This window comes from Emys orbicularis, chromosome 6, assembly GCF_028017835.1.
Source record: "Emys orbicularis isolate rEmyOrb1 chromosome 6, rEmyOrb1.hap1, whole genome shotgun sequence".
Taxonomy (NCBI): domain Eukaryota; kingdom Metazoa; phylum Chordata; order Testudines; family Emydidae; genus Emys; species Emys orbicularis.
In genome coordinates, this window is record NC_088688.1 from 10729199 (window position 1) to 10801287 (window position 72089).

The 72089-nt window shown below is 40.4% G+C and overlaps 1 protein-coding gene across 1 annotated transcript; it reads right to left on the reverse strand.

Annotated features, from left to right (window-relative positions):
• Nucleotides 1–12197: 12197 nt before the first annotated feature.
• On the reverse strand, nt 12198–20757 carry SYT4 (synaptotagmin 4). Its single transcript, XM_065406802.1, has 4 exons — nt 20724–20757; nt 17001–17815; nt 15287–15407; nt 12198–12505 (listed from the first exon to the last, which is right to left on the reverse strand). The coding sequence occupies exons 1-4, from the start codon at nt 20755–20757 to the stop codon at nt 12198–12200; spliced, it is 1278 nt and encodes a 425-aa protein (XP_065262874.1).
• Nucleotides 20758–72089: the final 51332 nt, after the last annotated feature.

The window sequence follows — 72089 nt, forward strand, 5'->3', positions numbered from 1 at the left end:
GCCTAGCTCTGAAGACAGCGCCGTCGCCAGCAGCAGCACAGAAGTAAGGGTAGGAGTACTGCAACCCCCCTACAATAACCTTTAAAACTCCTCCACAATGAGCCACAGGAAGAGGTCACACTGATGGTTTCCATTTTGTTCCGTCTCTACACAAATGTAAATTGCAGATTAAGGGACAAATTGTGGCACTTATCACTGGCTCGAATAGTGGGTAGTGCAGAACTGCACTATCCAATGGGAATCTCCTGGGGGGACTAGGCAAAGGAAGACACAATCTGTGCTCTCATTCGCACACCCTAAGCATCCTGGTATGGAGGGTGACCCATCACCTTTGGAATGGTGCAGACTGTTCCCCCATGTATTGCCAACAGGCTTGGTGGCTGGTGCAAAGAGGAAAGGCACCGTAGCCCCTCCTTCTCTCTGTTCCCTTTGCAATGTCATGCTTCCTTATGGGTGCACCCAGAGTGCAGCATTGGCTGTTCCTGTGAAATATTTTTGCCTGGGATGTCCAAACAGGATAGGCAACACTTTCCCCAGTCACTCTAGTATGGCCATAAAGGCCAGGTACAATCTAGCCCAGAAAAAAACCCCCAAAAGACTATGTTTTATCCAATTAATTTTAAATCACCTAAACAAAGAGCCTTCTGCCATTTTCATGAGAAGACTAGTTAATACCATCACTCCATTACTGGGCCAGTTTTTAATCATTCGTCTTCTTTGTGATTCTGTAAGAAATGGCTTCTTAAAGCCAAAGTAAATCGTAGCCATTGCTTCACCCCTGTCCGCTCTCCCTGTCACTTCCTCTGGGAAGTTAATCAAGCTCGTTAAGCATGACCTCCCATTTTGTAAATCTTAGCTGACTGCTCTAATCAAGCTAAACCTGTCCAAGATGCTTATCTAAAGGCTCAAAAGTCAATGAAAAATCTCCCCGGATGAGAACAAAGCCCTAGGAATTGTCCCACTGTGTCTTTGCCTGGGATGTGGAGATACGTTTCTGGAAGCTATATCTATTTGCTGGTTCTCCCCTGCAATGCTATTTTTAAATGTTTCTCACATCTCTTTATTGTCTTTCCTACTCATTTCAAGATGCAAACCCTCATGCTTCCAAGAATAAACCAATCACTAATTGATACCGTCCCCCCTATAGACAGATTATTCTATAATTGGCCAATATAGGATTCATTGCACCTTGTTCTGACACACATGATGTTGGCCATCAGCAGATGGACGACTGGTCTGATTTGATGTGACACTTCCTATGGAATTACCAAGTGCTATACAACTTGGGGGTTTCATTGTGAAGGATTTACACAGTTCTAATGTATCAGAGGGGTAGCCGTGTTAGTCTGGATCTGTAAAAGCAGCAAAGAGTCCTGTGGCACCTTATAGACTAACAGACGTATAGGAGCATGAGCTTTCGTGGGTGAATACCCACTTCTTCGGATGCATGTAGTGGAAATTTCCAGGGGCAGGTATAAATATGCAAGCAAGAGTAAGTAAGGCTAGAGATAACGAGGTTAGTTCAATCAGGGAGGATGAGGCCCTCTTCTAGCAGTTGAGGTGTTTTTCCACTTAATTCACAGGACAAAGTGTTGTTTCTCCTTCTGAATAGGACACAGGGAAATGGCTGTCCAGACAGTGAGTGACAGCCTTCACCCAACAGGTGAAAGTAATGTGTGAAATGAAAAAGCTTTATTTTACCTATTCCAATGCTGGGTGTAGACTACTAGCCTGAATTACACTATGTGGATGGTTAGTAGTTGAATGCCCTCCCAGTGCATGGGGTAGGCAGTGAATATGCTTCCAGAGAGATACCACCATTTCAAAACTGGTCTTGGCTGATCCCCAGTAATTACTGGGAACACTTCATGTGTATGGAGACTACTACAAACTCAGGCCCTGAGCCAGCCAAGGAAGCTGAGAAGTTTGTAGTTCATGCTCACCCTACGCTAGTGTTTAAGTGATGCAGAAAGGTAGGTAAAGAAGAAAGCTATGATTGATACCACATGTATTTCCTCTTTAGAAGTCTCTGGGAAGGCAGCTCATAGAAAAAGCAGATTTTCTCCACCCTCCCTCATCTCCAGTTCCCTGACAGTAGCAGGCACATAATTGGCTAATGCACCTATTATTCTTTTTATGATGATTTTTAGGTAGAACAATGGTTGTATATCTCTGGTAAACTTTAAGGAAATTGCTGTTTTAGAGGGATGGGCACTATAAAAGATTTAAGTTATAGCAGACAGAGAGACCAATAGAAATTTCTATAGTTTATGTCCCTTATTTCTCCCTGCAACATATTTCCTTACTTCTATTCGGCCCCTGTTATCAAATCCATCATCACGGCAATCACATCTATCCTTTCCTATTTTTTTGCTACTTCTATCTGTGACAAATAGACAAATTCTGTCTATCATGTCATCAGCTTGGAAAACATTTGGAGTTTACAGCATTACCAGAAAGAACCACCCTAAAACAACCCTATAAATGGCATTTCTTTCTGATGGTGCATTTATGGCATGTACCTGTCATGACTGTGACAGAGAACAAAGATCCTCCTCTCTGGATTCTAAATAAATACAAAATATATCTGAAAGTCCAACAGCATCACTTACAAATCCACAATAATATTATAGGGCAGATCCTGGTGTCACACACCATAGCTCCATTTGAATTCTGCACATCTGGCCCCTCCATGAGTGAAGAGAAGTGTGGGCAGTGTTCACTAGTGTAGAGAACTTTGGGCAGACTCCCTTCTTGCCACTTTCCTTCCCAACTGTCTTGAGCTCCCAGTTGTAGGTTTACCTTCCTTCAGGGAGGCTCTGTCTGCCAGCAGCCCAACTCAGCTCTCTGGCTCCAGCTGGGCTTCTCTCACTGAGTGAGAGCCAGAGATCTGCCCTCCTTCCCTGTCAGACCCACCTGAGCCAGGTTTACCCTTTTAATCCTCCCTCCAAGTTTGACACCTACTACAGGTGAAGTGGAGCAAGACATATGGAGCCCACCAAGTCTCATTAACCCTTTCTCGGTCAATGTGGGGTTGACACACCCCATCACAGTAAGAAAGTGTTGAATTAGAATGGTTCGGATCTTTCTTGTTTGCTGGATCTACGAACATGGTGATGAGAAACATATTTGTCTCACCAAGAAATGCTCAATTGGCAAAGTTCCAATGTGATCAGTCCTGTCACCCCTCTTGACAATGTGAATGTTCAGTGCTGGGGGAGGTTGTTAAGCAATTTGGGTAGAGGTGGTCAGAACACGGAAGTTCTGTTCCACTGGAAATTCTGATATTTTGGAATTTGTTGTCATTCCAAATCAGAGCAAAAAGGCAAAATTTCAAAAATTCCCACAGAACAAACATTTTGAAAAAAAAATTGATTTGGAACAATCAAAACAATTCATTTTCATAATGTTTTGTTTCAATAATGTCAAAATGTCAGAACACGAAATATTAAGTATAATATAAAAATCAAAACTAAATCAATTGAAATGCTAATAAAACCAAAACATGTTCACCTCATATAAAGGACACATTTTGAAATTATTGAAACAAAATGGGAAAGCTGAAATGATTAATGTCAACATTTTCCCCTCTAAAATGGACAGATTCCCACAAAACATTTCAAAATGTTTCAACATTGTTTTGAAACGTTCCAAAATATTTCAATGTCAATGAAACAGCATTTTCTACCTGAAAACTGCTCAGTCAAAAAAACTGCAACCAGCTCTAAATATGGGCTATCGTGTAGTCATAATACTACTCAGATCTATGTCTTCTCATATACTTGTGGCAGCATGTACAGTACATACACTGCACACCTCCCAAGCACAGGTATAAATAGCAGTGTCGATGGTGAGGCACTGGTTAGGTGAGTAGCTGTAAAGACACACCTGAGCCCTGTGGGTATGTACCCTGTATGCTCTCAACACACTTAAGTTCAACCTGGACAAGAGAGATCTGGTAGAGGGAAGTATACCCACCTCATGATTAGCCTCTCTACTTCTGCTCCCAGTGCAGCTGTGAGACCAGACAATATATATGTACATATCCTTCCCCAAGGTTCTTCTGCTTGCAAAAGCAATTCCTGTGTTCTTATGTAAATAGGGATTGGGAATGCATGCCATTCAGTATGGTTCTGGGAAGGCTGTGAGACGCATCATTTTTTAGAAACTTTGATTGCAAGGCTCGGGAGCACACAAATGATGAGTATGAAGTACAACAAGGTAATATAGCATGAAGATTATAGGAGAACATGTTTGTTTTCAGCTCAGATAGCAGCTACCCACTCAGATCATACATATTTCATTTAAATTTATTATGTAGAATAAAAATGGTATGAACGCTGCACACCGTAGCATAATTCTCGGTCTCATTCATTACAATAAAGCAGTTTTGGCATTTCTCTAATACAAAAAGTACAGGGAAAAATAAAACAAATTGATATTATGGACCTAAATGACTTACTGTAAGTAGTTTGGTAACATTTCCTTTGTGCATGTTTTGAAGCACCTTTAGGGTCCATATTTCAAAGGAGATTCATGGTGAACATTATCGGCTTTTCTTAGGCAGCGTTTATTTTAGATTTGAGCAAAGGACAAATTCAATTATGGGTTTGTGGATTAATGATATTTTCCAGTGCCATGCACTGCATGATAAGCACATAATCAAAGGAATTCTACACCAGTCAGTACTATCAAATACAGTTTTTAATTCACTAATTCCAAATGTTGCTATTGGACAATATTATCCTTTTAAAAATATTGCTTAGCTTTGTGGAGCTCTGTTCTTTAGAAATTAAGAGGAAAGGGATATTTCCGTACACTGCCTCACCATGTAGAGAGAAGAACATAAGAATAGCCATACTGGGTCAGACCAATGGTCCATCTAACCTCTCTTCCAACAGTGGCCAATGCCAGGTGCTTTGTAGAATCATAGATTATTTGGGTTGGGAGGGACCTCAGGTGGTCATTTAGTCCAACCCCCTGCTCAAAGCAGGACCAATCCCCAACTGGCTCCCTCAAGGATTGAACTCATAACCCTGGGTTTAGCAGGTCAATGCTCAAACCACTGAGCTGCCTAAGTCTATGTGCATTTGCAGCCTGCTAGTCACACCCAGGCTCTTATCAGCCTGAATTATACTGCAGGCCCAGCACACTCCCAGTGCCAGATTTCCCCCCAGAAATGTATATCTTATACTGCCCAGCCCTCTCCTGGACAATACAAGCTCATATAAAGTCCATCATTTTATTAATAGAAAAGAGATGCACAAATCTTGTTTGGATTTTCCCAAACACTTCAATTCAAACACACTGGGTAAGATAAAACAATAAAATAAGTTCATTAACTACAAAGAGATAGGTTTTAAGTGAATACAAGTAATAAAGCATAAAATTCAGAAATGATTACTACAAAAATAAGGGTAAAACACAACTAATGCCTAATAAAAAAAAATATAATAAATTGAAAGCAACATTTTTCAGTCTCACTAGGATCCCTTCTTTTGTGTAATGGCTGCTTCTTTTGTTCTTTTTCGTGCCATGAATCAATGGACAGACCGAGAGAGAGAGAGGAGGAGGGGTACTCTTGGAGTGGCTCCCTTTTCTTTTTATAGTCCTCTCCCTTCTTTGAGAAGCGTCTCCAGCTGGGAACACGGGAGCAAGCAGACTGTGTGGATGGGAACTCCATGCTGTTTCTTTTCAGACATACAGATTTTTCACCCATGAACCTTTTCCTGCCAATGAATAGCCACTTAGCCACCCATTGACCTTGTATACACCTGGCTCAGGTGTCAGCTTGCCCTTTGTCCCTGAGGAACTGGTTTGGCTACTTCCCAGACGTGGAACATGATTTATTAACACCATATAGTGCAATCTTATAACTTTACATACAATGTTACCACACATATTTCACCAGGACAATAATGACCAGCAAATTATGAGTTTTCAAATGATACCTCACAAGGCAGACTTTGTACAAAGATTATTACAATAGTGTACAAGGGAAGAATACAGGGGTCCAGTCTGTCACAGTAGTAGTACATTTTCTGGGATTTATTATAGTTCTGCTAAGAGTCCTCACTCTACTCAAAGATCTGCCTCTATTAGAATGCATTGTGAAGTACATCTCCATGGGTGGCAAACAGGTTCTCCTGGGATGGGAGAAGGCCTAGGAGTCTGGCCTTTAAATTACATGGTTTTCTATTGCAAATTAATGTGAACATGAAAAGTTTCCATTAGAACTCTTCATTCTCTGTGAGTTTGGGAGGGCAAAATTCTGTTTCTTCTCAGTAGAGAGTACTTTGATAGTATTATTCAAGGGATTGTCATTTGGCCACTGAAAGCGGCCAACCTCTGAGACCTGGCACAAGTTTGTTTTTGGCTTGGTTGCATTTTTACAGTTTTAATCAGAGATGGGTGAACTTTCGTTTGTGAAATTTCAGACATACCTAGTTTTGTGATCTGGAAGTTTCTATTGATCACCTAAGGACCAGTTTGCATTGAGATCAACCCTGTAACACTGACTGTGAGAAGGGAGTTGGCATTAACATTCAGCACATTAAGTTACATTCCTTCCCCACCTCTCCTTTCACTTGTAGATTGGAATGCATTGGATAAATGGCTTGAGAAAGTAGCAGAAAAGCAACCACAATCCAGCAAAGAGGAGCAGCTTTATGATGTAGGGACCAAAAGGTTTGACTGCCAGTCTCTGTCCCACAAGGAGACTGGCATGTCAGGAACAGAAGCCAGTGATATTTTGGTACCTATTAAAAGAGACAGGACTTAATACCTTGGGGACTTGTATAGACCTTTAGAGTTGATTCAAAGTAGTTGTAGGGCCAAATTCAGAGGCGACATAGTGTGAGTCTCATGTCAGAGTAAATCACCATCAGTTGCCATAAATCAGCATAAGTCGATGTGAGGGTGTGTTTAATGCACTCACTGAGGAGTCAGTAGGGGTCATGGTATAGCAAGAAAAGCAGGCAATAGGGGATGTATAAGGCAGTAGCAGTTTTAACTTACTTCATTTTACATACTTCTCCTGCTGCAGATTCACATTTCCACCCCCTCCCTCAGAACATTATAGTGACACACACTCAGCCCATGCTGATTTACTGCTCTCTGACTTTCACCATCGCTTAATATCACCTCTTGATTTTAGCCTGGAATAACTATCTCTTGTCATACACTGATTCTTTGCTTCACATTTCTTTTCTTCTCCATGTATATCCATTGAGCTGTACAATTCCAAGGAATTTATTAGAGGAAAGTGTGACCCCCAAAGTAGCATTACCGCCATGGAGAATGGGGAAAAATAATAATAATTAATAAAAAAAAGTTTGTAGCTACTATACTAGCTGTTAAATCTTGTCCTGTGCATCTGAAAGGAAAATTGAATATAAAATACTGCATATCTGCCCTACACACACATACTTTAAATGCAGACTTATACAGGCTCCTTTGTCCATTCATTAATGTCCGCCTTGGAAGTTTCATTCACACCATCCTAGAGGCAATCTCATTTGGAGGGCATCGCAGAAACGGAATCAATAATGCTATTGATATCTGTGAAATACTTCTTATTTGTTTCCTTAAAACCAATTGTGTTTTCAGAATCATGTTAAAATATTTACAGCATCTGTCAGAGAAAATAGATGGCTATATCCGTGATTGTCTTCAGGACTACATTAAATCTTACAGCCAGTCTGCAACATGCTTGGCTGTCTAGAAAACAACAGAACTGCAGAAGCCATTCTATTAACATTGGAATGAATAAGTGTGCCTGATTCTGAATTAGTGTAATTCACTTTGGAAATGGATTAGGCTCATTTGGAATAAAGCACTCTTATTCTGGAATGAGAGCATCCACACATGGAATTAATCAAGAACAGTTAATCTACTTTATATTTTCACCCTACTTTAATCTGGATTAATTTTGATGTGTAGACAAGTCCTAGGAATGCCCTTTCTAGTATAGTAAACAAAAAAAGGAAAATTATAAACAAACTGTAGCAATGTCTTCCATAACAAGTGATTATATGAGCAACTGGAATAACACAAAGGATGCATTCTCAATCAAGAGCAAGTAAGACTTTTTAAGGTTTCGAGAAATGAGGGAGTAGATGCTGTGTTGATTGGTAATGGACTCAAGACCTTTAATCACTTGATTACTATTTTGAACCTAGCTCAAATCACTAGTGATTGAGAGCTGTTTTCATCTGACAGGTTGGTGGCTTCAATCCAGTTCCTAGTGGATGGGCCTCATAACATTGCACAGTAATAGGCCTTTGTTGGAAGTATTAGAAGAGAGCAAGTGAGAGAGAGAGAGAGAGAGAGAGAGAGGAGTGGATGGGCATAAAAAATCAATCACTCTCTCATCTCCCAAAGGAACTCCTTCCAGGGTACAGTTAATACACATTTGCAAAAAGCAGTGCAGGGAATCTTGCATTATCACTGACTCTGCTTGAGCTGTATCCTTTCTGTGGCTAAATGGAAAGGGAAAGTTTAATCAGCACTAGAGGTTTCATCCCAGAATATCCCTGGCAGGCGTTGTCACTCAGAGATGTACTTCTGAGTCATAATTTCCTTCCAAAGGGTAATCATTTACTTCTGGCAAGTTAGTAGGGAGAATAGAGCAAGATTCCACTTATTCCCTGCCACTCCCTTTTCACCTTCTCTGGATAAGGAGTAAAGGTTATGCATCCCTGTTTACTTCTGCACTTCTAGACCCAAAGTCCTGGTAATCCACATTGGTGGCTAACCAGGCTCTTATTACCTGGTGTGGAGTCCAGCTCAGAATCTAGCACCAAATACATACTCCTCTTTAAAAACGAATGTGCCAGAAAGATATTTTGGATTAACAGCATGGAAAAAGGATCTAGGTGGGAAGAGTATGGTATATACAAAAAGCCTTTTGTAAAACAAATCTACCCCAGTGTTATTTTGGGGGTGGGGATTTGGGAGAGGGAATATCTGTTATCTGGTGAAGGTGTAAAAACAAAGACCAAGAACAAAACAATTGAGTCGACTGAAAACATACAGTGGTAGAATATTTGCGTTGGGATGGGATGAATGAAAGCAGCAGTTTATTCTTGTCTTACATACATGGCACAACATACAGAGCTGGCACAAAAAAATTACAAAACCTCATACACCATGCTTCCTCCCAAATAACTTCTATCAAGTTACAACAGCATAAGAAATCAGTTATTTAGTTACAACAGATCTTCAAACATGGAGAACCTCCCATTCAGTTTTTTTTCGTAAGCTACTTAGACAAACATTATTTTACATGTTTAATACAGTACAGTATCCTTAACAGAGTTCAGGATATTCACATTGAGTATTGAATACTTTATAAAATGGAAAAATTTCTCATTTCAGGGCAGGACCACTTCTACTCCTGCCATGTCTGGTTTACTAATGGGTCACACGTCATTTTTACTCAACTTTCCAAGCTAATCATTGCTTTAAATTAAAAACAAAAATCCTATTTACAATTTTTCCAGTGTAATAAAAAGTCTTTGCTTCCCACCTCCCTATCTTCCCTCCCCCGCAACAGCTGTCATTTATCTGGTAGAAATATTAACCCGTAGGCTGCTATAGAAACTTTAAAACACCCTCCTGACAACATCACGTTGGATGGAAAAATGAAAGATGGCCACAGCCCATGCCTGATTTAAAAAAAAAAAAAGACTTTTTTTATTTTATTTTACTGAATGAAAGGCTTTGTATCCACTAGGAACGTATGCTAAATCTCATCATTTGATCACATTAACAGAGATGATGCGCTACCTGTGAGCCAGATTGTAATAACTATACCCTTGTTTTAATTGTACCTTATATTACATAACACTCCATTGACTTCAGTGGAATTACTTGTGTAACATTCTTTTTTTGACATTAATAAGGATATTGCAGTCTGGCTCTATAATGCTACTATCTTTGGGCTAGATTCTATCACCCTTAATTATACTGAGTAGTGACTTACTCCATAAACAGTCCCATTGATGGGACTATTCATGATTCAGATACTACTATATGGTCCTGATCCAAAGTCAATGGGATCTTTTCTTTTGACTTAATTGGGCTTTGGCTCAGGCCCTGTTTTCATAAGGTTAGCAAACTTTAGCCCTGAAGTATATAATCAATGTCTAAACAAAATAAAAAAAAATTCTATTCTTTTGTACAAACAATATGCAATTTTTTTACACTAAGTGTTGTCATAAAAAGCAGATATAAGTTGGTTTGAAAATGCATTTTTATAGAACTTTATAAACATTGTGATATCAAACACGTTCTCAAAGCTGGATAAAGTACTGACACAAACCCTGAAAGTACCTAAATAGAATTCTTCCAGTAGTATTTCTTTCTTTCTTGCATATTTAACATTCCAGCCTCCCCCACTTGTCATTTTATGGTCAAATTATGGTCCCAGTGAAGCCAGCAACAAAACTCCAATGGGCTTCAAGGATTTGGCCTTCACTGAGAGTCTAATACAATATCAATTGTTAAAATGTTTTCAGCATTGGCCCCATTCTGCCACCCTTTTTCACACTGAGTAATACCTTAATTCACAAGCAGTCTCATTCATCAGTGGGATTACTTGTGAAGGAAGGAGGTACTCAGTCTGAGCAAGGGTATCAGAAACTGACCCTGCATTTTTTAATCCTCCTTATTTCCACCACTAACAATTCTTTAAAAAATATTATTCTTTACAAAGCTTGTCATTCAAAAGGAACATAGGACAAATATTTGCAGTCAACACCGTATAAGAAATCAGTGTACCCAGTGTAAACATAAATAAGATTCACAGGGCTCAAATGTTTTATTTATATACTTGTTTACTTTGTGTTACACTTATTTCCCCAATCTGGCATTGTGATCATAGTTTAAATCACTTGATACATACATGTTGCATACTACAGTGAAATCATGTTACTTCCCTCCCCCTCCCCATTTTTTAATACAATCAGCCATGGACACATGAAAATGACTGAAATGAAGTGCTACTTTAAAATTGTTCACCTAATATGATTTAGCATGTGTTATAATGCTAGTTTGGGCCTCAATCCTGTAAATATCTGTTTCATTTTATACACTGTAAGTAGTCTTATTGATTTCAGTGAGACTACGCACAGTGCATAAAGTTAAACACACATGTATGTTTTAATGGGATTGGGGCTTTGATTTCTGCCATATAATACAATTTGTGTTTTATTTTTATTTTTTTTATTTTTTTTAGTGAAGCAAATAGAAAAAAAAATGGTAGACAAGTTTATTTTAGATATTTTCAACCTTTTTAAAATATAACAAGTGAAAGACCATTCATTGTAATATTCTTCACATTTCATTACCTTGGTCAAAATGTTTTACCTTCATTAGAAATGCTCAGTGTGTGACCTGGGTGTGGAGTCGTGGGGGGGGAGGAATTGCATGTCATACTTAAAGGACAAATCCTAACCGTATTGTAACATGTGCACTCACCTATATCCGAGCCCTTTTTATAAAACTATTAGTTTTAATTTGTTCGCTACTTTTAAAACATACTTATTTCATCCACTGTCATAATAATAATAATAATTTTTAAAAAAACGTAAACGTAAAAGACTATACAATATTTCACACACATAACAACTATTTGCACCTGATGTGATATGCAAAGCAAGTTGTTGAAAATGTCTTGTATTTGGGTTGATCAAAGTATAAGTACCCTAAACTTATGAAAATTGGTTGAATTTCCATACGAGAAGGTTTCTGATACAATGGTAAACCAAATAAAATACTCTTCCTGCCCCTCACACATTCCCAATTTTTAGACTTAAAAAAAAAGTCTGTCCCTAGATCTAGCAATATATATTAATGAGGTTATCATCTTCTGCATGGAGTAGTAATCTACAGTTTCCAGTGATTTATTCATAACAGATAGACTGCTCTTATTGAAGTTTGCACTGCTTCACAAGTCTATTACTATGTAAACTCCAGCAGAATATGAATATCATATGAAATTATGTCAAGTTTCTATGGATTAGAAAGACCTTTGTTTAATGTGAAAATTTAGTTACCTTCTGTTCTGATAGTTCACTCCAGTTTTAACAAAAAGATGTCTTGTTGTTACAAGCCTGTAATTATGCATCATACAGAAAGAAATTTGCTCCTTGCCTATGGAAATATTTGTTAAGTTCCAACCCATTTCTAGGCTGCTAACCATCACACAGCATATGCCACTTGGCAATTTGTCTCCTAGGATATTCACAAATTTCCTTCCAGTGCTCTCCACTTGTTCCTTCTGCTGAAGCTCCCAGGGTTAACCGGCCAATAATCTCATTCCTGGACCCCCTATCTGAATCCAAAACCAAAAATTCAATGCTGATATCTTCAAGGCCCTCACAAGGAATGTCAAAGACAAACAATTCATTGAATACTGCATTGGGGGTGCATTTCTTCACATGGGTTTTCTTTTTAGAAATTCTCTTCTTAGCATGGTAGAGGTTCACTTTGACATAAGGATCTGCAATGACAAGCAAAAAAACCCCACAAGACTATTGACTGTTGTCCAACAGCAATTCATGGATCATGTGAATAATAAAATATATTCTACCAACATAATGACAACATGATGAGGGGTTGCCACAAATAAATAGATGTTGAAAAAAGGTCCCAATTGTAAAACTTTATCCTAAGTGACAACAGCAAGCTTTGTTGTCCATTTTAAAAAATTAAACTATGAATCTTGAACAACTGAAGCACAACCAGGGCCGGCTCCAGCTTTTCTGCTGCCCCAAGTGGCAAAAAAAAAAAAAAAAGACGAGCGGCGGCACTTCGGCGGCAGCTCAATCACGCCGCTTCTTCAGCGGCACGTCCTACTTCTGTTCCTCTTTGGCGGCAATTCGGTGTCAGCTCAAAGAGGAAGAGATGGAATGAGGGACCCGCTGCTGAATTCCCGCCGAAGACCCAGACGTGCCGCCCCGATACCGGACGGAGTGCTGCCCCTTTGAATTGGCTGCCCCAAGCACCAGCTTCCTACGCTAGTGCCTGGAGCCGGCCCTGAGCACAACTGATAAATATTAGATCTAGGTCTTTATTACAGCATGAAGGAAAAAATTCTATTTGCCTATTGGCAGAAATGTAAAACTCTATATTTATGTTTAATATGAATTAGTTATTCATACTTATTTGTATAGGATAAGCCACATCTTAATGAGAATTGTGCAAGCAAATGCATAGGAGAAAAAAAAACAGAAAAAAATCTTCTTTAAGGAATGGCTGAATGGACAACATTTATTCCTAGTGTAACTCCAGTGATTTTAATGGACTTGATTAACTTGGCCCCACAAATTTTAATTTGGTTATTTTGAACCAGCAACTCCAAATGTGGAGCTGCATTTGTTGGTATGCTATATATGCCTAGGCTTAAGTAAGTTGATGACTGCCTTGTATCATTGGGAGGGATAGCTCAGAGGTTTGAGCATTGGCCTGCTAAACCTAGGGTTGTGAGTTCAATCCTTGAAGGGGTTGCTTAGGGATCTAGGGCAAAATCAGTACTTGGTCCTGCTAGTGAAGGCAGGGGGCTGGACTTGATGAGCTTTCAAGGTCCATTGTAGGAGATAGGATATCTCTATTTATTGAAGAAGCCAATTTAGACCCAACGTGGGTTTTTTAAACAGCATTCAAGTTTTGCTTGACTCTTCTTCCATTGAATTCATAGAGAGTTCTACCATTGATCAGAACTAAACACAAATGCCATTTAGAATTGCTGGGCCAAAGACATCAAATTGGAATAGCTGGATGATGACAAGGTTACTCGTCCATTTGGCCTGATAGTATATTTTGCAGAAATACAGAAACAAAGATCATATTGCACATATTCAAGTGCAGTATAACAGTGACAAAGTATGTTGAAATGTATTTCCACTTTCATACTATACTTTCATAGTTAACCAATACTTTAGGAATAAACCTCAAATAATTAAATAATTAACTGGCCTTTTGAAGCACAAACTCCACCCCAGCATTCTGTATATCAAAATCAATACCCATCAAAGTTCCGTATAGTGCTCTTGATCTCTGGCCAAATAAACATTGCTAGTTAACATCTCCCAACCATAGATACGTCTAAAGTGTCCAGTTTGCTTCTCCCATATCTATCAGCAGACTTTTATACCACTGACCAGGAGGTTTTGTTGAGTGCTGGGGCATCATATAAGTAGTTTATGGAGTCTCCTGAGTGAACCACTTCCTATCTTGCTGAGAAGGTAAAAGTGAGCAGTAAAAGTGAGAGGGGTGCTCTCGTACAGGGAATCACAGAGGTCTATTTTGTCATGACTGGCATCTGATTACCTTGAGACATCTCCTTTCTCCCTGGCCCATGCTGACACAACCGAGATCAGAAGAGGTGCTAAAGGTAGAGATCCCTTTCTGAAGCATCTTCAGCTTTGTAGGATGTGTCAGCCTACTGAGTACACTGCAAGGCCCATCTCTTCTCTTGGGCATTCAGGATGAGTTGAGGGTTAAAGAGGATTTTATTTTATGCTCAGAAGAACAGCTCATTGCATTTTATTGTGAAATTAAATTATGTCAGGGTGCCCAGTGTTTGGATATGCCTTTGCTTATGACTCTTTTAAAATAAATTGAATAAATATACTATACTGTCTGTCTGTGTCTGTGTGTATCTACCATTGGTTTCAATGGACGTTCCAGAAAAAGAAACAGTTGCATAATAGAGCCATGAAAATGGATTGCAAAACCTGCTTTTCCTTCATGCATCCCAAGGACACTGCATTACAATGCACAAATATCATGTTACAAGTGACTTATCTTACATTGCAAATACCATGTAATGAGCCAGCTTGAGGGCTGATGTGACTTCACTGGAGCTATGTTGAATTACACCAGCTGAGGGTCTGTCTCAGAAATAAACCCTTGTAGATTACTTATTTACAATAAAACTATAATTCTGCAGTATTTCCCAACAAAATATCCTGCTGATGTCAGAGAAATCTGACAGAAGAAAAGGGCAAAATTCAATGGCTTCACTGGGAAGAGGATTTCTTCCATATTAACTCCTATGTCACTTAATTTCTTGGCAAATACTATATAGGAACAAGCTCCTAACATTTGTGACTTGGAATGTAAAATATAACTTGTCTCTGTGAATAAAGCAAGAGTGAATTGCAGATCATACAGCCCATGAATACATGGGTGATAGCACAGATCTTTAATCTGTAAACTCCCAGGCTTAGTATGTTTTTTACAATTCTGCCTATTCCACAGTCATAAATAAAGACATTACCTGATAATCCTGAAACGTCAGCTTTGGGTAGGTGCCTGGCTTTCAAAACAACCACGGTTAGAGTGTTTGTTGTAGACTGGTAACAGAGAGAGATCAGTAATTCTCCACGTCCAGATGACTTCTGAGGAAATGAAAAGAGAACCTTTATGAACAAATACCTTGGTCAATATCTTGGCTGTGAATTGGAGAGTTTAGTACATTTTTTGAAAATGTCATATGAGACCTGACGTTGGAACACATTGGAGTAGCTCTAAAGGAGCTATTTATTATTAATTATTATTACTAGGAGAAGAATTATTAGTATTATTTATTATCATAGTTCTATGCTGCTTTATGTTACCAGACTTGATCCAATGTATTCTGGTTACAAAACTTTGTTAACGGCTTGTTAGTAAATGGATTAGAAAAACAAGGTGAAAGCATATATTGTCATGGAAGAGACCTATTAGTTCACTTGGGCTATAGTAAGATAAAGATTTAAATTGATTTTTGAAACACCTACATCATAGGTAATAAATCTCAGTGAAAATAAAAGAGTATAAGCAGAGCTAAAATAGAAAAGGTATATCAAACACATGTAATTCACCAAAATCTGCAATGAAATCTTTTGACAAATATAGACTCAAAATTTTATGGAAATGTTGTCCCTAATACTCTCTGGAGGACTATCATTTAAATGGAAGGAAGAAGAAATCAGGGTTCTTCTGTATAATTGTTTAATTTGAATTTGCAAGAACAATGGCTTCACTTCAAGTAAAGCAAAGAAAAGAAACAGGGACCTAAAATGTTGAACCTCTCTGGTATATACAGTATGAATGAGGTGATTACAGAGCTGTTGTGCTGAAGCATTAGAACTATAAAACAATGATATTGCTGATAGGAGTATTGGCTGGCTGACATTAATTCAATTTGATGTAATGCTTGATCTTTTGAAAGCAATTACATTAACGTCAATACACATGCCAAATCCTCAGGAAGGGCTGGTGGGTACAATTCAGTTGTTATGGTTTTGAAATATCTTTTCATTCTGAACCTGGATAAGAAACACAGGGTGAAATTCTGGCCCCACTGAAGCCAACAGGAGTTCTGACAGATTTCAATGGGGTCAGGATTTTGCCCATAGTGACTTCCTTTTATTAGTGGAGCTGCAGCCTGTGTTACAATACTTAAGACACCGGATAATAATACAAAGGTCAAATAATACATTTGAAATCAAACAATGTAGTCAACAATGCAATTTTGTGAGTGGTTTCAAATAAAATATTGGATAAATATGTTTGATCTTTAAGGGCTTGATCCATAGCTCACTGCAGTCAACTGAAAGATTCCCATTGACTTCAATGAGCTTTGAGTCAAGTCGTAATAGCCCATCTTCAATATAGAATGGGGGGGAAAAGCTGTGCATTCTGTTCTTGCCAGCCTGATTAATTTGGGTCAGAGCCTGCTGACCTAACATAAGTGATCCCATTGAAGTAAATTGGACCAATTGCATAAGAAAATAGGATTTGGTCCATTAGCAATTTCTTATAACAAGCTCACTGCAGTGATCATTGATTGCACTTGTATGCTTGTCTCCCCATAATGTTATCATGTAAAGCTTCTTAATGGTTGTTCTGATGAACTCTTTCCCTACTTTCTAATATACTAGTAAAATAATAACATAATAATAAATAATAAAAGCACAGGACTTTTAAAGATATTTAAAATAGATTACCCTAACATTTCTTTTGATGATCTCCCTGTTCATTAGCATCCTTCCCTCAGACAATTCAATTCCTTCAAGTGGAATGAGGACTTCTCCAATGATGTCATCTCTGGAAAACCTGTCAAAGCTCAAGATCATAAAGTGAAGGATTAAATCTTGGACTTGGCTATAGGGGATCCCATAAAATGTAAAGGTTTCATCGAAAGCTGGATCTAAGGTTTTTCTCAGCACTCTGGTTTTCACTTTGTGCTTCTTCTCAGGTAAGATTGTCATTTTGATGTAGGGATCAGAAGTCATTGACTGTTCATCCATTGCTGGCAATCCACGTGCTTCTTTGATGTTCACCACAAATGCCTTCTTCTCAAAGTTGTACTCTAAGGAGAAAAAGAGAGTCCCTAGCTTGTCTTGTTTCTCTTCAGAAGACAGTGAAGTGTTGGACTTTAAGCTCTCGGGGGATACTGAATCTTTCTCTCTTTCTACAAAGTGCTTTGGAGTCAAGTTCTCAAGATCTGGAGAGCTCTGGATTTTGGGGGTTGTTTTGGGGAAGTTGCCATTCAAATCTCTCTTTTCCAGGTCGAGGTGGAGAGAATTCTTTGGCATCACTGATTTGCTTTTTGCTTCACTTTTGTCATCTGCTCCAAATTTCTTCTTATTGTTAAGGTTCTCGGGATAAATGTCAACCCCCTTCAGCACATGGACAAATTTGTAGGGAGGGGTCTTGTTGGATTTGGAAGATTTACGCTGGCAGCAGATCCAAGCAAAGAGGGAGACTGTGAAGACAAGGCCAAAAGCACTAAAGATCCCAACCACTGTAGGAATTTCATCTGCAAATCAAATTAATAGTAACAAACATGTAAACAGCAGTGCTTGAGATAATAATGTGATATATTAGAAAATACACTCAAAAGAGATGGCACTAGCAGCAACCTAGGCAGACTGAAATGTTTTTTCATTATACACATTGCAAAGGATCTGTGTATATTTCACGCCATCTGCAGGTATAAATGTGTAGCCACACAGCAAGAGGGACCCCTCATGTAAGTACTTTTCCATATACAGTGTAGCCAATTATTTTAATTTATTCTTCATTTCTTGTTAACAACAGAGTGATTGTGAGGAAAACAGTAGGACAAGATAATATCATTAATAATTATTCTGAAATGGCTCCTTTCCATGTGCAGTTTCTAGGTTCACTTAGAACAACTAACTCAGTATGAACCCACGAGGCCAAAGCATTTTCGGCTCACTCCTGCAGCTTCTGCATTGAGTCTCCAGGATTTTGTTGCTTAAACAGAATCTGAAATATGCATTACTTGTATATGCCATCTATGTTTTATATTGCTCCCTGGACTGCTCTGTATATCGAATGAGGTAAATGTTTTGTGTTCTGATCTCAAAAGGGGTTAGAGGTATCTCATGAAGATGCTGAGTTTAATAGAAGGGGATGGTATTCAACACTTTCTTAGGAGGCACTCACCTTCTTGCAGGAGTGAGTCCTTGAAACAATAATTATATCTATAAAGGCTTTTTCCTGCTACCTGGACATTATGCATGCATGTTCAACTCTAAAAACAAGAAAACCCACTGTGTTGCTATCCATTAAGTATTGAACCCATCTGACTATTAACCAAAGTCGTAGAGAATTTAAAAGCAATAGAAGGAAGGTTCTTGTTTGTTTTACAATATTTCATTAGATCGTATATTATGACAAAAAAACATTAGAGCTAGATTCCTCTCCCGTGTTCATATGAATCATGCATTTGAAAATTACATTTCAAAGGGGAAAACAGTGCAAGTGCTACAATCTCACTTAGAATGTGGATAAAGTGGTTGCATATAGAGTTATATCATTAGTATTTCATAAGTATGCAATGAAGGACCACATGAGCACAACTAACTGGAAATCCAATTTGCCCTATAAGTAACAAATTTTAACATCCCACAATATACCAATCAGAGCTAAATCCACATCACTGTAAGAGTGAGGGGCTAGTAAAATATTAATGTAATGACGTTTTGTATGAATAAGGGTAATTATGGTCTTTATGTAAGAGTGCTGGTTCTTTAACACATGATTAGCAGACCTTTCTGGTTGAGAAAGAGCACAGGTGTCCTATATGAATGAGTCTGTTATGTATAGTTAAAAGCTAGACACATGGGATTACTTTTCATTTACTGTCATATCTTTATTTATTTTTTTATTGGCGTGACTGAAAAAATAGCACTAGAAAGAGATATTAGGAGATAAACTTCCAGCAGCTAAAGGGTTAGGCCTGGCTCTACATTTCTTCCAACAGTTGAGTCATTTTCCCTTCTACCCTTATTCTATATCATTCATTGTAATTAAATGTAAGAACTCAATAAAATGACATATATGATCAATAAGTGAATTCATTTTTTTTAAAGTTAAACATGTGGCACTGAGTTTAGACAATTCCTCAGGGTTCAGAAATGGAAAATGTATGAGATGCAATAGGAGAGAACAAGGTCTGATATCATAATTATTAGCACAACTTAAACAGGTTTTAAGTATCAGTTTGCATTTTTGTAGCACTTTTCATTAGATCACATTTAGACAGACTGTTTATAAAAGTGTGAATAATATTACATGTTACATCTACAGCTTCTGGTAGCATTGATAGGACAAAATTGGTACTTAAAATGAATTATCTTAATTGAATCAGTCATCAGGTGAGCAAGATGTCACAAATGTAGTTAGAAACACCCAGGTGATGGGGGTGGGGGCAGGGAGATGAAATGGTAAAGAACATTGCTATACATTTACTTCAATTAGATAACAACCTGTGTTTGTTGCTATTTTCATATGGCAAATCAATTGTCCAGCCATTCAGAAAAGCCAGATTTCTTTGAAATGTTATTTATTAATACTAGAGCAGATTCTGATCTCAGTAACACAGATGTAAATCAGGATTCACTGCATTTAAATCAAGGGAGTGATTTCAGATTTACACTCTTGCTAGAGTAAATATTTTGTAAAGGATAGTTCAAAACATTTTCTTTTATAAACTCTAAGTGAAAATATAGATACACACACCTTTTTATGTGAATTTTTCTGAAACTCCCTTTCTGTAATAAAGTTAATCCCATATGCAACAAAAAAATGTTGAACTTAAAACTTTTTATTATTATCATCCTTTTATACTAACATCCACTGCACCAAGATGTATCTCAGGAGTAAGATATCCATTTAAAATAAGTGGGGATATCACACATTCACTCACCTAGCAACATCAATTAAAAGAACATATATATCTGTGGATAAGATTTTATATGCCCTCCTCTTTAAGAAGACAGGGGTGAAAGCTATTCCAAGAGCATTTTGAACAAGGATTTGATCTTTGGCATGGAATATACTTGAACAACTTAACTCTGGGGTATGCTATCTTTCCTCGAGGTAGAGGAGATAATCGAGGCATCAGTAATACACAAAAAAAGTCCTAATGCTTGCCAGTACCTGAGCTGCAAAAACAAAAAAAGAAAATTACACATCTATGAACTTCAAAGACATAAAAAAAGATTCAAGTGCCCAAAGGATTCCTCTGAAAGAGACATAAGGAAGCTGTGGAGATAGGTTAGACAAGATTTAAAGCATACCCTTAGTTAGCCCTCCCAACGCCATGAAATGGAACGTTCATACAAATGCCCACCCAGCTCTCAGGCTTAAGGATGGAAATTGCCTGGCATTATAAGTTTGGGATGGAACTTGCTTACCAAATTCTTCTCTGCTCGCTGAAATCGGAGCCATTTTTGCTGCGTGCTCTGTCCAAGGTACTGAAAAGCACTTCCTCTCCTTAGCCCAGCTCTTAGCTTGCACAAACCCAACGGAGCCCTATTTTTCCAGCGTGATGAAATCACAAACATGAAAGATCGGGAAGGTTTAGGAGGAGGAGGCTGTGAACGGGGAGGGGAGGGAGCTTTTAGACCTTCCCTCTTCACAGTGATTTGCAACCCCCTCCCTGTTTTGGTTCTTCTGAGTAGCTCGGCTCCGAGACTGAAGACGTGGTTGAAACCCAAATTGACGCAATCCTGACGCTACAGGGCTGAAATCAGCACCTTCCTTCCCCCCCCCTCCCCCCACCCCTTTCACCCCTAGGGATTCAGCACACACTCATCAATTATTTTAACTGCTCTGCTGCAGGAGATTAGCTCACATTCTCAGTCTGACACAGACAGATGCTAATTCCTACAGCCAAACATGTCCTTGTATAATCCACAGCCCTCTTATGTTTCATTAAGTATTATTTATTAATTTGATATCCAGATTGCAATGATGCAGTAGACGATGCAAAGTCTTAGGGTCAAACGACCCAGCTCCAATTTCAGGGATGTGTTTTCACTATATTTGATACCATACACATAATGGATCGGAATCACTAAATGTCCTGTGTCTACTGCCCCTTCCCCCTTGGAAGTGCAAGAACATAGTGTTCTCTTCTCCCGACCTGCCTTCGGGTCTGGGTAAAAGCTGGATCTGCCTGTCAATTTGGAACCTAAAGCTCCCGGATTATACTGTAAAAAAGTCTGATGCTAAAACATCCACAACTCCCCCTGAATCTGCAACAGTGCTGTAAAACCTGGCACTTGAATCCTGCTGGATCCAGCCAAGTTTTGGCTCCCATCCCAAATTCTGCTGCATAAATGGAGACCAAGTGAAGGTACTCCTGTTACAACAACAAAATCCAGAGACACATGGATAGTGCTCCAGATCCCTGGATCTCGATCCCGACATTTTTTTTATCCCCCACCCAGCAAATGCTGCTGCTTAACGACAGAATAAATGTAGCTGCTTCTAACTCCAGCAAAATCAATCCATCTGAGAGGCTGCACCGAGTCAGTCTGTGATGCTGATAATCCCAATTCCACTTCCTAAACAAAGATCATGTTTAGCTGCTTCTGCTGCACTTTAGCAATCCTGCCGGGGCCCCCCAGTCCACCTCTCCACACACACTGCAGCTGTTTCACAGAAACTCAAATCCAGGATGGGGACTCCACTGGATCCTACCAAATTTTGGCCACAAACACATAAATGATACTCTACAAATAGAGGATAGAGGTGCTTCAACTATACACCTATAAAAATCTGGACATACACACATGCTGGTATAAGAATGTGGCAAAACCTACCATTTGACTCCTCTATTTATTTTGACACTACAATTTGGGTGTTCAAAGACAGGCAGGATCTAGGTACATCCCGCTTTTGACTTTCCCTCCCTTCCTTTTGTGAATAGCAACTTTTTTTTTATTTTGGCCATCCAAAATTTAGACTTGTTCAAATGTAAGTGCATGGAAATAATTACATTTGATTTTACACTCCAGAGCAGACTGACAGGCTTCCAACCATGATCAAAATATGCTGGATCTTGACACGAATTTAACTGGAGAACATATGGATGCTATCCCTGATCCAGTATCAATAGGGCTCCCCCCCCCCCCCCTCGATGAAATCCGGAAGAATCTCTGTTGATATACACAGGGATTACCAAGCACATGGAACTGCCAATTTCTGACTGTCAAAGGTTTCCTTCCCTTCTGGTTTCTTAAAAACCATAGAACACAGGGAGGCACCATGTAAAAGGCTGTTACACAGTTTGCAAGTTTTATAGTGGCTGGGGACCACTTTCTTTCAGCACTGATTCTTTTCCCAGAATGGAAACTCTGGTAAAATGAGGGTGTGGGGGGGGAGCAAGTTGTTTTTTTTACAAAGTACAAGATAGTTCAGCCATTTTCCTCCCTGTTCCCCCCCTTTTAAATTAACAAAATTTGTCCTTTTTATGGATTATCAATATTATTATTTGATATTAATAATCTGGGAATGCCTAGAGACCAATCAGGTTGAGGCCCCATTTTGCTAAACACTACACAAAAATATAGTAAATGACAGTCTCTACTGTTACTTTTATCTCAGGTTTGTACATATATGGCTCATTCAAACATTACAGAAGGTGTTTCTTTCACTGCCCTGATTCCCATCCTTTAGGAATTGCTCGTTTTCAAGGAGATTATGATAATTAGATAGACTGCTATTTTACATATATAGAGAATCAACTCTTTATTCCCATAGTATACCACTTCTATGACATGGCAAAAAAAGCATCACTTACATCAATCATGATCCTTCTATAGTTAACTATATGGCTACACTTAGTACAGAATATGTGTCACAGAAAATACCTAAGAAGCAGGTTGAGCATTGGGATGCTAGCAAACCTTGAGACAGATGTGCTGTTTATTCTCTGTGTTATGCAAGCACCATCTAGTGTACACCTTAGATCCATCAGTGCAAGAGGAATAGCACACATATACACACTTATGCAAACATACATAGAACTATGCAGAGAGATAATCAGCCTGTTATTTCCATGTTGTATATAAGGCAAATGGCAGAAACATGATCACCCCTTCTATTTGTTAACTGGCTGTATTTCAGGTGAGCCCCATCCAAGCGATGGGCACTTTTTCTCTCCTTGTGGTTGCAGATTCTTAGGAATGCCTTCCTGTCCTGAGGAAACATACTGAAGGTTTCAGCAGAGATTCACATTCTTAGAACACTCTTTTGTAAAAACTAGAGCAAACGCTCATTGCTCAGTCTACATTCCCCTCCATTAATTTGATAAGCAAACAGATGATCATGATCTGAGCACATCAACCCCCAGACACATTCAGCACAAAGTCAGGGAGAGCTGTTTGAGACCTTGGCCACTGTACTAAGTTCAAATGAGTTCCTGTGAAAAATGTACAGTCCAGCTGACTGCATCACAATGAGCTTTTTCTGTGGGTCTAGAAAACAGATTATCAATGCACAGGCATGCGCAGAACACCCTCCAGCTGCTGAGAGAGCAGGGAGTGTGGTTACTAAGCAACAGAGACCATACAGTTCCAAAACCAGATAGGCCTCAAATAAGCATTTGGGGCTGGAAAATAATGGTTTTCCCTCCCCTCCCCACTTATCAACAAACAGTTACTAGGTTTCGGTTTCAAAAGAGCTTGTGTGGAGGAGAAAAAGGCCTGGCTTCCTCCTTTAAAAACCAAAAACAACTGTTATTTTAAAATACAAAATAAATCTCCATGCTTTATATGTAGGAGGTAAAAACAGGGAAAAAGCCCTTTTCCACCCCAACAAAATCTTATCCCTGAAGCTACACACTGATGCTATGTCTACACTTGGAGCTTAGGGTGTGATTCCCAGCTTGCATAGGCATACCCATGAGGTCCAGGTGGGTTTGTACTCAGGTTGGCTAGCCTGTGGCACTGCTTGCCACTGACCGTGCTTCCACAGCACCAATATTTTTAGAACACTAGCTCGGTTATGTCTATGCAAGTTGGGAACCACACACCTCAGCTTCAAGTGTAGACATAGCCAGAGGTTCACATGTTCAAATGCAGCCACTAATTGTGTAAGCCTCAATTTTTGGATTCCAGATTTGAGACTTTGTCTTGATATGGACCTGAAAGTGCTTGTTCAGCACATTTGAAAATCAGGCCAAAAAGCCAAGATTTTTAAAAGTAGGAATCTAAGTTAGACCACATAAATAAGTGACCACATTTTCTAGAATGCTGAGCACCCAGACACCCCCACTGACTTCAAAAGAACCTTCCCAGCACTTTTGAAAATCAGGCCACTAATTTGGAAGTCTAAATATCTAGTGGTTAAATCACTAGACTAGGACTTGGGAGTGCTGATTCCAATTCCCTGCTCTGCCACAGACTTCCTGTGGGACGTTGGATAAACCACATAGTCTATCTGTGCCTTACCTCCCCATCTGTCAAATGGGGGTAATAGCACTTCTCCACCTCACCGGAATATTCTGAAGATAAATACATTAACAAGTGGGAGGTGTTCAGATACTGTGGGGATGGAGGCTACATAAGTACCTAAGATAGATAGAAAGCATGGATTTAGAAGCCTATCACTATGTTTCTGTCTCTGAAAAAATCAGCCTTAATGTAAATTTGAAGCTTTATTTGTGGGAAAATATGGCCCTAGATAATTTCACAGCATCAAGATTCTGTAGGTACAATGACTTCCTGCCTACCAGCTATTTCAGGAAAAACACACATATATGCAACTTACATGCAAATACCATATAAGTAACATATAGTATGATATTGACTTTGTCTGAGACATTTTGACTAGAGTAGGTTGGATAATGTTTTGTTTTGTTTTTCTGTGGAAAATGTTGCCTTTCTGGCAAAAATTTGAAAAAAAATTCAGACAAATACTGAACATTTTTGACTGAAAAACAAACAAACAAAACCTTATTTTGGAAATGTCACTGCAATGCCTCATGGAAGCTGTAGTTTAGATGCATCATTCTGTTCTTTATGCTGGGCTCCCTGGTTGAACTACCTGTCCCATGATGCAGCATGGTCTCCTCTCTCACTGAGCCATTTTGGTGTATCATGAGTGACCTTGGCAACAGTACATACTGGGAAATGTAGTCTGGCTGGGGAACCTTTAGAGGAGAATGGGGAAATGAAGCAATCAAGCTACAACTTCCAGGAGGCATTGTAGAGGCATTTCCAAACTTAAATTTTGGGGCTTTTGGACAAATTTTTTCAGTCTTCTGTCAAAAAACAAAAAAAGTTTCAGTTTTAAGGTGTTAGTTTTTCATTGCAAAGTTTAAATTTTACACAGATAGCAGACACATTTTGTGAGAAAAAATCTTCATAAAAAAAAAAAAAAACACAACAACTTTCCACTGATAATTTTGACAGGAATTATTTGACCAGTCCTCATTTTGACCTATATGCAAGTTGCCCTTTCATGTACTATGCTCCATACACATAAGTAACATTAAAACATATAACATAGTTTTTATGTAGATGAGAGACATGCAAATGTGTCATTTTCATATACAATATACTATTTGTCAGAATCATATGAACTTAACTATCAGTGCCAGGTGCACAAGAGCAGTGCTGGGCACAGCTGGGAAGGAAGGTGGCCCAGCAGGTGGCTTTCACCATCTTCCCCCCCCCCCCCTCCCACAATCTTGGAGGCTGCTGGAAATTGAACCAGCGTTTGGTGCAAGTTAGAGCAGTCTTAGCACTGCTGTAACTATCACCAGTGGATAATGGCTTCCCAAGCAGTCACATGCTACCAGCTAGGATTACCAGACTGCATTCATTCTCTAGTTCCTCCCCTTCTCACACTTGACACACCCCTTCCCTTCTCCTAGCCTGCACCATAATGCCCACCATACCAGGGGACCAGAAGCCCACCCTACCTCAAATGAGAATTATCCTAGAGGAACCCTCATGCGCTCCCTCAGGGCAGCTATAAATCCCCTTTGTGTTGGGAGACTTAGTGGATACTCAGTATCTGGCTCACAAACTTGTGCTCCAAACTCACAAGCACCTATCACTCAGGCTACAAGAGATGGGTCTATCTTTTTGTGTCCTGAGTTCCTGCTGACGTCAGTGAATTCTTGAGTGGCTGCAGAATCCTGCCACTGGAAGTGTCTCTCTTCCTCTTCGTTCTATTTTTGGTATTTTGCACAATCATTTTCTAAATATATTATGATGTATTCTGTACCTCCCTCTTGAGCTTTAAGACCTTAATGCCATTTCATGCTGTGGAGGCAGGGAAGAGAAGGGAAAAAGGAAAGCTGGCTGTGGTGAATAAGGCATTTCCAACAATTGATTCTAAAATGGTTGTAGTCAGTGTGCACCAGCATAGATTATCTTTCTACGGCTTCTAAAGACCAACCCTCTGGTGGTTAGAGACACATTTATGTAACACAATATCAAGGAGCACAGCTGTGGAATTGGCTATTACTAATATTTCCTGTGATTTTTTTTTAAGGTTAGTTTTTTACTGGCAATTTATTTCTTCATGTGACAGCTTTATTTTGATAATAGCTAGACTCCACTGCTTCTGATGTGTTAAAGTTCATAGATGGTAGTGTTTGTGAGCTAGGAGAATTATTGTCTGTGTATACATTTTATTGGATTTGCTGTACAGGACAGTCAGGGCAGCTGTTATGCTCTCAGCAAGTCTACAGGAACCCTGGGAAAGGGAATACTTTTTCACCTTGGTGACCTCTGCCTGTTGAGGAAAAGTAGGCTGTATTCCCTCTTCCTCCCCAGGATTTTATACCAAAGATGTATCTAGGAAACAGAATCAAAGTCTTATTAGCGACAAATATATTTTCCTTCTATTTATTTTTTAAATCAATAAAAATACTAATTGAGGGGAAGAAAAAGGTACAATTTGGGTTCTCCAAAGGGGCTAGATGAGCTAGTCAGTGGGAATTGGGAACCTAATTCCATTTGGCTGCTTTGGAAATCCCAGCCTTAGTTGACAGCTCAGCTACCACAGTGGCCTAAGTTAAGTGTCAGTAACTTGGATCACTGGTAAATAAATCAGAATCAGAAATGAAAGGGAGCCATTTCTTTCCATTTTGAAGAGAAAGGGAAGAGGAAAATAATATAAAGCTAAATCCTGAAGTACTTACCAGGGTCCTGAATATCTTTCCAACACTTATGCATATGCTTAACTTTATACATTTGAGTCCCACTGAGTTCTTTAGGACGAAGTTAAGCAGAAGCATTGCTATTTATAGGATGTAGCCCTTAATTTTAAATCACTCCTTGCTTTTGCGTGGACTACCGTAAGCTAAATGCTGTAACTTGCCCAGAGAACTATCCAATGCCATGCACAGATGAGCTATTTGTATACTGGGACGTGTCCAGTTCATCTCTACCTTAGACTTAACTAAGGGGTACTGGCAAGTGCTGCTAGATGATCCAGACAAGCAAAGGTCAGCCTTCATCACCCATGTAGTGTTGTATGAATTTCATGTGTTCCCTTTTGGACTCTGCCACCTTTCAGAGACTGGTAGATAACCTTCTGGCTGGATTTGGGGAATTTGCAGTCACCGATCTTGACAATGTGGCTATATTCTCAGATTCATGGGCAGAACACCTGGAACACCTCCAAGCTGTCTTCCAGCACGTAAGGGAGGCAGGATTAACTGTGAAGGCCAAAAAGTGTCAAATAGGCCTAACAGGGTAACATACCTTGGCCACCACATGGGTCAAGGAACTATCAACCCCCTACATGCTAAAGTAAATGCTATCCAAAATTGGCCTGTCCCTAAGTCAAAAAAGCAAGTCCAATCCTTCTTGGGCTTGGTCAGGTATTGCCGACGATTTGCACCACACTACAGCCAAATTGCCACCCTACTGACAGACCTAACCAGGAAAAAACAGCCAAATGCAGTTCAGTGGATTGAGAAGTGTCAAAAAGCCTTTAACCAGCTTAAGGTGGCTCTTATGTCTGACCCTGTACTAAGGGCCCCGGACTTTGACCAACCTTTTGTCATAACCACAGATGCGTCCGAGCGTGGTGTAGGAGCAGTTTTAATGCAGGAAGGACCATATCAACAATTCCATCCTGTCGTGTTTCTCAGCAAAAAACTTTCTGAGAGGGAAAGCCACTGAATGTCATGCCATTGTATATGCTCTGGAGAAACTATGCCCATACTTTTGGGGACGGCATTTTCACCTACAGACTGACCATGCTGCACTGAAGTGGCTTCACATAGTCAAAGAGACTAACAAAAAACTTCTTCAGTGGAATTTAGCTCTTCAAGACTTTGATTTTGAAATACAATACATTTTGGGAGCCTCTAATAAAGTGGCTGATGCACTCTCCTGGGAAGGTTTCCCAGAATCAGCTAGGTAAATATGTCCCTGCATTACAAGTCACTGTAGTCCTTGAAATGTAAAAAGTACTATTTAGTTCTTCATGTAATTATTAGTAAAATTAGAAGTGCATGTATCTTATTAACTCTGTTTCCTAAACCTACAGGAAGAAATCCCAGCCGGTGTGGACCCGACCTAAACCAGGCTGGCCAGCACCATCTGTGATTTGGGGTGTGTGTGATAAATGAAGGGGGGGTAGCTCCCTTTTATGGACACCCAGCCAGCCAGTTAGCTATAAAATCCCTGTTAGTAGCTGTTCTCTACTTGCTTTACCTGTAAAGGGTTAAAAAATCCACAGGTGGGGGGAAAGGAGTGGGCACCTGACCAGGGTAGCCAATGGAAAGGCTAGAAACTTTTTAAAATTGGGGGAAAAAAACTTCCCCTTTGTCTGTTGTTGTTCTCCGGGGAAGAAGGGAACAGAGTTATGCTGTGAGAAGCTGAAGGCCAGGTATGAAAATCTTCAGAATCATTCCTAGAGTAGGAAGACGTGATTAGGTTTATTTTGTTTATTTCTTATGGCTTGTGGATTTGCACAGAGGAACCTTAAAGGTTGCTTGTAACCTTTAAGCTGAACCCCCAGAAAATTATTTTGTGTGCTTAATTTTTGGAATTGCTCTTTGAAAAATCTAGCATAGACTGAGTTTTCAGATGTATTTCCTTTCTTTTTGTTTTTAATAAAATGTACCTTTTTTAAGAACAGAGTTTGAATTTTTGTGTCTTAAGCGGGTTGTGCACATGTTTTTTAGTTAGCTGGTGTCAACAGCTGATTTCTTTGTTTTCCTTTCTCAGCTGTTCCCCAGAGGGTGGAAGGGCTTGAAGGTACCCCACAGGAAGGAATTCCCAAGTGCGCCTTCCTGGGTTCCAAGGGGTTTTGCATTTGGGTGGTAGCAGCATCTACCCATCCAAGGTCAGAGAGAAGCTGTAACCTTGGGAGTTTAATACAAGCCTGGAGTGGCCAGTATTCATTTTTAGAATCCTTGCGGGCCCCCACCTTCTGCACTCGAAGTGCCACAGTGGGGAATCAGCCTTGATAAACAGACTCAGATAATTGGTAGGAAAGATACCAAGGGAAAAAGGAGTTCAGGAGAGCTGACAGTTTCTCAATTAAACAATATTAAAGGCAAACTAGCCCAATGTGAAGGAAAGCTCGGAAGAATAGTAAGAGGCCAATAAGGCTCCAACAGGAGCTCTTTAATGACCTGAAAATCAAAAGGAAATCCTACAAAATCTGGAAACATGGACAAATTGCTAAAGGAGGAGTACAAAAGAATAGCACAAACATACAGGAACAAAATCAGAAAAGCTAAGTCGCAAAATGAGTTACACCCAACAAGGGACATAAAAAAGAATATGAAGAGCTTCCAAAATACATTAGGAGCAAGAGAAAGATGAAGGAATGTGTAGGTCCTCTACTTAGTGGGAAAGGAGAGCTAATAACAGATGATATCAAGGAGACTGAGATATTTAATGCCTATTTTGCTTCAGTCTTCACTAAAAAGGTGGTCAATGGTGACCAAATCCTCAACACAATTAATATTAACAAGGGGGAAGGAATGTAAGCCAAAATAGGGAAAGAACAGATTAAAGAATAATTAGATAAGTTAGATGTATTCAAATAAGCAGGCCCTGCTGAAATTTACCCTAGAGTTCTTAAGGAATTAGCTGAAGCAATCTTGGAACTGCTCGTGATTCTTTTTTAGAACTTAAGGAGAATATGTGAGACCCCTGAGGACTGGGTAAAGGGAAACATAGTATATAGCTTTGAAAAGGACAAAAAAGAGGACCTGGGGAATTATAGACCAGTCAGCCTAACTTCAACATCTGGAAAGATACTGGAACAAATTGTCAAGCAATCAATTTGTAAGCACCCAGAGGACAATAGGATTATACCCAATAGCCAACATGAATTTGTCAAGAACAAATCATGGCAAACCAACCTAATTTCATTCTTTGATACGGTTGCTGGCTAGTGGATGGGGGAAAGCCATAGACATGATATATCCTGATTTAAGTAAGGCTTTTGACACAGTCCCACATAACATTATCACAAACAAACTAGGAAAATGTTGTCTGGATAAAAGTACTATAAGGTTGGTGCACAAGTGATTAAAATACCCTACTCAAAGAGTAGTTATCAATGCTTCACTGTGAAACTGGGAATTTTATTGTGGTCATTCAGGGGTCTGTCCTGAGTCTGATACTAGTCAATATTTTCATTAACAACATGTGTAACCCCATTGGGGTTTAGAGAGCATGGACCCTTGTCCTTGTTACCCCAAAAACAGGGTTTGGGGCACCCCAAGTATAACTTACCTATTGCCCTCTTAGTCTGTCTTTCCTAAGGTAAGGGTCTCCAGCATATACTTGAAGGACACGGATACAGCCCTCCAATAAATGATTGACACAAGCAGTATTCTTTTCAAAACAAGATACCTTTTTATTACTATAATCAAAAATCCCTAATATAGTGATAGTCTAGAAACACAAATAAGACACAAATTCCTTATTTATGTTATTAAAACACAAATCCCTTACAAGTTAAAGATCATTTTAAACCTCAATAACAGACTGTTCAAATCATTCTAAGTGTTTGTGCTCTGTCACAGACTGCCAGTTTGTCACACAGCGCTGATAGTAATTGGCAACAGTACTTTAAATTTTACATATATAAAACCTTTTTGCAAGTAACACACAGTTATATATCTTTATTAACACACACAAACACACACTAACACTAATTCTACACTATACTATGCTATACTATAATTATAATTGGCAGGCTTACTCTGTCTGTTGGCTTCTGCTACATTTGCTGCTGCTGCTGTTTGTTGCTGCCACCATCAGCTCCTGCGATCAAGTCAGATCAGCTTTTTCTTCTAGATCTCTCTCTTTCTGCTCCTGGCTTCTGACTCTCGACTCCTCTCAATTTCTCTCTTCCCTAACCATCTGCCTTTTATACTGTACTAGCTGTCAGTTCTTTATAATATCTAGTTTTAGCCTCAGTATTTCATTGGCTATCTGTCCATTCTATTTTATCCTCCAATTTGTTGTCTACCACTTTTGTGACCGTTATCTGTCAATCATTGTTGTTTACCACTTTTGTGACCTTTGTCTACTTGGCTCTCTGTTGTTTACCTCAGTGTTATGATCTGATGACCTTTCCCCTACTTTTGTACTGCATATGCTCAGAAATATCTTGTGACCTGAACCTTCCAGTGGTGGAGTGACTTTTGCTTTCTCAGAATGGAAGCTACGGACACCAAATGGAGGATGAGGAATTTCTCCACTATCTTCTTGAGCCAGAGGAAGTACTGATTGTTCCAGGAAGAGGAAGTGCTGCTCATTCCAGGGGTGTGGAGAGAAGGAAAGTGACAGAGGGTGTGTGCCAGTAGCTACAGCAAGCTACAGCGAGCAGGCCTCATATAGTGAAGCTTATATTAAAATACTTATCAGGTCCTGCCTCAGTCTTCTTTTCTCAAGACTAAACATGCCACAACATCTTTAATGTGTACACATCAAAGCACCTAGGAACATTATCTATAAGGCCAGGTCCAAATAGCTCATGCACACTAACCTGCATGGGACTCAGTCTACGTACTTCAGAAGGAAAAAGTGTTGATCCAAGCCAGACTTGCTGGGATTTAAACTCATTTTTCAGAAAGCCAGATTGTCCCCTGCCATGGCAAAACCTGTGGGAAGAAGGTGGATCACCTGGGGTGTGGGGCAGGGAAGACAATTCTGTGAGGTTGCCTTTTTGTCATTTTCCTTGCAAAGTCCCCTGTAGGGGATGAGAGCCATGGATTTTGGATCCACCCACCACCTAGATTGAAGATCCTGGAAATCCACAGGTCCATAGAAGCAAGAGCCGTCCTGCAGAGACAATAGCCCCTCCATCTGGTTTCACTTAGCAAGATTGCTCCAACAAGAGCTCTGTTTCCCTTGTTTGTGTCTCCCTGAAGTTGCTCAGCAACATCTGAGGGGAACCAGAAGAAGCTAACAACATTTTGATCTGAATTCATTGGCAGCTGCTTTTACAGGCAGAATCCCAGTGGGACTTTGCCTCATAGAGCATCCCCTTATCTGTCCTTCATCTATGTCCTCAAAACTGTGCACAGCCCCTTCCAAATGGGGGACTCACAGAGGGGCATCCATAAGATGCTGGAGGGGGCAGTCAGTGCCATAGAGGTAGGGCAGGCAGATTAGGAACCATGTGAGTAAGATCCCCAGGCCTCACAGGATATTTCTACACTGCAAATAAATGCCTATGACCAGCCCCTGTCAGATGACTTGTGCTGGCGGGGCTTAGGATGAGGGGCTATACAACTGCAGTGTAGACGTTCAGGCTCAGACTGGAGCCCACGCTCTAGGACCCCACGAGGTGGAAGAATCCCAGAGCCTGGGCTCTAGCCTAAGCCTGAATGTGTACACTGCAATTTTATAGCTCCATAGCCCAACCCCCCAGTCTGAGTCAGCTGACAGGGGCCAGTCATGGGTGTTGTCTTGCAATATAGACATACCCAAGGAGTCTGCGCATTTGCAAACCTGATGTTAAAGTTACCATTGAGCTAACCTCTCTGGCTATATTTGGAAAAAAGTGAATCACCAAATGTGGCTCATTATCATGCCTCTGATTAAAATCTTCCAGGCCTTCTTGTTTTACAGTAAATGACTAATAGTAAAACCAGGCCAAGTCTTTTCTGGATTTGGAAAGGGCAGCAAAGACACATGTTGGGATTTTCAAAGGAGCCTAGAGGAGTTAGGTCCCCAGCCAAACTGGTTCCCAATTCTGATAAGGATGGGGAAGACCACCAACACCTCACAACCTTGGAGGCATGGGGAGAAAGGCTTTGGAAATCTCTTCTATCCCACAGTCTGGTTTACTAGTACAAGTCTCATTTGCATTCAAACTTGAATTTCCAAGAGGCTGCCACACAAACTCATGATCCCCATATTGTTAACATCTGATGTTATCCAAAGTGACAAAGTGTTTCCTGTCTTCAGCAAGTCAGCTGGGAGATGCCAGCTCCTGGAACAATGTGCCAGCCAACTTTTATAAAAAAAAGTATCAGTTCATCATCTGAAATTAAAATGTTCCTTTTCATTGCCATGTATCTTTTTATTCCTTTTGTGTATGCATTGATATTTATGGAATCCATATGTAATTTGGTATCCGTATATTTAATCATATTCTGCACAAGCACAGTGTTTAGCTGAACATATAAAATGAACAATAATGATTCTAAAATGTTTAATTTAAGAATCTCTGCCTCTGTGCATATGAATCAGAGACCTGTGTTTAATTATTGATAGCAATTAGAGCACAGAAGCAGACAAACAGCATCTGGTGGCAGGAATAATTCCATACCTCAGCCTTTACTCAGAGTCTCCTTTTGGTCCCAAAGCCATGCTTCACTGACTGATTCACTGCACTGTAAAAATTTGGTTTTCTGTTTCTAAACCACCCTCTGAAGCCATTCTGCCTTCTTTTGTGCCCTGCTGTCCTTATGGGTTTTGCCCCTCTGGGTTGAGCAGATGCTACAAAGGGATAAAGTTGGTAAGATGGTGGTCTGATGTACTCAGACTCCAAATATTATTCCTACATAAGTACTTCTCTGTTTTCATGTATTCTCTGTCTTGTGAATGCTAAAATTTTAAATAATGCATTGGCATTCAAGCCTGAAGGTCAGGGAATAACCAGAAGGATGCTCTGGGAAATACCAGACACGAACACTTAAGCAGAGCTGGCCAAACAGTAAACTAGCATTTGCCAATATTTTCCCAATTAGGCAGCAAGAGTTTGATCCTGCACCCCCTGAAGTCAATGGAAGTGTTGCCACTGACTTCAATGATTGTAGGAACAGATCTTAAGTTCCATTTGCTGTGATTCATGGGGTCATATTATCGTTTACCAGCAGTAATCAGACAAATGCCAGGGGGTTGTGAAAATGTCATGAATCCAGGAAGTTTCACATATTTGAGCATGAATGATTATTCATCTGAAAATTCATTCTAGGAGTGATTTATTCATTAGAGCTGGCAGGGGTGGGGGGATCACTAAATATTTTTCAGAAACTTCCCTTCCCCCTCTACCCTGAAAAAAAAATTGTTAAAAAATTTCAATCAGCTACGAATGATTAAAAAAAAAGTATGGAAAATTTACCTCTAGTTTTTATTGAGACTTGTTATTTTCCTGCTTAAAATGTTTCAGGGAGCAGAAACAAAGCATGTAACTTAGGGGAACAAGCATTCAACATGGATAACAAACAGGCAAAAGCAGAATCATGAATAGTTCATAGTCTGAGAATGAACTAGTTGTCAAAGAGGTACAAAAGTGAATACATTAGAGGAAAATCAAGATCAATTTGCAAAGGATTTGTGAACCTAGAAAGGAGATAAATGCAGAGGGCTAGTTTGTAACTTACCCCTTTATGGCCACAAGGGAAGCAAGAACCACAGCCTGATCTGGAACTTCAATCATAGACTGGAACCCCCATCCCAGACCTTACCCACTTTGGGAGTCTGGGCAGGAAGGTGGGGAGATTAACCTCTATGAGATTGCAGTTCCCCAAGATAAGCAGGTGGGTGGGGACAAAGCAGAGAAAGTTAGGGAGTGGGTAAAGTCTTGACTCCATTGCCCCAATGCACTGGCAGGGAAAGCTGGCTGGGCACGAGGGGGAAGTAATACGTGCATTGTCGAGGGTGGCACAAAACTAGTTCCACCAGGTAGCAAGGGGAGAACAGAGAAGAGATTGTGATTCAAAGCTTTGTTCTGCCCCTTACTCAGAGCTAAGAACAATGTCTCTGTCTAATCCACAAGGGATATTATTCATGCTGAAACCATAGTCTTTTTCTGAAAAAAATAAAAATAAAAATACACATATATAAAAGAGAAATAACTTTTGTATTTGAAGGAGCGGCTGTTTTCCTCCTTCTGATTCACATGAGGGGGGGGGGGGGGGGGGGAGAAGCCAAAAATTACATAGAACATTTGGAAGAAAAATATCATAGGCAGGAGGGTCAACTGAAAAGAAGGCATTAGCAGCGTCAGTATTGTACAGGGTTCTATTCATTTGCTGGTGGAACCTGTTTGCAGTATTATTGCATGGTGAACAAACGCAGGGTCAAGGTCTGCTCTGACTCCAACTGGGCTGTATGGAGTATAAACTAGGGCAGAAATTGGCTCTTATTGTAACTAATGGGAGAGGGTGAGGGAATGAAAATAAAGAGCCAAGTTCTCAGTCAGTAAAAAGGGACACACCTTCATTGACTTCAGTGAAGCTATGCTGCTTTATCCCAGCTACTGACCTGGCCCAAAGAGATTAATAGACAAAAATTATATTTTTAAATTCTAAGATGTCTTTAAAATCATTAGGCCTCTGGGGCTTCCCACTGCTCCATGATGTGCAGGAGGGGGAAATCTCTAGAAAAAGATGGGATATATGGAGAGTGTATAGGGAGAAAAAGGTTTTAGATGAAGTATAAAAGTGCATTCTGGGAAGTGTAGTTTTAGCAGACCTTTTGCATTAAAGATGTAGAATGACTCAGTAGCCCACAGACTGCTCATTGACCACATTCAGCTTAAACTAAAATGCCATTTTTGAGTAAACTGTATCAAGCAGTTTCTAATAAGAAAAAAACCCCAGCAAATCTCTTACCTTCCGTCATCAGATGCTAATGAGCACAGATAGAATTTCAGTTCATGAATGATCTCATATTGTACTTGTACTTTCTGTATGCCAAACATGAGTAATCTACTGGAACCCCTATGAAAGATACTTCAAGTAAAGCATTAGCAATTAAAAAAAAAATCAATTATAATCTGGTTCTGTACCTGTGCTACTTCCAGATAGGAAGATTCTGATTAATTATATTTTCTATATTAGACATATTATTTTTGAATACCACTAAATGCTTTGATTTGGAACGTGCATGTACAGTGAGTAATCTGTGGTAAAACAGTGCATGTCATAAATATATTGTGTTTTATTGCAATACTGAAACATTCTGCTATTAAACAAACTTTTGTGGCCTGATTCTCATTGACACTACAGCCAGTTTACAATGCTCTGGTGAAATAATTTAAGCCAACTTTAAAACCGCTTTAAGCTGTACCATCGAGTGAGCTGGCCTTTTCAGGAGGTGGGCAGTCAGATGCACCTGTGTCAGATTTAGCTCATCTCCTCAAGTAGAGGAGTGACAAAGGGTCATTTGAACAGCAGCCCCGGTGGGCGGTGGGGGTGGGGGCAGGAAAGGGAAAGGGCTGCCTGCAGCTTAGAGGGAGACCAGGCAAACTAAGAAAGACTCCAGGGAGAGTAGATCTGGGAGTCAGTGCTCACTCAAGAGCAGGAGGCCAGTGAGCATGGAAAGAGGCCTCAGGAAGAGGCAGGACAGGATGAGGCTGGGGAGGGAGAGAAAGCCCAGTTGTCTTTGGGTTCCAAGAGATGAGAACTCAAAGTAGAGAGTTGTCATCCCATGCTGCCATCTGGCGAGGGGGTACTATTAATGGAAGGATGGAGAGACTGTTGATTACCCCAGAATAACTCCTTATTTTTAGGAGTAGTATTACAGAAGCTCCGAAAGACCCCCATCTGAGATTGGGGAGACCATTGAGCTGGCTGCTTTAGAAACACATGATAAGAGAGAATCCCTACCCAAAGGGCTTACAGTCTAAAAAAAAAAAAAAAAACAGGACAGAGAAAAGGTGGGACCAAGAAAGATGGCATACAAGATGGAGAACTGAGATATGGGATATGTCTGTACTGTGAGCTGGGGGTGGGATTGCCGGCTCACATAGACATACGGGTGCTAGCTCCCACGTTAGAAATAGTAGAGTAGCGCCAGCATGGGCAGCGGTGGCAAATATTAGCTGCCCTGAGTGCAAAGCTGCCTATGGCTGCAGACTCGGTGCTGCTAGCTGCCCATGCTATCACAACTAAGCTATTATTTTTAGCACACTAGCTCTGATCAGAGATAGCACAAGTATGCCTATGCAAGTTGGGAAACACATCCCTAGCTTGTAGCATAGACAAAGCCTAAGTGATTTGCCCAAGGTCACAGAGGAAGTGGGAGGGAAAGCTGGGAACTGAAGCCAGATTTCCTGACTCTCACTCCCGCCGCTTGACCCCAAGACCATCCTTGCTGTCCTCCACTGAGGCCAGCACTGGGTTTCTATTCTGCCACTGAACTCTCTGATTAGAGCAGGTCAACATTTTTCGTGTGGAAAGTTTTCCTGTTAAAAAATATAATCTCATTGAAAAAAAGATGTTTTTGTGAGAAAATCTCAACTCCAATGAAAAATGTAAATTTTCCAGAAAAAAACAAACAAACATGCTCATTCCCAGGCTAGGGCCCTACCCATTGGATCACCCCTTCCATTTAGGAGCTTGAGGGTTCAGCAGGCTTTGAACTTGGGACTGTGAAAATAAGCCTCCCTAAGCTCCAAACATAAACTTCTTATGTGGAGCAGCCACTAGAAGTGGACAAGGCGAAACCTTTTCCTAATATGAGTCACAAGTTTACCAAAGAGTTTTGTACAGATTGGGATCCATACCACAATGTTCAGATCTAGCATTGGGCTTCCCTGAAGTTTATATATACTCAAGTCCAATGTTTTTGTTCAGACCTCTCTCTAGTTTGGGTCTTTGGAAGTTGCCTGAAAGCCTGGTGACTTCAAAAAGACTAAAGAGGAGAACAATATGTAAATACCAGTCATTGCTGTTATTAATAGCATTGTTTTGTTTTTATGAAGCTTGCATTTAATAAAGAGGCAGCCTTATCCTTACCAAGGAGTAGTTGGCTGTTTTATTCAGGTGGGTGTATCTCATGGGAGGAATTCACGTGGTGTGAACACCATACATGCATTGTTTTATGTTATGTTATCTTTTGCGTGTCTTTTGGAGCTAAGCATTTCGGATAAAATTCACCCTCATGCAAGAGAGCTAGCACAAAGCCAATGCACCATCTGCATTCTCAAAATAGGTCCTAAGTTATTTTATTGTTATTATTATTTATATTACAATAGCAGTGTACAAACTTAGAACAAAATGACAGTCTCTGCCCCAGAGGGCTTATTACCTAAAAACAAGAGTCAATAGATGAAGACAGACAGACTGATGGGGAAGTACAAGAAACAGTGAAACAATAGTGGTCGGCATAATAGGCGGTGGTCCCTGCCTACCTATGGCCTTAAGCAATGTTGATTTTGTTTGTAGGCAAAGGAGAGCTTTAAGAAGGGATTTGAAGGAGAATAGTGATGGGGCTTTGCAGATGTTTACAGGGAGTACCTCCTAAGCATGATGGGTAGCATGGAAGAAAACAAGAAGGTGCTGGTTTGAAAATGTAACAAGTGGGCAATGGAGGCTGGCATCATGGACCAGTCGGAGGTGGGACTCAACCTTTCAGTACTGAATGAGAGATGATATGTAGGCCAAGCATAGGGCATGAAGGACCTTGAAAGTGAAGACAAGCAGCTTATGTTTAATACAATAGAGAAGAGGGAGCCAATGGAGGAATGCAAAGGGAGGGTGACATGGTCAAAGCCACAAACTAGGAAAACAATCTTTGCAGCAGCATTCTGAATGGATATGAGTGAAGCAAGATTGCATCTGTCAGGGCCAGAGAAAAGGATGTTACAGAAATTGAGATGCAGTAGAGTCTGGATGAGAATTGTAGCTGTGTGGCTGGGAAAGGCTGTATCTTAGAGATGTTATGCAGAAAGAATCTGAAACTTAGACACACATATGAGGACCTAGAGAGAGGTCCAAGTCAAAGACCTGAATGACAAGAAGGATGGAGGTTTTGTCCACAGTGATCGAGAAAGGAGACAGTGGGGAGGGTTTTATTCAGGCTGAGTTTGAGCTGATGGCTGTCCATGAGGAGATGACAGAGATAGGCTGAGATTTTAGTATGGACAGAAAACAAGCCTTCAACTCTATGTAGGGATGAATTTCATTCTTTAAGTAATATGAAGACTCAAGGCAAATGTAACGGGGTTTAAAAGAATCTCTGAAAAACGATCCAAGGAATATGGCAGAAAGGGAGATAATAGTGATATTTAATATAGGCAGAGTTGACTGTATTAGGAGACCAACATCAGAAAATCTCACATAAAATGTTTCTAAGTGTACTTTCCTATTAACTGTACCATGAAATATGCTTATCCGGGCTGGTTTCAGTTACTCTGGATGTTCCTTTTGTAGCCAACATTCAATTAATTAAAAAACTCACAGAAAAGGCTGAACCCACTAGCAATGTCTGAACTTTTCATTTTGTTTCCCCAGAGTTCAGATAACAGAGCTGCTATGACACAGCTGAACTGGAAGAGCATTCTGCATATAGAAATGAAAATGAACTCACTGCGTGTTCCAATTCACTCCCAAAGTCTCATTTCCAGTAGTGCCACAACAAGTAATTTATCTGCTGGGTTCAAAAGCTACCGAGTTGTGCTAGGTATAGCAAAGTGAGATACTTAGGACATGATTGTGCACAAAATGGCACTATTCATATGCATGATTTCACTCACATAAGTGCTCGCAAGACTGTGCCCTAATTGTACTCATTTGTTGCCATTTATTGACCAGAATGCTGCAGCTACATGGGCTACTGAGAGCTCATCAAATCATCCTCCGTTCTCTACTCTGGCTTCTCCTAGAACATCAAGTCAAGTCAACGTCTTGGTCCTTATCTTCAGGAATCTCAGTGGCCTGTGCCCAGGATATCAACAAGATCATATAAAGCTCTGGGATGAAACCAGAGGTTGATAACTCCACTTCTCAGGAACAATGGAGCTTTCTACCACAAGGGTAAAGCTTGCCTGTGCAGGACGTAGATGGTTCCATTGTTCAAGACAGTGGAACAAACTCCCACATGAACTGACCATTCCAAACCTCACCAACTTCCACTCCAAAACCATAGTGCATTTCTTCAACCTGCCTTCTCTAATATAAATACAGAGCAGTGCATACATTTACAAACTTTTTTTTTTAAAAAGCACTCAACTGCACATGCAATTCTCCTCTGGGGAGAGAATGGCAGAGAGAATAAACCACTTATGACAGATGTTACTCAAGCCACTTAACACACTACTGATACATGCTCAGATGCTACGATGAAGATAGTATGAGAGCCTACACAGAATAGAATAGTTTACAGGTTTTCATATCCATGATACCATTGCAATTATTAATATTATTGATGTTGTTGTTTGTATTACAGTAGCACCTATGGGTGTCACTCAAAAACAGGGCCCCATTATACTAGGAACTGTACAAACACAAAGTGAGAACCTGTCCCTGCTCCAAAGATCCTGTCTAATCAGGAAAGACAGATAACAAAATTATCGTTATCGTCATTTTACACATGAGGGGAACTGAGTCACAGAGAGATTAAGAGCTTAATTTTCAGAACAGCTGATCATCCTTAGCTCCAATTGAAGCTACAGATTCCCAGAGCCTCTGAAAATCAGGCCTTGCCTGATCTCAAGCAAGAAGTCTTTGGTAGATCTGGGAGTTAAAACTAGATCTCCTGCGACCCAATCTAGTGCCTTATGCACAAGACAAACTTTCTTTGTGGAAGAGCCAGAGATCCCACAATTCTTTTCTGCAGGCCTTGCATAACGGAATGACGGAAAGTTCCCCTGATACACACTACCACACACACACACATGCCCCTTTTGCCTCTAGGCCTTCTGTCATGTAAAGTCACTTAGAAAAATCCTTGCAAACCCAAAATAGCAGGTGCTAAATCAGTCAGCATGGCAAGCAGACTGTTCAAGGAAAATGGAAATAAATTGTTTACAAGGAAAACAGACTATCACCTTTTGTAACCCCGGCATTACCATTTAAATGGTCCTTGACAAGGATCTTATTTTGCTCCATTTTCCATTCATGCTTAGCAAACAAACACTGAACATTTATTAAGCAAACCCGCTCTAACAAAAAGAAGTGCAATGACTCCAGGAATGTTATCGCACTCCATGTTCTGGGAGTGATAAATAATTAAACACCTGTTGGCATTTGTGTGTGTGTGTTTTTATGTATGTATATGGCTCCATATCTACAGCAGCACAGGGAAACTATCTCCTGCTGCAAGATCCTATTATTCGTTTACATTTGGAGCCCAAGGGCCTGATCCTTAGTTGGTGTACATTGGATCATGCCATTAAAGTCAGTGGAGCAAGGCTGAATTACACCAGCTGAGGAACTGGTCCCAACCTTTTAGTTACAGCATTTATCCATCACCAGAATAAAAAAACCAACAACAGAAGCCTTTGCTAATTGAAATGACGGCTTTTTATTCAAGCACCAGAACTAGATCCTTTGTTTTTGTTTTAAATATCTTTTTGTTTTTAATTTTCAAGAATAAATTAGAGGAGGAAAAATCCAGCACGCTAAAATTCAAGGTAGCAAATGCAATCAGATTTTGTATTATACAGGGATACAAAGTAAATCTTCATGACTATATATTGTAGATAAACATTAGGAGTAATATTTTCAAAAGCCCCTACGTGACCTAGAACCCTATATCTCATTGAAGATCAATGGGACTTAGGCTCCAAAGATACTTGTGTACGATTGAAAACTGTATCCTACTGGACTAAAGGCTTGATTATCCCCTCAATTATGCACAACGGATAAAATTTACCCGAACAATAATTACCTCCTTTCTTGAGGGAGTGAATTGGGAATTAAGTGGTTCATAGGTCTTTGTGCTTGCCCTCAGCACATTGGTGAATTTCACCCTACAAACGAGAACCACAACTTTGATTATCCAGAAAATACAGGTGAAACTGAATCAATTTGGATAATCAAGGTTTTCGCTATTCGCATCAGTTTCCAGCTATTATAGGGAGTATCGGATAACTGGGGTTTTGATAATCCCTCATTTCATGATTGAAGGTGATGTAAATGAGAGAGACACGATTCATTGTGCTGCCATTAAAGTTATACAAAACTCAGCATTCTGGTGTCCAGGGTACAGCATGCATTTACAGGGGTGTGCACTAGTCCAGTATGCATGGGGAAAGAGGGATAGAAATGCATGCATTTTTCAAATGGATAACACTTGTTAAAAGGAGCCCATTATGCTTGCTGTCCCATTGGATTAGTCAAACAAATACAAGTTTTAGAGGGAGATTTAATTAAAGCCAATTTGGGGCCACTTCATTTATGCTGAACCTGGACACCATTCATTGCCTCTACATCAGTGAAGGACAACTATTTTTTTTCTCCCCACACTCCTCAAACAGAAAATAAAATAAAATCTGATTGACTGTAGTATTATTCAAGGTCACCAGATAGCACTATTGCTGTTAATTCTGTGGAGTCTGTTGAACTGTATGAACAGGCAGTTAGATCTTGGAGAAATACTTACTGCTATTTGTGCAATTAAAAAAAAAAATAGAAGCAGTCGATACCAGTCTGTTCTGTCTGAGCCTCTCTTTGACAGGATCATTTAGTAGATGCAGAACTGCTGCCTATAGGTTACACCCATGGAGAGCAAATAAAATCATTGCATAGTGTCGAAACATGACATTATCAGAAGGTAAGTGGAAAACCTAAGAAGAATAGTTAAGTGAACAAAACCATGGAGTATGATGGAGTTTAACTATCCAGAAAGAAATGGAAAACATGAGCCCTCCTAAGCAGTGGAAGAATTCAAGCCGCTTTCGGAGCTCCCTTTCAGGGGTATTCTGAGTGAGAAGGGAAAATGTTGCTATGTTCTAATCTGGGTTGGAGGAAGAGTTAGACATTTATAATGCTCAGATAGATTTGTGGTCTCAGCTAATGGGAAAAAAAGGTGTGAGTGTATTACAATAGACCTGTTTCTTCAAAATGTAACCTGTGCCACCAAGTCTCAGAGCCCGAGTCAGCTGACTTAGGTTCGCAAGACTAGGGCTGAGAGGCTAAAAATAGCAGGTTAGACATTGAGGCCTCTTCCCTCTCATGGCCTCACAGCACAGGCTCCCAGCCCAAGCCTGAATGACTACACTGCAATTTTATAGCCTCACAGCCCAAACCCCATGAGCCCAAGTCGTAGGTCTCTTACTGCATTATAGACATACCCCTTAAGGCCAGTGTTATACAGAAAATCGGACTGGAACATCTCAATGGACCCTTCTGGCCTTGGAATCTGTTAATAACCATGTACGGGCCCAATGATCCCATAGAATGGTTTTGTGACAGAGATAGAGCTTCTGACTAAGAACTATGCAGTGGATTGGGTGGGGGGTAGTCCTAATCTTTAGGGTACGGTCTCCCATATGCATGCTTTTTTACGTAAATAGTAACACATAGCTCTTACATAGTGCTTTACAGCCATAGATCGCCAAGCACTTTACAGCCAAGGTATCAATATCAGCATTTTACTTATGGGGAAACTGAGGCACAGAGAAAGGAAGTGACTAATCCAAAGTGACACAGCAAATGAGCAGCAGAGTGGGGAACTGAAGCCAGCTCTCCAGAGTCCCAAGCCAGTGGCCTATCTACTAGGCCACACTACACTGGAATGGCAGAATCCCATCAGGGTTGCAACAATTTAATGTTCACACTGATGGCCCAGATTAAACAATTGCATGAAGTTTCCCATACAGAATATAACTGTTCTACAATGTTGTAATAATGCAACAGCGTGCAGTTCATACAACTTCATTAGTGGGCTTTCAATTCCACTAAGTTTCAAGTATTCAAACAGTTTCACACTGTAGAAATATAATGTATTAGGCATTTTAACATACAGAATACATCTTAAAAGACAGTTATTGGCAATTTCTTATTGTTGATAATGCTAGCACTTTTCTGAATCAGATAACAACAAATGATCTTTACTATTGTGCTTTATATATTGTTATTCGTCCAATCTTATCCATATTTAACAACTATAGGATTTACTGAATATGGTATGTAAATGGGGAAAAAATAGAATTTAAGAGCAAATTAATGGTAGGCAGAATTCTTTAAAAATAAATCTGTTTAGTATTAATGATAATTTACAGAGACTGTGCAGAGGGTGAAAATCACCCCACACAGAGAGTTAGACAAGAATATGGAACATTTAGGTGATGTATATAGAGCAGAAGTGCAGACTGATGCGCAGAATGCCCTTGAGTTCATACCTTGACTAGCTGTTGCCTTAGCTCTGGAACAAATCCTTCCAAATCTGCTGTGATTAATAAACGTAATGGGCCAGACTGCACTCTTTAATAACAAAAGTGATATAGTACTTGTTGAACTCTTGTCTTACCCTTCGTGGACGTGAAGAACAACTGATCACCATCCTGTGTATAACAATTGTCTACAGATTTGAATCAGTGCTATAAAATACACATAGAGTGCAATTCTTCCCACATGCTATTATGGAACCTTCAGTTTAATCTACTGGTTAAAGGAGGGGACTAGGAGCCAAATGTGTTAATCCTCAACTCTAGGAAGAAGTTACTCCTAAGTTTTTTCAATTACTGTAGAGGCACAATATGGAGCTGTCTTGGGCAGCCACAGGAGCAGAACAACAGGTCACAGAGCCGCAAGCAAACCATTGAAGCTACACTTTTCAGAGACAATGACAGTGGAGACATTCACCTCCGACACAAGTCTGGAGACTTCTAACACGCAGTTACTCTCCTCCAAGACCCATAGAATATTGTTTGCACTCTACTGAGCATGCTCATTTGCCTGCGTGTCCTCGTTCAATTAAATATGCTTGCTCAAGGGTGAGCTGTGATGTATTTGCCATGTCCCTTTTCCCACAGTTCAACAGTACCTTTGGACTAGCCTTCTGTACTGGGGTGAATTTCATCCAAAATGAAGGTATAAGATATTGGGTCCGTTCCTCAACTGGTGTATTTCACTGAAGTAACTGCCAAATTGCACCAGTTCAGTATCTGGCCCATGATCAGTGTCAGGCCTTTAGAATTAGTAACATCTTAGTGACCTAGATCTGAGCGAGACCCCATGTGGCACATGAAGATGGTGCTCAAGCCATTGAAACAGCAAGGCGCTGCGGTTCATCATGAGCAAATGTGAAAGGCACGTCTGCAAGATCTTACCCCTGCTGCTCTGGTAATATGACAATGGTTGTTAGCGGGATACAGGGATTGTTCTTGGCAGCTGGCAGCACAGGAGGTGGTAAGCTAAATATTACATTCCACGTCTCCAGCAAACGTCTTCATAGAACCGCGCCATTCTGAGACCACAATGGGCAACAACAGAGCTATAAAACTGCTTACATTTGATTATCCAAAAGATATACTGTGTATACTAAATGAGTATTGTTACAGACATTAACAGAAGCAGTAATTAACTGGTATGGAGAAGGTTGGACTGAAAAAAAACAAGCATTGATTAAAGCTGTGCTGTTTTCCTCTATAACCTGTTTGGTTACCAGTGACCCACTGTGTGGCACTGCTATTGGACAACATTGTCTCATTTTGCCTCTTTGAACTCTTTTCTAACACCACCATTTGACACCATTCCTTCACACTTTGCCAATTGTAGTGACATCACATAACCAGTGCCAGGTTGCATTATTATGCATTGCTATGTGTGTCTATAATTGTATGAGGGCAGAAAAAGGCACCTCTCTGATTCGAAGGACTACCCCAGGCCAAATTTCAAGTTCCTGCTGCAAAGCAGAGACACACTAGTATGCTTCAAAAATGTCTGGAAAAAATATCATAATGGGAAGTGTTAAGCAACTTAAATATAGGGGTTGCTGCTGCTCTCCCAACTACTCCCATATAAATGATATTGAATATTTGTGTTGGCTTTTGCAACATTAATAGAACTCATTTAATACAGCTATTTTTGTATGTAATGTATATATAGTTCCATACAAAACAATGACTCTTACACAGTTACTATGTAATAATCTATTTTATTATCCAATAATGCAGTCATAGAATCATGGAAATGTAGGGCTGGATGGGACCCTAAAAAGTCATCCATCCATCACCTTCTGCTGAGACATGATTAAACATTCCTAGACTGGAACCGCACCTGGTCTAACCTGTTTTAAAAAAACCTCCAAGAACACAGATTCCACAATCTCCTGAGGTAACCTGTTACAGTGCTTAGTTATCCTTATAATTAGAAAGTTTTCCATAATACCTAAACTAAATCTCCCTTGCTGCAATCTAAGATGATTACTTCTTGTTGAACCCTTGGTGGACATGGAGAACAACTGATCACCATCCTCTTCATAACAACCTTTTACAGATTTGAACGAGTGCTAATAAATGCACACAGAGCACAATTCTTCCTATATGCTATTACACAACCTTCAGTTTAATCATTTCGATAGAGTAGGGGACTAGGAGCTAAACGTATTAGCCCTTATTCGGGCCTCGACTTGCTATCTGACCTTGGATATGTCACTTAAACACTCTTTTCTTCCATTTACCTATTTATAAGACTGATATAATGATTCTTACCCACCCACCAGAGGTTATTGTTGTTTACTAGAGAGAATGCTTTGAGATCCTAGGATGAAAAGGGGCTAGGCATTTTTACTATTTTAGCTGCTAGAAGTTTACAATACCAGAGAACACAGCCCTGAAGTAACAGTAATTATATATGGGCTAATCACTATAGAGCCTTTGCATAGTATTTTATTTATAAAAACTCAGCTATTGAATATTGATATGATTTTTAAGTAACCAGAGTTCTCTCTCCTGCTATTCTACCTACCAAGATAGCTCCATAGAGGCTTTAATAGAGAAGATTTCACTGGTGTCATACATGCTGCTGTAAACATCTAAGCTGGGAGGCAAAACATTACCTTCTGGAAATAAAACTTGTATTTATGCTAAACAATTCTTGTGATCTGCAGCCTCTCATAATTGGTTTGCAGACTATACACATTTCATTGCACTTTGCTTCGCGGGATGTCCCTCCTGTTGTCAGGCATACTCAAGGACCATGTCTGTAAGCTAACAGACATAGTGTTATGCTCGGGGCCGCACAGCTCCACACAGCCCCACAGAGTTCTGGGAGGATCCCAGAGAGAACAGCCATTGTGCCATTTTTCTGGGTATCATCTGAAGCCCTGTGAAGTCAATGGGAGTCCTTCTGCAGACTTCAATGGAGTTTGGATGAAGTCCCTTGAGGAGACTGCAGTGCTTGTCCCTCAGCTCCACTGGCTAGTGCAGAAGCTGATGTGAGCCATGACACGCTGAATAGCATAGCATTGACTTAATGCTAACCCTGGAGAGTCCTTCTACTTTGCAGGCACAAGGAGTGGTCTTGTTTATACCCCACACATGGAGTAAGAGGATGCAACAAACCCATTTTCTTTTGACTTTGCATTGCACACCCACACAGGCAGCAGACACAACTTCCTATTGAAAGCTGAGCCCCTCTTTATATAGGGGTTGGACAGGGGCTATGGATTTTTTTTTGGAATTATTATGATTTGTATTATTTAATATTTGTATTGCAGCAGCACTTAGAAGCACCAGTCATAGAGCAGGACCCTATTGTGCTAGGTGCTGTACAAATGTACAACATAGGGATGGTCTCTTCCCCAAAAGTTCTGGTAGGGGCCATGGTGGACAAGCAACTCATTATGCATTCCCAGTGTGACGATCCTTGAATGTACAAGCAGGGGAGTGGGAGTAGTGAGTATTCACAGAGAGGTGATTTTACCTCTGTAGACTGTATTGATGAGAACAATATTAGAATACCGCACAAAGTTCTGGTGTCCATATTTTCAAACGGAAGGTGAAAAATTGAAGAAGGTGCAAAAAAGAGCCACAAAATTATCTAAGGGCTGGAGAAAAAGCCTTACAATGAGAGACTTAAAGAGATCAGTCTGTTTAACTTATCAAAAAGAATGTTGAGATATAAGTACCTTCAGGAGAAGAAAATACCACGTACTAAAGGGCTCTTTAATCTATCACAGAAATTGGAAACAAGATACAGTGGGAATTTAGAAATATGGCACAAATATTTAACGATGAGGGGGATTAACTACTGGAACAAACTGTTAAGGAAAGGGATTGTTTCTCCCTCTGTTGCAGTCTCTAGATCAAAACCCGAAGTCTTTCTGAAAGACATGCTTCACTCATGGACAAATTATTGTGCTCAAAAGAGGGGTAACTGGATGAAATGTAAGGACCTGTGATATATATGAGGTCAGACTTGAGCTAACACTCAGTTCTGGCTTTAAACTCTATGTATCATTGAAAGAGCTTACAATCTACTCATGCTTCTTCTACATCAGAACTCTACACACAAGCAATCCCAGCGGTATGCTGCCACTGAAATTGCCTTTAGTAGGCTTCTGAGTCAACACCCCTCATGGATACATGAATAGATCTATAAATAGATTTACATATGTAATGAACGTTTTTTCCATGTATCAAGGGAAGGATGGACTTCTAGGGCTTGAATAAATTTGGACTCTTGCACCCTTGCTGCATAGGATACATTGATGAAGCTATTTTGTTCCTCACCACAGGACCATTCTCAGATGAACAAGTTCTAAATCATACTTAACGGAACAAATTCAGATGTAGGTCTAAACCAGTGTGAAAAACAGTTGATATAGCATCTTTCAGCAGGTTAGCGTAAAGGCTCAGACTCTCCCTCTTACCAATACAATTATCAGTCACAATTAATTCATCTGACAAATTATGTCATTATTTTTCTAATGACTTATTTGCAAATACTTTTTCCATTATTTGTCCAGTTCTACTTAACAACATGTGAACATGTAAAACCCTTCCATATCATCTCTGAATTTTGGCCTAGTGTATCAAGAATGTGTGTGGACCAAAGAGCTAAAGCCAAGTAGCCAGCTGAAGTGGGCAAGTAAACTCTAATTAGTATGCTTGGAACTGGGAGTTAACAGAAACTTCTTAAATGTTCTGACATTATGAACTTGTGTCATGGTGACTCAAAGAGTTTGGACACAACTTCACTGGATGAGTGCCAAACCCCAGATTTTCTGGGTTTGGTCACCTCTACAGTGTGACCAAAGACTGAACACCTCTGTGGCCAAATTCTTCTCACATACTTGTGAAATCCAGAGCATCAGCCAATAGGAGTGGAGTTACTTCAGATTAACATCAGTGTAACTGTGGTGAGAATCTGTCCCATGTATCTGAACTACCCTTTAGAAGTGATCCCTCCAGACATGAGGTTGAGGACAAAGACAGACCTCGCTGGGAAAGTGCCATGGTCACTGCATTTCTCTAACTCTTTTGTGGATTATATTGCAGGAGTTTTGTTTCCAGTGCTCTCAAGCTGATACCTTTCATAAACGCTAAGTTCACTCCTCCGTAATAAAAATCTCTCAGTAGTTACAAAATATAATAAAATAGAAGGATTTTCTGAATTTCACTGTACTTTACAATCAGCTGGAGGGCTTCAAGCACTAAATCTCTATCACAGAAGTGATGTTATGTGTTAACTAGTAAACCTGGCTGGTTTATGATAGGCCTTTTGACTAAACCTGGGCATGGTTTGAAGACTCGTTTGCTTTCTCCTAAATCTCAGTGGCCTCCAATAAAAGTTGCTTTTCTGTATTCTGCTGGGATAGATGCAGAGTTCACAGAAGGTTATTAATATTCCATGATCCTATAAAAGCCATGAGCGCTTTGCTCAGATGATTTTGGCAGAGGACATATCTTATGAAATAGATATAAATCAGGTGGCTAAAAGGCCTCAACTGCCACATAGAAATAACACTGAGCTGTGTCTCATGCCTTTCTATTTGATGGATTTGGAAACCCTAATTAATACAGTTTGGCATCATCTGCATGGGAAAGTGGCACCAGTATAACCAAAGATTTTAATTTAAACCAGCATATCTATACCCAGGCTAACTCTGTATAGCCAATCTCATTTTGGTCTGAGTGGCTTTTTTTGGTTTAACTTAACTCACTTGGAAGCAATTTATTTTAAAACAAAATAAACCACTTTTAAACTGAATTAAGAGTTTAAGTATCTGAGCACAGGGGTTTTCACTGGTTTAACTATGTTGCTTTTAAAACTGATTTAACCGGTACCATTTTCATAGAATCATAGAATCATAGACTATCAAGGTTGGAAGGGACCTCAGGAGGTCATCTAGTCCAACCCCCTGCTCAAAGCAGGACCAATCCCCAACTAAATCATCCCAGCCAGGGCTTTGTCAAGCCGAGCCTTAAAAACCTCTAAGGAAGGAGATTCCACCACCTCCCTAGGTAACCCACTCCAGTGCTTCACCACCCTCCTAGTGAAAAAGTTTTTCCTAATATCCAACCTAAACCTCCCCCACTGCAACTTGAGACCATTACTCCTTGTTCTGTCATCTGCTACCACTGAGAACAGTCTAGATCCATCCTCTTTGGAACCCCCTTTCAGGTAGTTGAAAGCAGCTATCAAATCCCCCCTCATTCTTCTCTTCTGCAGACTAAACAATCCCAGTTCCCTCAGCCTCTCCTCATAACTCATGTGCTTCAGCCCCCTAATCATTTTTGTTGCCCTCCGCTGGACTCTTTCCAATTTTTCTACATCCTTCTTGTAGTATGGGGCCCAAAACTGGACACAGTACGCCAGATGAGGCCTCTCCAATGCAGAATAGAGGGGCATGATCACGTCCCTCGATCTGCTAGCAATGCCTCTACTTAAACAGCCCAAAATGCAGTTAACCTTCTTGGAAACAAGGGCACACTGTTGACTTATATCCAGCTTCTTGTCCACTGTAACCCCTAGGTCCTTTTCTGCAGAACTGCTGCCTAGCCACTCGGTCCCTAGTCTGTAGCAGTGCATGGGATTCTTCCGTCCTAAGAGCAGGACTCTGCACTTGTCCTTGTTGAACCTCATCAGGTTTCTTTTGGCCCAATCCTCTAATTTGTCTAGGTCCCTCTGTATCCTATCCCTATCCTCCAGTGTATCTACCACTCCTACTACTCCTATCTACTGCAGACAAGTCCTTAATATTCATCAGCTCTGTTTCAATTACCATATCCTCCTGCTCCACCTTTACTTGTTGACTGAAGCTTATTAAAGACTTTACCCTGGGCAAAACTGGTTAAGATAAAATTAAAAAAAAAAAAAAAAAAACTTCCAAACCCAAAGCACACAATTTATATAATTCTTTGCATTTCAATAACACCTTCCATGCAAGGATCATTTTTATTTTCTGAATGGTAATTAATGTATCCTGACAACATTACTAGGGAGTAGGTTTAAATAGCCCCATTTTACAGCTGGGGAAAATGAGGTATAAAAAGGTTAACTGACTTGTCCAATTAATTACAACAAATGGGTGGTCAAGTTGGGAATAGATTCTAGATACCCCTGGGTTTTAACCACAGACCAATCTCTCTGAGGTTTTACTTGTTACTTAAGAACTCAGGCTCAAATCCAAAAAAAGTTTCTTCCTAACTACCTCAGCTAGTTGTTGATGCATCCCCTGAAAACTGTGAGTTTACAAACCATCTTTTTATTGAATCCTATCTAGTGTAATTCCAGATGTTCCCATTTTCCATATAACTGGCTACTCCTGTTTTGAATCCTACCTAATTCTTGCTTTCAATGGTACCAAGTGGCAATGAGTTCCACAGATGACTGATAGGCTGTGTAAGAAAATATTTTGCAATCTCAGTTTTAAATTTCCTTCAGTTTCTTTGAATGTCCCTAGTTCTCATATCATGATGAAGGGCAGCATACATCTACCTTCCCTGTATCAGTCATTTTATATGCTTTGATCATATCACCACTTATTGGTCGCCTTTCCAAATTAAAGAGTCCTAACCATTTCATCCTATCATTCTTTTGTCCATTTTTATCACCCATCTGTAAATTCCCCCAATTTGTGAGACTGGGTGACCAGAATCGAACACAATATTTCAAATGATGGTATACCAACAATTATAATATTTTCAGTGTATTTTCCATTTCATTCCTCGTGTATTTTAACATTTTGTGTGCTCTTTTTTGTCTGCCACTTTACATTAAACAGATAATTTTATTGAACCATCCACACTGACGACTAGGTCTTTTTTTTCCCTCCTGAGTGGTTATAGTTCATTTGGAACCCAGTAAAGTGTATGAGCAGTTCCTTCCATTCAAATTATTCCTTCCATTGTGTCTTATCTTGTGTTTCTGCATTAGTGATCATACTAGTAATGCTGTCATTGTCTATTAATATTGGATTTATTAACTTCACAAGACCATGATTTTGTGGAGGAGAAAAAAGAAAGATCTTTTTGTACACAAACATTTATCCATTATTATATTTCAGTGATTTAACCACTGCCAGACACTATGAATTTGGCCTCCAACAGATGCATTATTTTACAGATGACATTATTTTACAGATAAGGTCCGTCATCTGACTCTCCCTAGATTAGATTTTGTGATGGTATTGATATAAGAGGCTTCAATGGACATATAAGAAACAGGAACAGTATGCTGGGAGAGAAGCTGAGCCCTGATTAGGGGGTGGGGCTTCTCTGACTAGGGGTCCTATAAAGGTAGACAGCCAGCGGTACAGACAGCTGCATTGGCACAGGAGCCAGCAAACAGAGCTGTAAACAGGGGAGTTTGCAAGGGGAGTTTGGGGGAAGACTAAGGCCTTGGCTACACTTGCAGCTGTACAGCGCTGTGAGGTAAACCTGTCTTTGTACAGCTGAGTAGGGAAAAGCGCTGCAGTCTGTCCACACTGACAGCTGCCAGCGCAGTGGTGTGGCCACACTTGCAACATTTGCAGCTGTGTTGGGAGCGGTGCATTATGGGCAGCTATCCCAGCATTCATGTGGCTGCAACGTGCTTTTCAAAAAAAAGGGGGGGTGGGGTGGTTTGTGACAGGGAATCTGGGGGGAGAGAGAGTGCTTTTTGGAGCATGTCAGCTCTCTATTTTGCAAGTTCCGAACTCCCGGCCCCCTGCTCATTCATTTACTCACTCAAAGCAAACTGCAAACTGTTTGCTTTTCTCTGTGGTACGAGCTTTGAAACCGGCACTTCCGCATTCCTGCAGCCGGTCACAACAATGGAGAGGATTGACCACTTGACAAGGTGATTAGTACAGTGCTGCAAGCGTTTACATTCACACCCGTGAGTGGTAGCCAATCCGCTGCAGCTGTTATTCCTCTCGGAGATGTGGAGTACCTGCAGCGGTGTACCCAGGGAGATACAGCGCTGTAAGTGCCCTGCCAGTGTGGACGGGGAGTGAGTTACAGCGCTGGGGAAGGCTTTACAGCACTGTAACTTGCAAGCGTAGCCCAAGGCCTAAGAGAGGCAGGAAGAGGAACAGACAGGCTAGTGAAGGGAGTGTGTGGTGTTCTGGCAGTGTTTTGGTGCTCGTTGGGAGTTTATTTTTCTGTAGGTGTTGGTGTTTTGGTTTGGTTTGTGTTTCCTGGACTAACAGGATTTAGGTGGGAAGGCTATGACAGATACAGAGGCAGCAGTGGTAGTGATCCAAGCAGTGAAAGGCGCTATGAAGATGACTGGATGTGGAAGCTGTGGCATGTACATGATCCTGGAGGGGGTACCAGAAAAGAGTTTCGTCTGCATGAAGTGCCGCCTGATAGAGCTGATGGAAGAAAAGATCTGAGGATTGGAGATGCAGGTGGAAACTCTGGTTGAGTATAGAAGGGGGGTTGAGCAGATGATGGAGCAAAGAGATGAGGCTGAAGGGAAAAGCTCAGACTTGCAGATGGAAGCAGGACCAAAGAACTCTGAGGGGAGATGGCTGGGTGAGGAAAGTGGACAGTGGAAGCATGTGACTAAGAGAACCAGGCAGAGGAAAAGACGGGCTAGTGAAGGATAAATAGAGCTCAGGAACAGGTTTGTGGAGTTGGAAAATGAAAAAGGGGCACAGCAGGTGGTCGCTGAAGGTGAGAGGACAAGGAAGAAGAGAAGAGCAGCTAGTCCTATAGGAAGAGGGGAAGAGTCAATGGAGATAACACCACCAAATCTGAGCCCCAGGAGAATACAGGATGGGTTGTGTAGGATTGCCAGGGAGAATAGGAATCGAGAGGACTTGCAGCCAGAGGGAACAAGGGATAGACCGGAGAATCGCACCATCACCAGGAAAAGGCAGGTCTACGTGATTGGGGACTCCTTACTGAGAAGAATACACAGGCCTGTAACCAGAGCTGATCCAGAGAACAGAAGTGTGTGCTGTCTGCCGGGTGCTAAGATATGGGATGTGGACCTGAGGCTGAAGAGGATCCTAATGGGAGCAGGAAAGAATCCACTGATTGTCCTTCATGTGGAAACAAATGATACGTCTAGATTCTCACTGGAATGTATCAAGGGAGACTATGCCAGGCTGGGGAAGACGCTTAAGGAAATCGAGGCTCAGGTGATCTTCAGTGGGATTCTGCCTGTTCCTAGAGAAGGGCAACAAAGGTGTGATAAGATTATGATGATGAACAGGTGGCTCAGGCAGTGGTGCTATAAGGAGGGCTTTGGGATGTATGGCCATTGGGAGGAATTCATGGACAGAGGACTGTTCTCTTGGGATGGACTTCACCTGAGTACGGAGGGAAATAGACTTCTAGGATGGAGGCTGGCACAACTGATTAAGAGATCTTTAAACTAGGAATTTGGGGGAGATGGTTGGGAGATGTCCAGGTAATCTCCACGCCGGATTTTAACATTGAGAGGGAAGAAAACAAAGGAGAAAGGATACAGCCGTGGTAGGAGAATGGACATAAGGAGGAAGGGTAGTGTAGATACCAGTCTAATAGGTGATACAGGCGGTAGAATGTCTGGCCTAGTCGGGTAAAGAATGCGAGCGAAACCAAACAGCAAAAATTAAGATGTTTGTACACCAATGCGAGGAGCCTAGGTAACAAAATTGAGAAACTAGAGTTACTGATGCAGGAAGTGAAACCAGATATTATAGGGATAACAGATACATGGTGGAATAATAGTCATGACTGGAGTACAGGTATTGAAGGATATGTGCTGTTTAGGAAAGACATAAATAAAGGCAAAGGTTTATCAATGATGATGTATATCAATGATGAGGTAGACTGTAAAGAAATAAGAAGTGATGGAATGGATAAGACAGAGTCTGTCTGGGCAAAAATCACATTGGGGAAGAAAGCTACTAGAGCCTCCCCTGGGATAGCGCTTGGGGTGTGCTATAGACCACTGTGATCTGATTTGGATATGGATAGAGACCTCTTTAATGTTTTTAATGAAGTAAATACTAATGGGAATTGTGTGGTCATTGGAGACTTTAACTTCCCAGATATAGACTGGAAGACAAGTTCTAGTAATAATAATAGGGCTCAATTTTTCCTGGATGCGATAGCTGATGGATTCCTTCACCAAGTAGTTGCTGAACCAAAAAGAGGGGATGCCATTTTAGATTTGGTTTTGGTGAGTAGTGAGGACCTCATAGAAGAAATGGTTGTAGGGGACAACCTTGGTTCGAGCAATCATGAGCTAATTCAGTTCAAACTAAATGGAAGGATAAACAAAAATAGATCTGTGACTGGGGTTTTTGATTTCAAAAGGGCTAACTTTAAAAAAATTAAGGAAATTAGTTAGGAAAGTGGATTGGACTGAAGAACTTGGGGATCTAAAGGCGGAGGAGGCCTGGAATTACTTCAAGTCAAAGTTGCAGAAACTATCAGAAGCCTGCATCCCAAGAAAGGGGAAAAAATTCATAGGCAGGAGTTGTAGACCAAGCTGGATGAGCAAGCATCTCAGAGAGGTGATTAAGAAAAAGCAGAAAGCCTACAAGGAGTGGAAGATGGAAGGGACCAGCAAGAAAAGCTACCTTATTGAGGTCAGAACATGTAGGGATAAAGTGAGAAAGGCCAAAAGCCATGTAGAGATGGACCTTGCAAAGGGAATTAAAACCAATAGTAAAAGGTTCTATAGACATATATATAAGAAGAAAACAAGGAAAGAAGAGGTGGGACCACTAAAAACTGAGGATGGAGTGGAGGTTAAGGATAATCTAGGTATGGCCCAATATCTAAACAAATACTTTGCCTCAGTCTTTAATGAGGCTAATGAGGAGCATAGGGATAATGGCAGGATGACAAATGGGAATGAGGATATGGAGGTAGATATTACCACATCGAGGTAGAAGCCAAACTCGAACAGCTTAATGGGACTAAATCGGGGGGCCCAGATAATCTTCATCCAAGAATATTAAAGGAACTGGCACATGAAATTGCAAGCCCATTAGCAAGAATTTTTAATGAATCTGTAAACTCAGGGGTTGTACCGTATGACTGGAGAATTGCTAACATAGTTCCTATTTTTAAGAAAGGGGGGAAAAAAGCGATCCAGGTAACAACAGGCCCGTTAGTTTGACATCTGTAGTATACAAGGCCTTGGAAAAAATTTTGAAGGAGAAAGTAGTTAAGGACATTGAGGTCAATGGTAATTGGGACAAAATACAACATGGTTTTACAAAAGGTAAATAATGCCAAACCAACCTGATTTCCTTCTTTGAGAAGGTAACAGATCTTTTAGACAAAGGAAACACAGTGGATCTAATTTACCTCGATTTCAGTAAGGCATTTGATATGGTTCCACATGGGGAATTATTAGCTAAATTGGAAAAGATGGGGATCAATATGAAAATTGAAAGGTGGATAAGGAACTGGTTAAAGGGGAGACTACAATGGGTCACACTGAAAGGTGAACTGTCAGGTTGGAGGGAGGTTATTAGTGGAGTTTCTCAGGAATCAGTTTTGGGACCAATCTTATTTAATCTTTTTATTACTGACCTTGGCACAAAAAGTGGGAATGTGCTAATAAAGTTTGTGGATGACACAAAGCTGGGAGGTATTGCCAATACAGAGAAGGACCGGGATATCATGCAGGAAGATCTGGATGACCTTGTAAACTAGAGTAATAGTAATAGGATGAAATGTAATAGTGATGCATTTAGGGATTAATAACAAGAATTTTTGTTATAAGCTGGGGACGCATCAGTTAGAAGTAACAGAGGAGGAGAAGGACCTCAGGGTATTGGTTGATCAGAGGATGACTATGAGCCGCCAATGTGATATGGCCGTGAAAAAAGCTAATGCGGTCTTGGGATGCCTCAGGCAAGGTATTTCCAGTAGAGATAAGGAGGTGTTAGTACCGTTATACAAGGCACTGGTGAGACCTCATCTGGAATACTGTGTGCAGTTCTGGTCTCCCATGTTTAAGAAGGATGAATTCAAACTGAACAGGTACAGAGAAGAGCTACTAGGATGATCCGAGGAATGGAAAACCTGTTTTATGAAAGGAGACTCAAAGAGCTTGGCTTGTTTAGCCTAACCAAAAGAAGGCTGAGGGGAGATATGATTGCTCTTTATAAATATATCAGAGGGATAAATACCAGGGAGGGAGAGGAATTATTTAAGCTCAATACCAATGTGGACACAAGAACAAATGGATATAAACTGGCCATCAGGAAGTTTAGACTTGAAATTAGACGAGGGTTTCTAACCATCAGAGGAGTGAAGTTCTGGATCAGCCTTCCAAGGGGAACAGTGGGGGCAAAAGACATATCTGGCTTCAAAACTGAGCTTGATAAGTTTATGGCGGGGATGGTATGATGGGATAGCCTAATTTTGGCAATTAATTGATCTTTGACTATTAGTGGTAAATATGCCCAATGGTCTGTGATGGGATGTTAGATGGGGTGGGATCTGAGTTACTACAGAGAATTCTTTCCTGGGTGTCTGGCTGGTGAGTCTTGCCCACATGCTCAGGGTTTAGCTGATCGCCATATTTTGAGTCGGGAAGGAATTTTCCTCCAGGGCAGATTGGCAGAGGCCCTCGGGGGTTTTCACCTTCCTCTGCAGCGTGGGGCAAGGGCCACTTGCTGGAGGATTCTCTGCACCTTGAAGTTTTTAATCCACGATTTGAGGACTTCAATAGCTCAGACATAGTTTAGGGGGTTGATACAGGAGTGGGTGAGTGAGATTCTGTGGCCTGCATTGTGCAGGAGGTCAGACTGGATGATCATAATGGTCCCTTCTGACCTTAAAGTCTATGATTCTGTGAACATTGCCCTATCTTCGTGGCTCAAAAATTGGTGCCAATTAAGTTCTACTTTTGAATGGTCCTGCATTCAAAGCCAAGAAGTGCAATTGCAAAGCAACACACATGCTCAGTTATTATTTTTATTGCCATGTGTTAACTGGGTCATGCCTTGTTATTTTAATGGCTCTATCTCAGCAAACATGGCAAAGTTCTTAAGTAGTTGTCTATGCATTGGAAGAGGAGTAGCAGTAAATGCCTTAAGAGTTCTTCAATTGATACTGAAATTGCTTTAATACCTGACTTATTTTAAATACCAGCCAAATCACAGAGGCATCTCATACTGAACCTGTTTGTATTCTGAACTTTTGGCTCAGATACCATATATCTTTTTCATGTGTTATCATAAGAAAGAGCAACATTCTCTTGAGCCGTCTCAGATCTTTTTAAATAATTGCTCAAATGTGTTGAGGGAATACCTCTCTAGTGCATACCATGCATATAAAAATAGACACACCACGTTATTTCCTAGGTGCTCAAAAATAAAACAAAAACAAAACACTGCATTAAAATAACTGGCAGATTTATATAATCTGTTTTTCTGATCAAAGTGTTCAAAGACGCCTACTTCCTGGCACACATTCCTGCCACGTCATTCCTATATTTTTGGTCCAACATGTCTTTATAATTGCAGCTTTCTTTTGCTGATACAAGCTTCTTGGTCAGATCTGTAGAATCAAAGTAAGCACACGAGGGCCAACTTTTGAAAAGTGAGCACCTGCTATGTGTGCACAAAAATATTCACTGCATGCACTTGAGTGTACAGGGGTATATGTGCATGTTGATCCCTCAACCCATGCATTTGGCATTTTGTTCTGGCGTCCTTGGCATGTACAAAAGTGCAAGTTCACTTCTGCATGTGCACTTTTCCAAATGTGAAGCTAAATATTGAGCCGAGTTACCTTCTACCTGCATTTTCTTTGGTAAGTTTTGTTGCTGAAAAAATAATTCTTTCCCCCTTTTTATTTATAAGAATGTTTATGGTGCTTATCACCATGGTATCTGAGCATCATCAGTGAATTTATTCTCACGACATGTGCGTGACAAAGAAGTATTATTATCCTATCTCTTTTACACATGGAGAAAATGAGGACTAGAGGTTTTAGCGTCTTGCCCAAGGTAGCTCAGCAAATCAGTGGCACAGCTGACAATAGGCCTTAGGCATCCTTACTCCAAGTTCTTACTCCAAGTGTTGTTTCTCATTTGTAAGACCATTTCTCCTGTCTTTATAAGAGCTCTCTGGTTGTTCATATCACAGTAAAGAATGGGTAAAACCAGAACATTGCTTCCCTTTACCCTGAACCTTCTCAGGGAATACAAATATAAATGCTCTGGGGTTTTAAAAAAAGTTCAATTCATTATTTCCCATGTTATGTTTCATTTCTAGTTACTTCTGTGCTTCAAGGGCTGAAATTCACAACTGGCATAAGTGACTTCAACTCTGTCCGGGCTTAGACACAGAAATACTGCACTACTGCTGTTGTGGTGTTTCTGACCAACTGGTGGCAGAATGTGCTGTCTAAGGAAACTTACAAGAGGGCCTGTTGTCTCAAGATTTTCAGGCCCCAAAGATTCTAATAGTTTAGCAAAGGGTTGGACAAGCACCTGGACTTGTTCAGTTCTTATCCAAAAAAACTCAAACCAAACTTCAGTCATTGAAACTTCACCTGTTACTAGTCACAATCATGTAGTGTTGTCTATAGTTACATTATATACAGTTTCACAACTGGACACAGACATAATTAATGTGGGGCAGTTAAGAAGGTTATTTTGCAGTTTGCTTTGTTTATAGCAAGAGAAGATTAGAGACTATTTTCAGATGCTGTGGAACTGGATCAGTTTCTCGGGAAGCAGAATAGGAGGGTGAATTGTGACCCCATTTCTACTCAGCATGAGGCAGAGTTATATAATTGAATATGCAACATAATGTGCCACCAACCATTTAATTGACCAGTTTTGGTCACATCATAAACTGCAAAAGCAAAAGCTACAGTGATTTGCCATGTGTCAGGGACCTCACTATTGAACTACACCTTAGTTTACATGCCTTTTTGGGGTATGTTAAACATGATTGTGATGATAATGCTCTGAATTTCTACAGCTGCTATCTTTGATTATATCAATGTGATTTACAAACACTAATTATTTAAACCTTTCAACACCCTTGTGAGGAGCATAATTGTGCCAAAATGTGGTAATTAGGATGAAACTGGTATATTAGAGGGAATTTTACTCTAAGACTGGTAGGTCATCTCTAGCAATGGAAATACAACAAATATTACATCTTTTTTTTTTGCCAAAGCAAGTGTTTTGTTGAATATACCAAGCTGTTCTTCATTATTAATAAATTAGTTTCTTTGCTCACTTGTAATAGAGCTAATAAGTCACAATAAACAATTCATTGCATTTGGGCTCTTTTGCTTGAAAAATGTTCACCAGCAGATTGCAAAGTTCCTTAATTTATTCATTATTTAATGTTATTCGCAAGTTTTTCACCCCAATATGAACAGCTCATTAACAAATCAATCATTTGGGGGAATATTTAATGTTTTAACTTTCCCATTTGTTCAGGGTGGCTCCCTTATAGAAGCCACCTGGCATTATTTCTGTTCCCTGGCTAGCTGATATTTGTAGCTAACCAAAACATCTTGAACTTTGCATTTTACAGACATATACGAAATTAAAAAAAATCCCTTATGGTGGCTGTTTGAGTATATGAGCTCAAAAATCACTTTTCACAAATAAACATATCAATAAAGCTTGACTGGTCAAACTTTCATAGAAAGTGAACCTGAAAGGGATGTGAAAATAGTTGAACCAAAATTCATTTCCAAATGTAACTAAATATTTAAAAAAAAAAAAAAAAAAACACAACTAAGGGGGTAGGATAGCTCAGTGGTTTGAGTATTGGCCTGCTAAACCCAGGGTTGTGAGTTCAATCCTTGAGGGGGGCCACTTAGTGATCTGGGGCAAAATCAGTACTAGGTCCTGATAGTGAAGGCAGGGGGCTGGACCCAATGACCTTTCAGGGTCCCTTCCAGCTCTATGCAATAGGTATATCTCCATATATTGTTAAAATGGAACACGCAGCAATAACCCATTCTCTGGATACCCCCATGAAGATGTATTAACTCTTAATAATTCTCTTTCAGAGCAAGGTACTCTCTTATAGCTTTTTTCCCAGCATGCCTTTCTGTCAAGCTGACCCTTTAAATTTGGCAGCAACAAGCTGCTGCAGTTCTAAAGCAGCCATTTTGCAACTGGTTGTTCCCTTTCATTCTCCTCTAGGTGATAAGTGTTCTGAGCTCCTATTATATATTCCCTTATTTAACTTGAGAAGATGGATGGTACCTTCTCACATAAAGAATGCTTGAATTATCATCACAGCATGGTCATACATCACCTCTGGAAAACAGTATATGGCATGAACGTTCACTTCTAAATAGGGTAGGGAGAGTGAGTTCTGCTTCAGAGGGGTAGCCGTGTTAGTCTGGTTCTGTAAAAAGCGACAAAGAGTCCTGTGGCATCTTATAGACTAACAAACGTATTGGAGCATAAGCAGACGAAGTGGGTATTCACCCACAAAAGCTTATGCTCCAATACATCTAACATTTTTGCCGCCCCAGGCAAAAAAAAAAAAAAAAAGAGGGGGCCGCCCACCCCCGCGAGCGCCGTGCCGCCGTACCCCCGCCCCAGCGCCGCCGAAATCCCCCCCTCCGAGCTCCACGCCGCCCGAAGCCCCGCCCCTGAGCGCCGAGCCGCCCGAAGCCCCGCCCACTCCAAGGGCCGCGCCCCCCCTCCGAGCGTCGTGCCAAGCCCCCGCCCCCCCCAGCGCCACGCCAGCCCCCCCTCCGAGCGCCAAGCCCCCGCCCCCCGAGCGCCGTGCCACCGGAAGCCACACCACCCCGAGCGCCGCAACGCGGAAACAAAAAAAAAACCCTCCAGCGCTGCCCCGACGAACCAATAAATAAATAAATAAATAAAAACCCGAGCGCCGCCCTGCCCCAAGGTGCCGCCCCAAGCACGTGCTTGGTCTGCTGGTGTCTGGAGCTGGCCCTGGTTAGTCTATAAGGTGCCACAGGACTCTTTGAAGTCTGCTTGTTCACATACACACAACAGACTAAGCCTACTTTTCACAAATATAACATGAATGGGACTACAAGTAAATCAGGGAGATGGGGAGCATTTAGAGCAATTAAACACAGGGCACAGTATTATGTCCTGACTTACTCCTGCCCCATGCAACCCCATTTACTTCCAATGGAATGTGGGCTTGGGCAGAATTTGGCACAGTATGTGAGGATTTGGTTTCTGATATTGCAGATTCTTTTTTAAAAGTACTATTTTTTTTAGCAATTTGTTATTATTTTAACATTTAACCAAGGATAGAGTCAATAGATTTTTTTCCCTGTATGTCAGAGGTTTCTTCCATATCAGATAATGACGATTAAGCTAAACTAGCTATAGTATTCCCAAATATTAATACAATTCATAACTAATTTAAATGGTACAAAGCAAGCCCATTTGCTGATTTTAAAAGTGGCTGTGCTTTGTTTCTGATCTCATTAAATTAATCCCACTGGGTCACTTTCGCCATTCCATGTATTTTAGCACTATAAGGACTTCTAGCCCAACTATCATAGTAAGTAATTTCTTAATAAAGATAAATGGAGAATAAAGAGTAGAATCAGGTGCTATTCCAGATTCATATTTGGTAAAGCAGGAGGCTTAAACATGACATAAGAAACCAAACTAGTAACCTATGTGTGTAAAAGAAAAACAACAACTTTCCTATCTATTTTGATCTGACCTAAATAATGTCACTAGGAAATGTTACTTCACTGCCTTAGTGTTCTTTTTAAAGCTATACTTCACTACATTTAGTCAGTACTAGCCTCCTAGTTCATCAGAATTCACCTAAACTCTTCCTGTATTAATATGGACAATGCAGAGATATTTAAAATTAGGTATTGAATGATAATGATCAGTATAATTTGAAGTGACTCAGGGTCTTGAACTCAGCATATATCTGCAGTCAATAGATATAAAAGTATGCAGAATTTCAAGTGATTCATGTTTTTACAGGAATACCAATTTCCACTAGCTATTGTGGGCTGAATTCATTTAAATACAGAAAGATTCTAGTAGAACAAAGACTAGCTGAGATGATAAGAGATGGGGGTATATGTCCAGAGTCAGAGGTTCCTGCGATTGTGTTAGCAGTTATGGAAGAGAAAAATCCTTGTTAAAATAGGAAACAAGTGTTACAACAGAGAAAACAAAGACATGGGCAGAAGATTGTATAATGGGAGTGGGGAAATGCAGAGAGGAACATAGTGTATATTTAAAGATGATTAAAAGAAATCCAGAGTCAAGAATTTAACAGCATGCTAGAGTGTTACTCAAGTGTATGTTTAAAAATAGCAAAAGTAAATTATTTAATAGAATGCCTTCTAAAACGATTCAAGTAGAAATTAATGTATTTTTAATTTTTTTAAAAAACCTTCTAACTTCAAAGGGAAGATTGCATTAGTAAAGAGCAGCCAATGAGTGCACAGACAGGGGTTAATTCATCCTCCAAGTGTGGGGGCATACCCTGCACTGAATGATTCATAATTCATCCCTCATAGCTGGAAGAAGTCATCCGTAAATTCCAGAATGTGATATGTACCTACAAGCCTAGTCATGGAGGCAGCCCAGGAGAAAGGCCAAATTAGTGCATCTCCCAGCCAGTCTAGCTCTGCTCCCAACACACTTGTCTATGCACTTTTGTGGCTGTGTCAGGTGTGTCACAAAAGCTCTTGTAGGAAACTTTTGCTACTGTGCCTTTGCTCCAAGAGGGCTTATTGTCAGTGTGGCCCTGTAAGCTGGGTTGCACTGAACCAAGGTCAGTATCTGAGCAGTCTGTGTTAACTGCAGATAGTTACAGTTTCAGAGTTAACTAGCAAGGTTACACTTGAGGCAGATGCTTTTTTGCCAGACCAAGTAGTCCCCATTGCAGGGCATAGCTCCTTCAGAGATCACTCAGCCCTGTGTTCCAAATGCCCACATGTAGCCAGTCAGACCTGGGAATGTCCAGCATGGGATGTCACATGTGGCGCCCCACAGGACGAGTCATGTGGCTGCAGCACCCAGAAGAGGTGGCAAGAGGCAGACAGGAAGGCAGGGGCTTGGAGTGGAGATAGAGCCCCAGGCAGCCCTGCTGCTGATGGGGAGGGAGGAACAAAAACCTCCCAGCAGCTTCTCATCCATGTCTCCCTTCCTCAACATTCCTCCAGCCCAACAGTTCCCATCATCTTCCCCCTCCTCCCAGCTTCAGTGAGATGGAGTGAAGATCTGCCCCCTGGCCCATCTTCATCGAGCCCTTCCCCATCTCCTGAGCCTCAGGCAAGAATGGAGGAGGGACAGGAATGAGAGGAAGGGATTGGTCAGGGAAAGGATCACAAACACGGAGGATCTGGCACTCTTGATCCTGATGCAATTCTTGTATGTCCTACAAAATGACCTAGGATCAGATCTGCTGGGAACCTACCTGGCCCCAATGGTGGGTAATTGGGTAGCTGGTAAGATTTCCTCAATTTGTTTATATTCCTAGGACATAGAAATATGGCCCTGGGTTCTGACACTCTAAGCTCTTTAGGGTAGGGATGGTCTCCTGTTCATACGGCACCTAGCACAGAATGGGCCCCTGGCCTTTAGGTGCTGCCATTGTACAAGCGGATAATAAAATAATGTTCAGCTAGGGCCTTATTCTGGGTTCGTTGAAGTGGATGGAAAGGCCCCCAATTACTTCAACAGGTCATCATGGCTTAAATCTTGGGGGAATGTGAATGAAGACAGCGCAGCCACAAAACAAAAAACAAAAGCCATGACCATGAATGGGAGAAAAGTGTGAGCCTCTTTACAAATCCCTGTCCTCAGACTGCATGCCCATGGTTAGGACTCTCTTTTCTAGTTTGCCTGATGCCTTCTGAATGTCCCTGACTGATTTTAGCCTCTTGTAAAACCTCTCCCTCGATCCCATGGTTGACTTGGGGTGCAGTTTGCCCACATTCACTCAGGGAGCGCCAGCAGAAGTCCTCCTCAGCAGGAAAGTGGAATGATATGGCAGCAAGTGAAAGGACATAGCAAAGAGTAATGGAGCTCTTCCTAAACTGTCATTTTTTTTGGAATTAAGATGGGGAAACATCAAGGGGATGAATAGCTCTAGTTATTGGTAATGGCAGTATAGAGACTTTCACCTCAAAAAGTCCTACAGACCCTCTAATCTATATGTTCTGCAGCAATTTTCCCTTACTTTTGGTCTAACACCCATCCAGTGAGAAAAACGGAGGAAAAATAAATTCCTTTTGCTTTCCAAGAAACTAAGAGTCAATTAAAGGTTTTTTTTGCTTGACCTATTTACGCATTATGGTGCGCCTTTTTCATCTGGCAGAGGAAGAGCTGGAGAGTGGAAATTGATTTGAATTTGGGCTTCCTGTAACATAATCCACAACTTTGCCAGTAGGGCATTAAGATAAATTCCTGCACCCTGGGAGTGTGCAATCTTCATGTCCTTAAAAAATGCACTTCATTGTGCCGAGGGACACAGCAGTGTGGGTTAATATATAAAATCTTCCCTAGGGGGTTGGCTTATGCGCTCTCCTGGGCAAAGCCAAAATACTTCACTTCATAACCCAGTTTATGTTACAAAGTGGATCTTTTTATTTATTTATTTATTTATTTATTTTGTGTGTCCTGTACTTAACCTAGCACAACATTTACAATCCACAGATACTTAAAAATAACTATAATACAATGACTTTTTGTATGATTATGTCTCCCTCTTGTGGCTGACCTTGGTGAGGAAAAGAACCTGCTACTAACAGAGTTTAAGTGGTCCACAGCTTCTATCCCTGCTTATTGTCATTAGTGTCTGTAAGTATCTGGTTGTGATGAAATTACACAAGCTAATAAATAGCTAAAGACATCTAAATCTTACATTGCCCACAGAAGAAACATATGTGTATTATTATTATATTGTACAAATAATTGCGTGTTCCGCTAAACACAACCTTTCCTCTGACCTGTGGATTGCTTGTGTGCATGTTGTCTTTGCTATCTTGATTTGTGTGTATGAATAATGGTTAGGAGTACTTGAAAGATGGAAATATTTTCACTTAAAAGGATGCTGTCAACTGAAAAATCATACTTCTCTCCAGAAAATTTTATACCAAATATTGTTACAAGTAACACTTAAGATTATGCTATCTGAAAGATATACAGGGACAGATCATTGCTTTGTTTACTTAAAAAGAGCTACAGTGATTTACACCAGCTATTGATTTGACCCATAGGGCATAATATTTTTCTCCATTTTTTGTTCAGTTTGTTTCCCTTGTGCATTTGACAGCACTCTATAGAGTTAGTTTCAGTTTCTCTTATCCCGTCTGTCAGTTTCTCCTTTTGTTTGTGAGGTCTTTCACACAGCACTATAGGAGAGATTTTTTTTTTAAATAGTAGAATTTGATTGTATAACCACAAACATCAACAGTGTGATATAGGAGGTAGGCACGGTGTCTGAAATCAATGGTGATTCATTTTTAGACATTAACAACTTCAGATTGACTGTGTCCCTTTAATACATCTATCAACTGATGGTAAAGGTTTGGTAAAGTATTATAATTGGTTTACAAAGCGTAGTCTACTAGCATCTTTGAAACACAGGGCTAGTTCAGCTGATTCTCAGACAATCTTCTTCAAAATGAATGATCTTGTAAGCTATCACCTTGTCTCTAACCATCCCTTTTCAGGTAAGGTTATTGAGAAATGAGATCTTGGCAGTCATGCTTCTGAAAAAGATATAATATTGCAGATGGTGTTGGTTGCAATGGCAAATGAGCTCTTTTCTGTTAGAATCCCATTAGCAACTTTCAGCATGATCAATTGTGAGATGCTATTGCATTGCCTAAGAACCGTCTATCCATCCATTTTTACTTATCATCTATACTCCTTATCATGGTACCTTGCAAATTTATACAAAGCAAAATAGATGGTCCAAACAAGAGGGTCTTTATTCTTCATCACCTATCGTTTCTTGGGAAAGAGGGGAAGGAGGGAGTGATGGGAAAGAGATGGATCTTGCATCCTTTAGGAAAGGAGATCAACAACCATGGCCCAGCCACCAAATAGACCTTGTCTCCCACTCCCATTGATCTTGCTCTTGTTGATAATGCCATCATTCCTATGGGAAACAGCTATTGTGGCAAGCCTGGGTCAGAGAGGGCGAGCTTTTCTCTGAGAAAGACTGAGCCGAGACCACTCAGAGGCTGGAAGATTGAAATCTTGAATTTATTCTATTTAATGGGAAGCCAATGTCATGACTGGAACATCAAGATTTCCTAACATCCCATTAGTTCCCTCAAGCATCCTGCCACATTTTGCATCAGCTTCAGGTTTTAAAGTGACTGTGGTTTCATTCCCAGGTACAGTGCATTGAATTAATCCAGCCTGGAGGTTACAATACGTGTGTCAAGGCTGCTTCCCCACTCTGAACTTTAGGGTACAGATGTGGGGGCCTGCATGAAAACTTCTAAGCTTAACTACCAGCTTAGATCTGGTCCGCTGCCACCACTCCCAATGTGCTAATTCCCTTCCCTGGGTAGCCTTGAGAGACTCTTCACCAATTCCCTGGTGAATACAGATCCAAACCCCTTGGATCTTAAAACAAGGAGAAATTAACCATCCCCCCTCCTTTCTCCCACCAACTCCTGGTGGATCAGGATCCAACCCCCTTGGATCTAAAACAAGGAAAAATCAATCAGGTTCTTAAAAAGAAGGCTTTTAATTAAAGAAAAAGGTAAAAATCATCTCTGTAAAATCAGGATGGGAAATAACTTTACAGGGTAACCAAACTTAAAGAGCCCAGAGGACCCCCCTCTAGCCTTAGGTTCAAAGTTACAGCAAACAGAGGTAAACACCCTAGCAAAAAGTACATTTACAAGTTGAGAAAACAAAGATAAAAACTAACACGCCTTGCCTGGCTGTTTACTTACAAGTTTGAAATATGAGAGACTTGTTCAGAAAGATTTGGAGAGCCTGGATTGATGTCTGGTCCCTCTTAGTCCCAAGAGCGAACAACCCCCAAAACAAAGAGCACAAACAAAAGCCTTCCCCCCCCCAAGATTTGAAAGTATCTTGTCCCCTTATTGGTCCTTTGGGTCAGGTGTCAGCCAGGTTACCTGAGCTTCTTAACCCTTTACAGGTAAAAGGATTTTGGAGTCTCTGGCCAGGAGGGATTTTATAGTATTGTACACAGGAGGGCTGTTACCCTTCCCTTTATAGTTATGACAACATGGATCACCATGGTCAAATCAGAATCTGTCAGGGTATAATAATAATTACTGTAAAACATCCAAGTATGTTAGCAGTCATTTCGTTAATAGGGGCTAAATTAATGAAATAAATTGTTCACTGCAAATAGCTCACAGAGCTCTACACCCATATTTATTTGTCTTGTTGCTGTAGCTAAGAGATTGCAGGAGATTTAAAGATTTAGTGGAGTCTCGTTAATTTCACAAACCTTGTTTTGATTTACTGAACCAATACAACTATTATTGTACTTTCTTTAACTTTACTATAAGCTCCTTTAAAAATGTATGAAAGCAAAGCTCTATCCTGCTATAACGAGACACAATATACTCTGGCTACATAAAAATGATACAGTGAAGTACTTTCTTCAGAAAATAGCAACTGAAAATGTAGACTTTAGGACCATTGTTAATATGAGCTTCCCATAAAAGTTCCAAATAAACTTTAAATTACAAATATATATATATAAAGCAAAGGGGGCTTTCTAACTTTTACACTGGGAGCTTTTGGTGTTACCAGTATATGCTTATTTTATTAGAGTTTATTTTACAAGCATTTCTTTATTGGATCTGCCACTAGCTTGGAGCCCCAAGAGGGTCAACTGCTGATGAACAAAACCCTTTAAGGCTTGCTTGAAAAACCTTAGAAACTCATTGTTATTTTCCTGCTAGACTCCAATCCATTTTTAAAAAAAGATCTTTTAACCCTCTGGAGCTGTTCGACTCCAGATAAGAAGTAGACTGACAATATGGGAGACCCAATTGTTTTATCAGATAGTGTACCAAGTTAAAAACAAGATTATCTGGGTTTAGGAAGGAAATCAAATGTACATAATATTTTTTTCTCTATAATTTCTTCATTACCTTTATTTAACAATGACTTATGGTTACATACTAAGCGTGGAAAAGTGAGAGCAGAATATGCTTATCAGATGTGTTTTTCCAGGCAGTCACAGCGCTATACTTTGTTGACAAATCATTACGCTTAATCACTGGACACATAGGACTTTATAGTACCAGAGATACTCCATTAAGATCAAGTGAGTTGCTCTGGATTTAGAGCATAGTAGGCACAATGAAGTTACACCAGGGTAAAACTGGGGTAAGACAGGCTATTGCTTTCCTTCTGAACAATCCATGTCTTTAGAATGCTGCTGCCACCTAGAGATGTAAACTGGTATTGCCTTTCTGCTATGTACACACAGCAGTAGTTTTCTAAAAGAAACAGCAATGCTGATATGGGAACCTTTCCAGAAATTCAGCTCACTTTCTACCACTGATCTCCATGTCGGAGATTAAACAGCAACAACCCCTGTAATAAACAGCAAATATATGAAAATTAATCAAGCTTTGTGATCTACCTACTCTACAACACCTGCATTCCCTTCTCTGTCTCCTCCTTCCTTACCCCCCACTAGATTCTATTTTCATTGTTCAATGTGTTATTAATCTATCTCAGACTGCAAACTCCTTGGGCAGAATATTCACTTGTATCTGTGGTGTTCTATGCACACTCATGGTGCTCTGTAGATAAAGTCTGAAGTCAATGAGAGAGGTACATGTGCATCTCAGGGCAGAAGATTATCTCAAGGGTTGCTAATGGTCTTTCTGTATCTTCTGTGACGTGCCTACCATACACCTAGATGCTATGAAGTAATAGTAACATCTAATAATAAATCTGGCCTGCATGATGATAGCCTACTGTATCACATAGAGACGGAAGCAAAACTCCTATAGCTAAGTGGTAGAGGTCTGTCTGAAAGTTTAAGGTTCAAACCACGTTGCTGCAGATACATGATGGGGGTGGATTGTTACAGTTGCACATAAGAACATTTGTTTGTCATGCAAAATAACTTAACAAGTAGTGGGCTTTGTTTGCATGCAAGAGGTCTCAGGACGGATTCCTGTGTTCTCCCATTGGCTGCTGTGTGGGATACTGATGCTTTTCCATACCAAGGGATGTGGAGTCTTTAAACACTGATTGGGTGTCTCCTTTTAAAAGATCTGCTTTAGTTCAGCCACTCGGTGTGATGCAAGAATCATTGGATGAAATTCTGTGGCCTATGTTATGCAAAAGGTTCAGATTAGTTGATTATAATGTTCCCTTCTGGCATTAACATCTATGAATCAGTTGTACTATCCAGTTGTGCATATTATATACACTGGGGGAGAAATTCCTTCATGAACCCATCTAGCGATAAGTTACTATCCAGAGGATCAAAGGAGATCAATAATGTTACATTTTTATTTTTTTACACTGGCTGGTTGTAACTGCAGATGCTGCTGTTATTCATATATAGCTAATTCCAGTTTTATTCTGTGGCAATGAGTTCCACAGGTTAGTAATTGCATGGTGTTAAAAAAGCAGGTCTCAAGCCTTTCAGAATAAAACTTCCTGCAAACATGGAGTGACTCATTTCATCACTCCGCATTCTGGAGTCACTCTCTTGACACCACCCACCATTTGCAGAAAAATCCACTTCCAGGGCCCAACCTTTTCTACTTTGTATGCGCTCAGAATCCATATGTAAACACAGAAGCTGTGATGATACTGAGGGTGAGATCTGTGAAAGGACATAGATATTGCAATGTTGAGCATCACGGCACCTGTTATTTTGGTGCCTAGAAAGGCACAGAAACACTTTGATCCACAAAGCATCTAGGATCCCTACAATGAATGGGGAGAGAGAGTCACCTAAGCATGCAATCTGCAAAAGCCAGCATGCTAGGAAGGGAGCTGCCTAAGTTAGCTAATGGGAGATGCTGACAAGAGGGGTGTGTGCTAAGCCCCGCCCCTCTCTTGTAGTTAGGTGTCTTAAGTCCAGGCTGTAGGGAGGAGCCCATGTCAGCTGAGTGACCCAGGAACAGGAACCCACCACCTTGAGTCAGGGAGCTTAGGCACCTATGCTGCTTTTTGGAGGGAGTGAGTTAGGCACCTCCCTCCCTCCACACAAAGTGACAGGCAGAGGAGATTGTCCCCCCCACACACACACTTTTATCCCAGTGGTTAGCACACTTGCCTC

Bases quoted from the DNA above. Each gene is read 5' to 3' on its own strand.
- SYT4 (XM_065406802.1), bottom strand. From the start codon at position 20,757: ATGGCTCCGATTTCAGCGAGCAGAGAAGAATTTG. The intron at 17,816-20,723 runs GTAAGCAAGTTC...TTTGATTTGCAG, and splicing joins AGCGAGCAGAGAAGAATTTG to ATGAAATTCCTACAGTGGTT. The intron at 12,506-15,286 runs GTAATGTCTTTA...TTGTCATTGCAG, and splicing joins TGACGTTTCAGGATTATCAG to ATCCTTATGTCAAAGTGAAC.